The following is a 72089-nucleotide window of genomic DNA, read 5'->3' as shown; positions in this document are numbered from 1 at the left end:
TTACCAACCAACACTAAAATCTATTTCTTGGTTAATGGGCACTGCAATGGAGACACGTTAAAGCCAGTGGCTGGGATTTGAGATCTGGGAGGGGGCCATATACACCTGTCATGGTCCACACTTTCAGTGCTGCAGTACTGTATTCGAAGGGACCACAATTTCTGTGCATCGTTTAATTATTTTTATTTTTATTTTTATTTTGTGGTCAGGGTAGTTTGGAGATAAATTATAGTAGCTACGGACACCAAAAATCTAGTTAGAATGTTGGAACCATTCATCCAAAAACAAAAACAAAAACAACTTGGAAGAGAGGCAAGCAAGGATGTTTCCATTTCTTTGGTACTGTCATTTTCCTGCATAACTCGAACAAACCAAAACATTTTCACTTTTCAGGCCATGCTCGGAGAAAGTACACATATGTAGACTGTACTGTTTTGAGTTTTAATGAGTGTTTGAATTGATAAATAAGTTGAGATAGTTTATAAATATTAAAATAAAAATTAAATTATTTATTATATTTTATGTAAAAATTTAAGAAAATTATTTTGAGATTTAAAAAAATTAAATTTTTTATTAAATTTTGTGTAAAAATTTAAAAAAATTATAATAATGAGATGAAATAAACTGAGATGAGTAGAAGAAGATTTTAAATTCTAACAAAGCCTAACTCTCTTTAAATCTTATGTTAATTGAACGATTATTGTTAATTATGCAGAATTCTCAACATATATAATTGAGAAATGATATTTATAATCGTGAATGTGTAAGTGCCGTATAGTTATTTTAAAAAAAATGAATAAATATGAAACTCATGAAAAAATTTTAATTTTTTAATAGTAGATCTCACTTTTTTTTAAAGCGACTACACAACGCTTGCACACTTAACGACTACATGTAGCATTACTCTATCTAATTAAGTTCCATTTGATAGAGTGCTATTTCTATGAAAATATTTGAGTGGGAAAGTCTTGAACATAATTGTGAAATTTCAGGAAAAAAAAAAATGCATGTAATTGCACGATATCTACTAGACAAGCATGTAATTAAAACTCTATTAAAACCATTATAAAGAAGAAGAAGTTAAAACTTCTAATTTCCAAACAATCTAATATTCCATACACCAACTACCTTTGCCACTATGTTGTTGAATCAATGAGCTGCTGGCATTCATCGTGGGTCGCAAGCATTGGCCCCATAAACAGTGACTGACATCGCATCAATGAGTGTTGTACATCTCCCTTTCACCCGAATAAACCAGTACCGAATAAAATAAGCAAGGAATATCTATAAACATTCTCATTCCTAAACTATATTCAATCTACGGTCTTCCAAAAAGCTTATATGAATTAAGGTGTGTAAAATACAGATGTTATGGTTGTTACTTCAATTGTTTTTTATGAGAATAGACAAGCATTGAAATTCGGAGGATTTCTTCGACGAGTAGCTGGCTCAACCATGACAGTATGACATAATATGATATGAATAAACTTATACAACAGTCATGTGGAATAACATACGGGGGTCTAGACTCCACCAATGCCTGGTAAGCATAAGCGTTCTATTTATGAAACCTACCCTTACTTGGGAAGGTATAATTGCCTTTCTCAATCCAAAAGCCTAGCCTGACGATAGCTCTCTACACTATCAATAAGAGTGTCCTTCAATGAACTCATTCGTACTTCTTCCTGCACTTCAGTGAACCTGCCAATGTGACCAGAATGCAAAACCATGACCAAACATGTTATATACAGAACTAGGTTGACTGTTAACCAAATGGCTGAAAGAGAATCTTACTTCTTAGAATAGTTATAATCTCTTCAGCATGTCCATCAGACTCTGTCTTGATCATGTGCGCCGAGCAAATGTATCTTCCTTCAGCCTCGGGCTTCTCAAATGCCAGGATTAGTGCCTCAGCTACATCATGCACGTCTACAATACACCGAAGCTTGTTTTCCACCGATTCAACTCCTTCATGAAAACTGATAAAACACAGACACTATACTCATTCATTTCGACTTGATAAAAACAATGTTTAGGGGAAAACAACTAAAGTCTCCCATCCATTGATTATTAGTAATTGCAATCCATTAATATATATATATATATATATATATATAAACATTGTAGTGACAAGTTCTGATGACAAAACTTCGTCCTATTGAGCTCCAAATTTGATCAAGAATTGAAGTTAACTTTGATAGACTCTAGTAAGACACACAGTCGATCGAGGCTTTTACCAAAATCTGGCTAGACAACTCGTGAGATGTTTAGTCAAGTAAGGGAAACATCGCTAAACATGTATAGGATGCACATTCAAGCAAAGTTCCATTGGGTGGTTTCCTAGATGAGCAAGAGATGTCCAGGTTGAGCAATCAACCCGAGCTTCAATTTTAAAAGGTTTATAAGTCCCAATTTAACTCTGATTTAAGCCATATCAGTACAAGGACCCCATAAATGATTTTCTGCGACTTCAATTCTTGAATTTCTCACAGCCTGAAACTTTAACTTGAGATGTTAGTCCGCCTCATGGACACATGCACAGAAGCACATGAACTTTATACACAATTACAAAACGTTTATTAAAACCAAAAATACTCAATAACATCAATTAAAATAACAGATTCATACCTAAGAGCTATATATGTAACGTGTAAGTACAATTAAAAATAATCAATAACATGCATACGATTAAAAAAAGGGATTCATACCATAGAGGTATATATGTAACATGTAAGTACCTTTCAGAAGTCCAATGAGAAATAAACTAGTTGCGTTCACAGTAGACTGCAGAATTGGCCCGAAGACAACTGTAGGACATATGCTTACAAAATCAAGCCCACTTCCTTTCGCAAGTTCCAGCACCTCACTTTTTGCTTCTGTTTTAGAAAGACAGTACCAGTTCTGGTAGAAATACCATTCTAGAGAAAGATTTGAACACAATCTATAATTATGAATTGTTATGCAACTAATCTTTGATAACATACTGGTATCATACAATGCATAAAATAGAACTACAAGCTCAACAAAACATTATATTTTCTGATTACTTACCTTAGTGGTTCTACAGTATTCCTTATCAGACCAACAACTTTCATCCATAACTCGATCCTTGGGCCAACTTGGATTCATGAACACGGCAGCCCTGGAGGACACAAAAACAAATCGCTTAACTTTTGCTTCAAGACTTGCTTTGAGTACATTTTGTGTGCCCTTCACAGCAGGTTCAATGACTTCTACCTTTACAATGATATATTTATGTATTATGAAAAAAGATTAAATATTAAGAAGGTAATAAATAAAAAATATTATGTTTCACTCTACATTCGCTTGTAATAATTGTATTATTATGGTTTTCTCTTAATAGTTTTGCACTAACTAATGCAAAAACATTGATTAGAATGGGAAAAATCACAGTTACTCGCTTATCTTGCCTCGGGGTTTAGTACTGTGTCTGCGGATGAAGGAACTGGACTGGCAACATGGAATACTCCTACGCACCCTTCAACTGCTAAACGTATAGAGTCGTAATCCGGCGAGTCTGCCTCAAATAGTCTCAGGTTTTCAGAATTCAGATACCTTCTCAAATGCACTCAAATGAGCATACTTGGCATCTCCTGCACAGTATTTCCTAAGTGTTCATCTCATCAAAGAGCCCTCAAAAAACTAATTTTTAGATGCAAAATAAGTATAATTCATATAAACAGGAAAGTTTCACATTTTTGCTTGATATCTATTTCCAAAATTTGAATCAGTAAATGAGTCCATATAACTTTCATAGCGGTTGCCATAAATTATATAATTTTTTGTACAAAGAACAAAAGGTTGTAATCTATTCCGGTCAGGAATGATGCTAGGATTGAAATTTAGGTGGCCAAGTTAAATATTTTTGACGGGGAAATTTTTTATACAATATTAAAAAAATTCCATCAAAGTTTTTGTTACAAATTTTATTTAGAAAGGAAAAAAAAAAACTGAAATTCTTGGGGTTTCCTCTCTAATATTCGTCCCTGATTCCAACTCATGCAAATGATTATTGTGGACATGAGTCATGACATCTAGTCTGGTTGAAAGGACGTCACTTTTCACACTCGCACAAGACGGCATTAGACAAGGCAGGGTATATAATTAGTTCATTAAAATAAACAACAGTGGTCGAAAAAAGACGACACTCTCATCCTGAAACCAAAGAAAAAACAGAAATGCTGAATCCGGAAGATGTGTTCCGAAATGTTTATTTATTTAGTGGTTATAGAAGTATTTTTTAATGATATTATGATTTTTTATTTTTTTTATAAATATTTATAATGATAAAAAAATACATCAAATAAAAAAAATAAAAAATAAAAAAAAAATATTTTACCTGTTCGGTGAACTTTCCAGATACATCTCTCGGGAGATGTAACACTGTTTAAGAAAAAATCGATAACCAATGACCATACTCCACCGAGATTATTCATCGGAATTGAAAATTTAAAATTCACAGTATCGTAGCCTCGTAGGCAAAGAGGATCATTTCAGAGTAAGATTGATGGACGGAACAGATAGGATTCGTTTGGTTTCTAAACTCATTTTAATTTATTATTATAATTTTTTTAAATTTTAATATAAAATATAATAAATAATTTAATTTTTTAAAATTTTAAAATAATAATAATATTAAAAAATAATATTTTAATAATATTTTATCATCTTAACTCAATTCAATTCAATTCACTTCAACATCCAACCACTGTTATAATCTTATACACAGAGTGATGGAATAGAGATAACAGAGAAACAAACGGAGAGAAGGTAGCCAAATTACCGGGTCGCCTTACGGTTGCGTGGACGAAGTAGTTCTTAGAGAGGAGGAGCTTGATGAGCCACGAAGCAACGAAGCCTCCTCCCCCTGTTACGCATAAGCTTGCTTTCTCCGCTGCAATTTCCAAATGTCAACGCCTTTGCTTCTCTCACTGACAGCCCCTCCTCATCTGTTAAAACCCAATTTATAATTTTTTTTTTGAAGCAAGTTTACTTCATTAGACTATAAAGTTGACACACGAGGATGATACAAGGGTGAAGTTCCCAACAATCATCTCAAAAAATAATAAAAAACTGTATAATATAGTAAATGGATTTATTTGAAATCAATTTTTTAATCCCTACACATGTCCTACGATAGGACGTTGTTTTATAAAAAGATGAAAATAAAATATTCGCAAAAGAGTGAACAATGGAACTATTGCTAGTGACAGTGGAACCTCCATTGGAAGCGATGAAAGTGGCGGATGTATTGTCACATATTATATGAAGATGATTTTTGGAGAGATCCACGATCTCTTTTACAAGATCATTGGTTAGAGAAAATGGTAGCATAAGGTAACAATCAGAATCTAAGCTGAGTCAACGATGACGGGCCAACATAGGCAGTGGCGGTGCGTGCAAGACACGCACCACCTGAGGGGATGAACGGATGAGCAGATCTGAAGGACCTGAGGCCTCTAAAGCCAATGGGACCGTGCGTGGCCTCCAATGCCACTCTAGGACGCAACTGCGAGTAGAAAACCTGCACGGCAGGGGCCGCATGTGCATCGAACTAGTCGAGCAGAAACGCGTTTTTCTTTCGCAAACATGAAGATTAGCGACTAGAGAGGTTGAACTGGCGTCGCATGTTGGTCAGAAGTTACCAGAAAGCAGTAGATCTGCAAGTATTGACTCTACAGAAAGAAAACTAGAGAAAAAGCCTCTTGGCTGGCTAGGGGAGGAGGTGGTCGGGGCTTAAACTCTGAACCCCCTAGCCCAGTGAAAACGAGAGAAAATTAGGTCTGTGAATTTTAGAGAGAAAGAGAAAGAGCTTAAACGGGGCTCTCAATTTCCTTTTTAAACCAATTTATAATTGAAAGTGAGCAATAAATATTATAGAATTTTCTTTATCCATGCATTCCTTTGAAAAAAATACAAAAAATAAATTATATAAAAGATGAAACTTATTTTTGAATAATGGAAAATGATAAAGTTACTACTAAATAATAATTTATATACAACTATATAATAAAATAATATTAGTTTAAATTTAATTTTGATTTTGATTTGATGTTTTAAATATAATAAAAAATATTATTATATTTAAAATTATTTATAAATTGTGAATAGGTCGTTAAGCTATCACTTGTAGGAGAAGCAAGATGTTACTTTATTTGTGTACCAGGTGGCATTATCTTGGATGTCATTACTGCAGTAATGTCGACATCCAAGGAAACTTGTGTAATTAACTCTACAGCAAAGAGGACAATAGTAAGTGAAGTCTAACATTCCTAATTTAATCATTTTTCCATCCAATGTTAAGATATGCTTCTCTAGTGGTAAATGAGCCTCATGCCTTGGCAACATGATTTGGTTACTTTGGATAGATAATGTTCAATAATCAATATCATAAGACATGCATACCACTCTATATTGATCTATATTTTACATCTCACCTTGAGATTTTGAAAAATACTTTCAAGTGATTCAAATCCTTGATTTTTTTAGAAGGGGAAAAAAAAAAACACTCCATAAATAAGAAGAGTCCCTCTTCAAACCGAATGTGGTGATTATGTGAGTTTTACACCCTCTAATATGAGGATGACACGTAAGCCATTCATGATATTTAAGAATAGACCTCATGCAGTGAATAAAAGCCATTATCAGACTGCTTCGTTTTTCCTTTCTTTCTTTTCCGTTCCTTCACTTGACAACCAAATCAGATTTTCTCTGCCTTCCAACTCTATTCTCACTCCACCGCAACAACATTCGATCTTGGATTTCACGACCACCAAGTTCTACAACTGCCTTGTGAGGGTGTCCTTCGAGAATGAGTCGATGGACTCAGCAACTGCCTAAGATGGATCTAGGGGCTTGACGGGCTCCCTGACCACTTAAGCGCATGTTATTACCAACAAATACCAACAACAAAACGAGAACACCAAAAGCAACAAAAGCAAAAAGATCATAAAAATACACACAAAAAATTAATTATGCAAATGTGCACTTTTTGTCGACAATTAACAATCTCTCACAGCAAATATCTACACAAATAAACAAACTCAAAATCGAGCTTCACACTCACACCTAATGCGGTTGAGTACATCTCCCGCCAAAGTAGAGCTTCACGCTCACACCTAATGTGATTGGGTACACCTTTCGCCTATCTCTCTAAGCTGAGCTCCTCACCGCTTAGCACAAAATAAACAGAAAATCAGGGACCGAATAACAAACTAGGGACCAAACAGGAAACTAGTGACCAATTTTCTAAATTTATTCTGCAAATTATTGACTTGAAGATTCTCAATGCCTTCTTGTATAACAAATCATCCTTAAAAATCGCGGGTATCTGTAGGAGTCAAATTAGTAGCCTATAATTTAGCCTTGAGAAAGTGCCAAAAATCAAGCTAAGATCAGATAAAACTATGAAGGGATAGGTCAAGCTGACTCAGACTCCTAAGATGAAAGACACATAGACTCCTAAGAGGAAAGATATTTAGACACTTGAAAGGAAAGTGACTCAGACTTTTAAAAGGAAAAAACTTCACAAGGCAAGTTGGACCCAACTAAGGAAATATACATCTATATATACTAGGTGATCTCCCACAAATCAGAAGAACTCTCCATAGACTCTCCACAAGCTCCCTATGCCCAAGCTCCACCACACATAGCGACTCCAAAGAATATTTCCTAAATTCTTTTATTGTATTGTGAGATGTGTGAGACAATGAGAGATTGTAAAATAATTCATTATAGTGGATTTCACCTCCAAACAACTCATGGACATAGGCATCATGCCGAACTACGTAAATCCATGTATCTCTCTTTATTTACTTTTATTCGCTTATTTCTTATTTACTTTATGGATGAATGCGAAGAGTATCGTATCGAAATCCAATCATCTCGTCGAACGGAAATAATTATTTACTTCTTTCTAGTCTGTTGTACAAATTAAGGCATTAACAATATAAAACACATGCAATAATACTTTTCATTTTAAATGTTGTCGTTCTTGATCATTTTTTATTTAATGCGATACATAATTTAAATAATTTTATTTAGCAAATACTTAAAAAGGAAATTACTTAAAATGTGAAATATAATAAATATAATTAGAGATACGGATAGTTAAGATGGAAAATAGTGTTTCTCGAAAAAATATCAATTTTCATGAAATCATCTCGGTAGAGTAATATATATATACATTCATGATGTTTTCTTGAAAAAGAAGAAAGCAAAATCATTCGTGTGTGGCCACCTTTCAATAAGGAGAAATACTTTAATCATAAAGAGATTATATAAAAGTAAATTCACAAACCGATATGACTTAATGCAGCGCCTCAGATTGTAGAATTACTTTTAGTATAAAGTAGATCTAACGGATCACATGGAGTCATATTAGTTTGTGAGTTTACTTTTGTGTAATCTTTTTGTATCTGTAGCAGTTCTCTTCAACATGCATTCCATTATGCTTGCTTATTCTATTTGTGAATTTTATTCTCAAATTACTAATCTTTGGGATCAATTGAATATTGTTGAAGAATCACAATTCACATGTACCACTGATGTACATCTTTTTGCTCAATATCGTGATCGGCAACAATTCATGCGCGCACTTCCTAATGGTCATTCGTGATGATATTTTTTAATCTACTCGAGTACATTTTTTCGTTCCTACATAGTAATTGACATAATTCCTAAACTTTAATATTCAACCTACGATCGATCTTCCAATAAGCTAATGTGACTAAGATGTATAAAATACATATGTTATGGTCGTTACTTCAATTAATTATTTTTTAATGAGAGCAGACAAGCATTGAAATTGGGAGGGTTTCTTCGATGAGTAGCTGGCTCAACTAAGGATATACTATTACAGTTCGAAATCAAATTAAACAGTCCTCATGATCAGTCATCCATGACACATTTATCTCGCTATTTGCCAGTTTGAGTTCCGCATGGCATTGCCTACGGTAGGAATTAAAAGAGCAAAGCCAAACTTTAACCTCCTTTTCCAAGGATATCAAATGCCACACAGTCGAACATTTAGTACTACCACTTAAACAAAACCATGACAGTAAGACAAAATGTGATATGACACGACTTAGACAACAGTCATGTGAAATAACATAAAAGGGTCGAGAGTCGAGACTCCACCAATACTTGGTAAGCGTAAGTGTCCTCTTTATGAAACCTACCCTTACTCGGTAACGTGGAATTTCCCTTCTCAATCCAACAGCCCAGCCTGACGATAGCTCTAGATCTACACTAGCTATCAATCAGAGTGTCCTTCGATGGCCGGAAACTCCAACCTAACCTTTGCAATTTCTCTGAACTCATCCATAGTTCTTGCTGCGCTTCAATGAATAAGCTGCCGATGCGACCAGAATGCAAAACCATGACCAACTATATTATATACAGAGGTAGGTAGACTGTTAATTAAATAATTGAAAGAGAAGCTTACTTCTTAGGATAGTTATAATGGGGGCCGGTATTTACTGATCTTTAGCATATCCAGCATACTCTGTCTTGATCATACGTGCCATGCAAATGTATCTCTTCCTTCGGCCTCGGGCTTCTCAAAAAGCCAGGATTAGTGCCTCCGCAACATCACGCGGACGTCTACGATACACCGACGCCTGTTTTCCTCCGATTCAGGTCCCTCATAAAAACAAGGGTAGTGATAGGCTTACTATCCATCTACTACTAAAAGACATTTTAACTTTTTTTATTTTTTTATCATTTTATTTTAAGTATTTTTTTAACATCTTTAATCACTAAAAAAAAATTAAAAAATATATATATATTTACTAATACACACTTCCTTAATCATTAAGTAAAATATAAAAAATTAAAAAAAATTAAATATAAAAAGAATAGTAAATGGATAGTAGTAAGGTAGTAACCCTATCATTATTCTAAAAATAATGATAAAATACAGTCATTTTAGAAGTAAGTACAACATTGATTTTGACCTGATAAAAACAGGTGAAAACAACTAAAGCCTCTCATACACTGATTATTAGTAATTGCAATCAGTTAATATATACATATAAAACATTGTAGTGATATGTTCTAATAAGGGTGACAATATATGACGCTATATGTGAATCCAATATATATGAGCACAACGTGAAATAACTGGGTTTGAGTTTAATATTAATGACTTTGGGTCAAAACGGGACGTTAACCCAATAAGACAATTAATAAACGGGTCAATTGTGGTCAACATGCAATCAACTAATATAACACGAATAAATTCTATTTTTAAATTTTATTAATGTTTAGTCTTATATGTCTTTTTGTTGTTGGGAATATCATGTGATATTAATATTAGCATTTGACTACTTTACATCTCAAACTAAACGTCTTTTGTTAATATGAAAATTTATTTTATGAAAATATTAGTTTTGTACTAACTTGTAATAATTGTATTATTATGGTTATGTCTCTTAATGTTTTTTGTACTAACTTATAATGCAAAAACATTGATTTAGAAGGTGGAAGATCACAGTTACTCGGGGTTTAGTAGTACTAGTACTGTCTGCAGTTGAGGGAACTGGACTGGCAACATGGATTAATACTCCTACGCACCCTCCAACTGCTGAACGTATAGAGTGATCGTAATCCAGCAATTCTGCCTTAAATAGTCTCAAGTTTTCAGATGCCTTCTCAAATGAGCATACTTCGCATCTCCTGCACAGTATTTCCAAAGTGTTCATCTCATCGAAGAGTCCTCAAAAAATTGATTTTTAGATGCAAAATAAGTACAAATTCAAAAGTGATGGAATATATAGAGACAAGAAAGAAACGAACGTAGATAGGGTAGACAAATACCAGGTCGCTTTATATAAGTGACGTGGACGAAGTAGTTGTTAGAGAGGAGAAGCTTGATGAGCCACGAAGCAATGAACCCTCCTCCCCCCGCTAACAGCTGAACCCAATTTATTGGGTCACTCACGCTACATCCACAACCGAAAATATATCTCACCGATCAGTACTCATTTTTTATTTTTTTTTAACTTTTTTCAAACATTTTTTTTCAAATCCCTTATATTTTTTAAAAATAAAATAAAAATAAAAAATTTATTAAAATATACTTCCTTAGTTAAGTAAAAAATTAAAAATTAAAAATTAAAAAAAAATGAAATTCGGTATAAAACTTCGGTAAGCTTTCTTTGTGTAAGTGGTGTTTTCCTTTATTATAAGTTAATGCTTAAATGTCAGATTTATTTTATAATCTGAGAAATTTTACATTAATAAGATGTAGTACCACAAGTCACATCAATTTTTAAAAAAATTTCTTTTGTAAATAAAAGAAGAAAAATGATATTTACAATCATAGAATGTGCAAATATCGCGTATTTCTTTAAAAAAAAAATAAATATAAAATTCACATAAAAAATTATTTTTTAATAGTAGACCCTAAAGAGTGTTCAGCGCTTGTACTATCTATAACTGTATTTAGAATTATCCAGCCTCTAAAGTTCTTGTCTAAAATATTACAAATGGACTTATGAAGCGGTCCAAAAATATCGATAGTCTTGGGCTTCTCGAATAATTCAAAGCGTCGTATAATCGTTTTGAAAAAATATAAGGTTTATTATTAAAAAATTAATTATTTTCATATAACTCTTGTATTTATTTATTTATTTTTTTTTAAAAAATTAAACGATACTTACACACTCTACGATTAGAAGCACCTTAATCGATAAAATAAATTATAAAACAATTATACGGAATGTCGTCATTCATTAATCATTATTTTTTATCATTTATTTAAAAATATATTGCATTGCATGCAGTTATCTGTGATGGAAACTTTAATTGTTGGGGCCGGAATGTAGACGTGCAACACATTATGTAGGGGATTTTAGCAGGAGTCGTCTTCATCATCTTCGTCGTTGATCTGTGCGAGTGCTCCCGAAAGTAGACAAACTTTGGATTTATCTAAACTAAGAACAGCCTGTGTAGGGTTAAGGCCAGGAAGGCTTCTTTCTTTGTCAGTCACTTTCAACCCCTCGTTTTCATGCTCTGCTGTTGCTTGTCCTAACATATATATACAAGGATCAAAATGAATGCTTGCGCAGCTTTTTTCTGTCTATGGGTTCTCGAGGAATTGTTTGGATAATGAGAATCTAACTCATTTAATTATTATAAAATATAATTATAAATTCAGTTTTTTTTTAATTTTAAAATAAAAATTATATTAAAAATTTATATTTTAATAATATTTTATTCAATTTTCAATCTTTATCTACTCATCTTAACTCAACTCACTATTCATTAATCCTACCCTTACTTACTCTCGAGTTTTTTTAATTAGATCAAGTAAAATTGCATGAAACGACCAAAGCTAGGACCATAACCATGACCGTACGTGTAGGACGGACTTGAAAACGCATGTGGTTTATACTCGATAATAATTTTCATTTTAAATGTTTTTGTTCTTAATCATATTTTTTTAGTGTGATGCATGATTTTAAATAATTTTATTTATCAAGTACTTAAATGGCAATCACTTAAAATACGACATGTAATAAATATAATTAGAGATACTGAAATTGAAGATGAAAAATAGCATTTCTCGAAAAAAAATCAATTTTCATGAAATTAATCATCCCAATGGAGTAATATGTATCGATATATCTATACATTATTGGAGGAATAATCTATACGGGGATCATCAACTTGTCCATTTGTGGCCATCTGTCAACATGCATTCCATTATGCTTGCTTATTCCATTTCTGAATTTTATTCTCAAGTTACTAATCTTTAGGATCAATTAACCACTTCAGAACCACAATTTATATGTGCCGCTGATGTACAACTTTTTGCTCAATATCATGATCGCTAGCTGACAATTCATGCACTTCCTAGTTGCCTTTCATGATGATTTTGAATCTACTCAAACATCCCTCCTGCATCGCACTCCCTTACCATATATCTTTGGACACTGCTGTGGCTAAACTTGTCTCCAATGAGAATCGTCGTTCTACCATGAAATTGCAGTCTCCTGATATGGTGCTGGCTACTCCTTCACCTGGTTCCAGACACTCATCATCACAGTCATCCTCTTTTGCAAATATTTTTGGCGTTATGGCCATCAAGGCACTGATTGTTGCAAGTTACAAAATAAGAATAATTCTCGTGGTCCAGCCTACTAGATAGCTATTGTTGTTTCCTCTACATCCTCTGCTTCTAAGTCTTCTCTGGAGTACGTATGAGAGTACATCTCAGCCTGCTCATCTTACTGCAATTGATGTTGAGGCCTTAATACTGCAATTGAAGTTGAGGCCTTAATCCACCAGGTTCTATCTCACTCTTCTACTACCTTATCTATCACCTCATGTACATCTTCTTGGCTTCTAGATTTAGCATGTTGCAACCATATAACCTCTTATTCAAAATTGCTATCCAGTAAAAATGTGCTTACTTCAAACATGTCATATACGGTACTAAAAATTCTCACATGCCCTTCACTTATATTGGGTTCGTTTCATCTTCCACCCTGTCTATTGAAAGCACATACTTAGTACCCAAGTCTACTTTTAATCTTCTCTATATTGGTCAGCCGTCATGTGAACTAGGTCAAAGATTAAATTTACTAATCACTGCAAGATCCATGGACGAGTCAGCTTCTTGGGATTGGCCGTAAGACTGGAAGTTTGTTTGAGCTTTCTTACTTGCATCTTCCTCCCTCCATATCTATCTCGTACATTTCTCTAACCATTGCCTCAACCCGGTGGCATTCTCATCTTGGTCATACTTCTTTACCACGTCTCTGTTTGTTAGCTTCTAGTGGTCATTTGGGTTTAGTAGATTTCCATAAATTTGGTTGTATTATTTGTCAATCAGGAAAAAAAAATTCATTTACCATTTAATATAAGTGACTCTTTTTCTCTTGCACATTTTGACCTTGTTCATTCATATATATGGGGACCCTCCCCTATTCCCCCTGAGGGGATCTCATTATTTTATTGTTTTTATTGACGATTATTCTTGTTTACATGGATATATATTACGACATCGATATGAACTTTCGAAAGTTTATCAAAACTTTCACAACATGGTACAAACTCATTTTTTTCGTACCATCAAGATTTTTCGTTAAGACAATACCATGGAATATAACGAGAAATCTGTCATTATATTTTTACAATAGAATGGTACTGTTTTTTATCGATTGTGTCCTTACACTTATCGACAGATCGAGATTGGTTGTGCAGAACGTAAACGTTGTCATATTTTAGACACCGTTCACTTTCTTCTCATTTCTACCGCATTTTTGGGAACAAAACTCCGTATGAGCTCCTAATTTAGGGTATCATTCCCTATTATAGTTCTCTTCATGTCATTGGTTAAGCCTTTTTTGTTCTTCTTCCTACCCATGAACGAATCAAATTAGAGTTTCGTTGTCTGCTACATTGCTTTCTTGGTTATGGCATTGAACAAAAATGATACAAATATTATGATTTCACCACCAAAAGTCTTCGGCTCTCTCGTCGGGTGGTTTTTTGGGAGTACAAGTTTTTCACTAGTCTACCACCTTTTTGCTTTATCTCTCCTACCCATTTGTTTGTCTTCACTAAACATTCTATTGATTTGGATATGAGTGATCATTTGATACTGTTGCAGGTAATACAGGCTCTACAGACACTCCATGTCTAGCTACTTAAGATTGTTGATACGTTTCTTGGTCCTTCTGCGCCATCATTTTTTTTTTTCAAAAAAAAAAAACGAGGTCAGGCCTCTTTATTCATAAACGTCCTCAAAAAGGCTGAGGAGAAAACCGTGAGAAACCTATCAAACACAAAACAAAACGCCTAGAAGAACCTTTACAGAACCAACCCCTTACAAACGAATAGAAAAACAGCCCCCCTTATCCAAACGAAAAAGACCTCTAAGACTGCTAGGGAGCTCAGAGACATGCTTCCACACCTTACAAACCCCTGAACCACCCAGCCGAGCAAAACCATCTGCTAGAGAATTACACTCCCTGTAAATATGCCGATAGCGAAAGAAAAGTCCATCCAACAGATTAAGAAGTTCCTCCCAATAATCCTCCAAGTACCATAATAGCAGTAACAAACCAGTCAGCTCCAGCTCAGCTCCACCATGTCATGCAACTCAGCAACAACTCGAGATCACCTCCAGCTCAGCTCATATTGCTGAAAATGATTCTGAGTACAAATCTGTAAATAAACCTTTGTGATTTTGTCTGTATTGTATAAAGGAATCTTCTGTAACCGCTTCTCTGGTGTAGGTAGCTGTAGTGCGCTGATGCACGATAGGTGTTTGTTATATTACCTGAATGTTCTAGGTCCTTCTCTTCAGTCTATATATAGGACACTGTATTGAACAACAATAATAAGAAAGTCTGAAAATTCAAAAGAGAAAGTTCTCTGTTATTCTATTTTTATTTCAGCATGGTATCAAGAGCCTCTCTAAAGACTAACGTCTAACCTCATGACTGAAGAAATGCCTAAGCAAAAATCGCCTTCCTCTTCCCCTCCTCTTCCCAATCTTTCCCATCTAATCACAGTTAAACTTACCCATGAAAACTTTCTTCTCTGGCGTACTCAGATGATACCTTATCTTCGGGGTCAGTGTCTTTTCCACTTCGTCGATGGTTCAACCTCCCCTCCTCCTCGTTTTCTTTCAGATCAAACCACCATCAACCCAGATTTCAAGACCTGGACTCAGACTGATCAAATGATCCTCAGTGCCCTCATCTCTTCACTCTCAGAAAATCTTATAGCTCAAGTTGTTGGTTATTCCACCTCCCAGGAGGTTTGGTCTGCTAACAAATTATTCACATCTCAATCTCATTCTCGAGTAATTCAACTTCGATATCAGCTAGCTACCATCTCAAAAGGTGCTAGCTCTATCTCTGAGTATTTCCGAAAACTCAAACACTTATCTGATACCATGGGTGCTGCTGGCACACCATTATCTTTCGAAGAATTCCTCTCTTACTTGCTTGCTGGTCTTAGCAGTGACTATGACCCTCTGGTTGCTTCTGTGACAGCTAGAGCCGAGCCCATGGCTCCTGAAGAATTATATAGCTTGCTTCTTACTCATGAAAGCCGTTTGGCCCATACCAATCATCTTCCTGCAACTACCCATCTCTCAGCCAACATCAGCACTTCTACTCCCTTTCATGGCCGTGGTTCCTATCGAGGAAATTACCGTGGTAATCATTGTGGTCGTGGCCGAGGTCGTACCTTTCCACCTTCTCCAACTTTTCATCCCAATCAGTCTTCTTCCTCTCAGCCTCCCTCTCTCTCTCACTCAAAACCCACTTGTCAAGTCTGTGGCAAGGTAGGACATAGTGCTATAAAGTGTTACTACCGTTTCGACCATGCATACCAGAATGACCCTCCTCATTCCATCACTGCCAACTACAGCAGCTCTTTACCATCTCCTGATCAGTCTTGGTATCCTGACACTGCAGCAACAAACCACATTACCTCAGATCTGGGTAACCTCAACATCACTTCAGGACCATATGGTGGTAGTGAACAAATACGAATTGGTGATGGCAGTGAGCTACCGATTGCCAATATTGGTGACTCCATGTTTTCCACTTCTTCACACTCCTTCCTTCTTAAAAATCTTTTACATGTTCCTTCCATAACCAAAAATTTAATTTCTGTTCAGAAATTTTGTCTTGATAATTCTGTTGTTTTTGAATTTCACAGTACTCATTTTCTTGTGAAGGATGCAACAACAGGAACCCCACTTCATCATGGTCTCATGCATAATGGGCTCTACTCCTTCTCCAAGCTTTCAACTCCTCCAGCTCAGGCCTTTGTTGGTGAACGTACAACTCCTTCCCAGTGGCACTCGCGTCTTGGTCATCCGTCTCTTCAGCTTGTGTCTCGGATAATCTCGGCTCATCATCTTCCAGTTTTTACTCAATCCCCATCTTCAATTTGTTCAGCATGTCGTGCAGCAAAAAGCACTCAATTACCTTTTAATTTCTCTCATCGTCATTCTACTAAACCCTTGCACTTAGTTTACTCAGATGTATGGGGTCCTGCCCCTGTTCTTTCACGAGAAGGTTTCAAATATCATGTATCTTTTTTGGATGATTTCACTCGGTACACTTGGTGGTACCCATTAGTGCAAAAATCAGATGTTATGTCCACTTTTATTAAATTTCAAACACATGTTGAACGTCTTTTTAATTCCAAAATTATCTCTCTTCAAAGTGATTGGGGTGGTGAATATCGTCCCCTGCACAATCTACTTGAATCACAAGGAATTTTACATCGAATATCTTGTCCACACACGCATCAACAAAATGGGGCAGTGGAAAGGAAACATCGACACATTGTCGAAACAGGTCTTGCCCTCCTTGCCCATGCCTCCTTACCACAACTCTATTGGGCTGATGCTTTTCACACAGCTGTTTTTCTCATAAATCGACTTCCTTCTTCAGTTCTACACAACATTTCTCCTTATGAAAAATTATTTCACAAGCCACCAGATTACACTTCTCTCAAAGTCTTTGGCACTACTTGTTGGCCTCATCTCCGTGCGTACAATCGTCACAAACTTGATCTCAGATCTACTAAGTGTATTTTTATTGGGTACAGTGAATCCCATAAAGGATATTGTTGTCTTCATCTTCCTACTCAACGTCTCTACATCTCGCGTGATGTAGTATTTGATGAAAACAACTTTCCCTTTGCAAAATCTCAGTCCACGTCCGCATCCCCAGTTTCAACTCTTCCTTCCATCTTGGGCCCACCACCTCACTCCAGCTCACAAAATAATGGTCCTTCTCGGCCCACTAGTCCCCTACCATCTTCTGAGTCATTACATCTCCCCTTACCTGACCCAAGTCCAGTATTGCCTACCTTATCTTCTTCCGCCGAACCTTCTTCCTCAATCCGACAGATATCCTCATCCTCTGAGCCTTTCATTGTTACTCGTTCTAAAACAAACTCTCTCAAATCTCGTCAATATAATGATGGCACGGTACTCTGGCCACCACCTCGAAGTTATTTGACCACTATATCCATTATTCCTGAAGAACCCACTTGCTACACTGAAGCTGTCAAGTTCCAGGACTGGCGTACAGCCATGTCAAATGAATTCCAAGCTCTTCTTCAAACCAATACCTGGACACTTGTTCCAGCTCCTGATAATACTAATCTTGTTGGTTGTAAATGGGTTTTCAGGACTAAGCGTCTCTCGGATGGAACTGTCGAACGCCACAAAGCACGCTTGGTGGCAAAAGGTTACCACCAACAAGCTGGAGTGGACTATTTTGAGACTTTCAGTCCAGTTGTAAAACCCACAACAATTCGGACTATCCTCTCCATTGCAGTTACTGAACATTGGTCCCTCAGACAGCTCGATATCAGCAATGCTTTCTTGCATGGGGATCTCCATGAACAGGTTTATATGGCTCAACCCCCTGGTTTCATAAATCCAAACTTTCCTCATCATGTGTGCAAATTGAACAAAGCTATCTACGGATTAAAACAAGCCCCACGGGCTTGGTTTTCCAAGTTGAGCAATCGGCTAATGGAGCTTGGTTTCACCCCCTCAGTGTCTGACTCTTCTCTTTTTATATATCATCATGCCTCAATCACATTATTTTTTCTAGTATATGTAGATGATATAATCCTCACTGGTTCCGACACTAATGCCATCACATATATTCTGCAAGCTCTCAACCATACCTTCCCTGTCAAAGATCTCGGCCCACTTAATTTTTTCTTGGTCTTGAAATTCAACCACTTGCCTCTAGACTTCATCTTTCCCAGAACAAATACATCTGTGATCTTCTGAAGAAAACAAACATGGATCTTGCCAAACCTGTGACTTCGCCTATGTCTGCCTCAGTTAAATTAACACTTGCAGATGGTCCTGATTTTGAGGACCCAACCCTTTATCGCAGCACGGTGGGAAGCCTTCAATACTTATCACTCACACGTCCGGATGTTGCCTATGCAGTCAACAAAGTGTGCCAGTTTATGCACACTCCTAAAACTCCTCATTGGCAAGCTGTAAAGAGGATCCTTCGATATCTTAAGCACACAGCACATCTGGGCCTTCACATTAAACCATCCTCAGATTACTCGTTGCATGCCTTCACTGATGCCGACTGGGCAGGCTGCCCAGATGATCGGCGCTCAACGGGTGGCTTCTGTATTTTTCTAGGTCCCAACCTGGTTTCATGGGGATCCAAGAAGCAGAGTACTATTGCATGTTCAACTACAGAAGCCGAATACAAGGCGTTGGCTAACACGACAGCAGAACTTCTCTAGTTCCAATCTCTTCTCAAGGAACTTGGTGTTTTTCTTATAAAACCTCCAACCTTATGGTGTGATAACCTGGGGGCAACCTACCTCTCGGTCCATCTTGTCATGCATTCCCGCACAAAGCACATCGAAATTGACTTTCATTTTGTGCGCTCTCTGGTTTCCTCAAAATCGCTGCATGTTGCGTTCATCTCCTCCAAGGATCAAGTTGCAGATGTCTTCACAAAGCCCTTAGTATCTACTCGGTTCCTTCTTCTACGATCGAGTCTCACCCTGATTCCCACGTTGGACTCGCGGGAGGCTAATAGCAGTAACAAACCAGTCAGCTCCAGCTCAGCTCCACCATGTCATGCAACTCAGCAACAACTCGAGATCACCTCCAGCTCAGCTCATATTGCTGAAAATGATTCTGAGTACAAATCTGTAAATAAACCTTTGTGATTTTGTTTGTATTGTATAAAGGAATCTTCTGTAACCGCTTCTCTGGTGTAGGTAGCTGTAGTGCGCTGATGCACGATAGGTGTTTGTTATATTACCTGAATGTTCTAGGTCGTTCTCTTCAGTCTATATATAGGACACTGTATTGAACAACAATAATAAGAAAGTCTGAAAATTCAAAAGAGAAAGTTCTCTGTTATTCTATTTTTATTTCAGCATACCAGAGGCCACATCTCTTCTTTCTTAACCACTCTATCACCAACATCGAATCCATCTCAATCTCTACATTTTGGAGCCTCTATAAACGCACTATTCGCAGGCCTTGAAGCAAACCCATAAACTCTGCAGCATTATTAGACTGAGTACCAGTAAATATTGAAAACCCAAGAAGCAATTCTCCTTTATGGTCGCAAATTACTCCCCCCGCACCTGAAGGCCCAAGAATCCATCACTTGTCCCTTAGTCCCTTCCAGTTTTTTATCTTTATGGTTCCAGTCAGATAAGATCCCCTCTCACTCATCTCCAAGATTACTATTGTTTTTTTTGTTTTTTGCTCTTACAAATCTTCATGAACCTGACACTTATCGCAAGTGTCAAATTGATCATCATTGGCAAAAGGCCACGTCTGAAGAATTAGATGTCCTTACAAAAACTTATATATACTTGTGATCTGGTGGATTTGCCCCTTCATAAGTTTGTCGTTGGATGCAAGTGGGTATACAAAATCAAGACTTGGGCAGATGGATAAATGGAATGATATAAAAGTCATCTAGTTGCAAAAGGCCTCACCCAAGAGTATGGTACTAATTACGAAGAGACCATTGTTCCCGTTGCTAGACTTAACTCAGTTCGATCTTTGCTTGTAGTTGCTGCAGTTTGTCAATGGACCTTGTTCCATATGGTTGTAAAAAATACATTTTTTAATGGTGATCTTGAAGAAGAAGTGTATATGAAACCTCCTCCAGGTTATGAGCTCCCTCTACATAAAGTCTGTTGGCTTTGTCGTGCCTTATATGGTCTCATACAAGCTCCTAGAGCTTGGTTAGCCAAATTCAGCTATGTGATCTCCCAATAAGGTTTTATATCTAGTGCACATGATTCTACGTAGTTTGTCTGCACAATTTCTATCAATACTATTCTTGTTTCGATATACGTGGACGACATGATTATCACTGGTGATGATATTGCAGGCATGCACACTCTTCAACATTTTCTTAGCCAAAACTTTGAGATAAAGAACTTGGGCCAACTGGAGTATTTTGTTGGCCTTGAAGTTACCTCTAGTTCATAAGGTTATTATCTTTCTCATGTAAATATGCTTCTGATATTCTTTCTAAGGTTGGTCTGACCGATAGTAAGATCAGTACTATTGCTACTCTTGAGACAAATGTCAAGCTCCTTGTTACTAATGGTGGGCCTTTATTTGATCCCACTCTCTACAGAGCGTTGGTTGGCAATCTTATATATTTTGTTGTATCACGATCGGATATCTACCATGATGTTCACTTGGTTAGCTAGTTCATAAGCGCCCCTCGCTCTACTCATTATATTGTTGTTCTTCGTATATTGCGCTATGTCAACGGAACATTGTTTCATAATCTTCACTCCTCCCTGCCATCCCTTGAATTGCGTGCCTACACTGATGCAGATGAGGTTGGGAATCCCACTGATCAGTACTCCACCACTAACTACTATTTTTTACTTGGGACTTCCTTGGTTTCATGTTGTAATAAGAAACAATCTGTTATCGCCCTTTCTAGCACCGAAGTAAAATACCGTGCACTTGCTGACACGATTTATGTATTTTTGTGGTTATGTTGACTTTTGAAAGACACAGGTGCTCCTCAGCCTTCATGTACCCTCTCTTTTGTGACAATCGCAATGCTATTCATGATTGATTGCCACTTCATCTAACATAATTTTCAGCAAGGCAACTATCTTTACGTTCCATAATTTTATTTCCAAACTCAAGATGGCGTCTTCATCATCATCATGAGTTTGAAGGAGATGTTAGAATATTACCATACTTATGATAAAATATATTCATAATATTATAGCATATGTACGGTAATATGACTTATTTTCTATCATATTTAGTTTATGGTGTAAATCAATTAGTATCGTTGATTTAATGTATTTTCATTGTCTCTTTGGTCTCTTTGTCTCCTACAAATAGAGCCTTTTATTGTATAGTTTGACACACATAAATATAAGTTGTTCTCTCTCAATTTCATTTCAACTTGTTATTTATCACAAATGTTATTGTCGTTACTTCAATTGATTTTTAATGAGAATAGACAAGCATTGAATTTGGGAGGATTTCTTCAAAGAGCAGCCGGTTCAACCAAGGATATTCATATACTACGACAGTTCGAAATCAAATTAAATAGTCCTTATCCATGACACATTTCTTTGGCTATTTGCCAATTTGAGTTCTGCAAGGCATTGCCTGCAACAGAAACTAAAAGAGCAAAGCCAAACTTTCACTTTCTTTTCCAAGGACATCAAATGCGCCACAATCGAACATTTACTACTTACATATAATCATGACAGTGAGACAAAATGTGATCTAATAGAACTTTTACAACAACAGTCATGTGCAATAACAAAAGGGGGCTAGACCATAGTTTTGAATTCAGGTTTTGTTCTGTTCCGACTGGAATATATATACTTTGTTTTGGCCATTCTTCGTTCTGGTGTAGTACCCGGTACACTATACATTCTCATTCCAATTCATTCTAAATTTTGGCCTGTTGCAGCCTCTTCCAGCCAATTTCGGACTACATTCTGTTCCAAATTGTTTTAATGACAATTTTATAATTTTCTTGTATTTAGACGACATTTTTGTAAATTTCAAATCTAGATAACATTCATGTAATTTTAAAATCTAAAAAAGATTTATATCATTTAATATTTTTGTAACTTTAAATATGGCTTCTCATTCTCTATCTTTGTTTTAGTATTTTCAACTTACATTCATCTTATAAATATTCAATTATTCCACACACACACACGATATACACTTACATGTACATGTAATTCTTTTATTAATTATCATTTTACACACACACAAATACATACATGATACACATTTATATATAAATGCATTTATTTTATTCATTATCAGTTTATATATATATATATATATATATTATATAGCTAATCCCAAAATAGTACATTGAAACGCGCTGATAGTGAAATATTCTATTCCAATACTTAAACCCGAATAATCACTGAAGCATAATTTAAAACATTGATCCAGAATCCAACAATGCCTAGTAAGCATAAGTGTCCTCTTTATGAAACCTACCCCTACATGGTAAGGTATGATTGCCCTTCTCAATCCAAAAGCCCAGCTTGACGATAGCTCTCTACACCATCAATGAGAGTGTCCTTCGATGGCCTGTAACTCCAACCTAACCTTTGCAATTTATCTGAACTCAGCCTTAGTTCTTCCTGCACTTCAGTGAAGCTGCCAATGCGACCACAATGCAAAACCATGAACAAATATGTCATATATAGAGAACTTGGTTGACTGTTAACTAAATAGCTGAAAGAGAAGCTTACTTCTTAGGATAGTTATAATGGGGGTATTTACTCTTCAGCATGTCCACTAGACTCTCTGTCTTGATCATGTGTGACATGCAGATGTATCTTCCTTCAGCCTTAGGCTTCTCAAAAGCTAGGATTAGTGCTTCAGCTAAATCACGCACGTCTACAATCCATAGAAGCCTGTTTTCCACCGATTCAAGTCCTTCTTCATGAAAAATTGACAAAATACAAATAGTACTTCAGAAATAAGTACAACATTCATTTCGACTTGATGAAAACAATGTTTAGGGGAAAACAACTAAAGTTACTCATCCATTGATTATTAGCATGAATTGCAATCGATCTGTTAATATATAAAAAGAAAAAAATAAATTGTTGTGACATGTTCTAATCACAAGACAGCTTTATCCAATTGAGCTCCAAATTTGATTACGAATTGAAGTTAACTTTGATAGAGTACTCTAATGAGACACACGGTCAAATAATCAAATAACATGCATACGATTAAGAAAATGGATTCATACCATAGAGGTATATATATATGTGTAAGATGTAAGTACCTTTCAGAAGTCTCATGAAATATGAACTACTTGTGTTCACTGTAGACTGCAAAATTGGCCCCAAGACAAGTGTAGGGCATATGCTTACAACATGAATCTCACTTCCTTTCGCAAGCTCCAGCGCCATACTTTCTGCTTCTGTTTTAGAGAGACAGTACCAGTTCTGGTAGGAATACATAATTAAAGCATTCTAGAGAAAGATTTTTGAACACAATCTATATATAATGAATAAAATAGAACTCCAAGCTCAACAAATTAAACTTTGCACTTTCAGATTACTTACCTTAGCGGTTCTACAGTATTCCGTATCAGACCAAGAAGTTTCGTCCATAACTTGATCCTTGGGCCAACTTGGATTCATGAACACAGCAGCAATGGAGGAGACAAAAACAAATCGCTTAACTTTTGCTTCAACACTTGCTTTGAGTACATTTTGTGTGCCCTTCACAGCAGGTTCAATCACTTCTACCTTTACATTAATATATATTTATAATATAATTGTATTATTATTATTATAGTTGTAATTTCTTAATAGTTTTGTACTAACTAATACAAAAACATTGATATTTTAGAAGGGGAAGAATCACAGTTATAACTCGGTTTAATATTCTCACTCTGGGGTTTAGTATTGTCTCCGCGGGTGAAGGAACTGGACAGGCAACATGGAATACTCCTACGCACCCTTCAACTGCTGAACGTATAGAGTCGTAATCCAGCAAGTCTGCCTTAAATAGTCTCAGGTTTTCAGATGCCTTCTCAAATGCACTCAAATGAGCATACTTCGCATCTCCTGCATTCACAGTATTTCCAAAGAGTTCATCTCATCAAAGAGCCCTCAAAAAACTGATTTTTAGATGCAAAATAAGTATAATTCATATATATAGGAAACTTCTAAATTTTCGCTTGATATATATTTCCAAAAAATAAATTAGTAATTGAAAATTATGGTATAAAAGGTCATATATCCATGGAAGATCGATCCTTACTTGATTTTAATTTCTACAGCTTTGATGGTCCTTAAAAATGAGTCCATATGACTTTCATATTGTTTACCATAAATTATATAATTTTTTGTTCAAAGAACAAAAGGTTGTAATCTATTCCGATCAGGAATGATGCTAGGATTAAATTTAGGTGGCCAAGTTAAATATTTTTTACGGGGAGATTTTTTATACAATAATAAAAAAAGGCCTTGAAATTTTTGTTACAAATTTATTTAAAAGAAAAAACTCAAATTTTTGGGGTTGCCCCTTATCTAAAATTGGTCCCTGATTCCAACTGCAAATGATTATAGTGGACATGAGTCAAAGACATGATCTCGTTTATTTTTGTAGAAAAGATGAGATGAAACGAGATAAGTTAAGATAAAAATTAAAAATTAAATAAAATATAGTTAGAATATATTTTTTTAATATTATTTTTTTTTTTTAAATTTGAAAAAATTAAATTTTTTATTTTATTTTGTGGAAAAATTTTTAAAAATTATAATTATAATTTATTATTTATTTCTATACATAATACATAATTGTTTTTATACTATTAAACATTTAAAAAAAATTTCACAACATCGTTAAAAAATATTTTTTTAATTATTAAATAAAAAAAAAAAAATTGGATGACCATCCTTAAAAGATTATGGTAGGCAAAGAAGGGCGATTTCAGAGTAAGATTGATGGACGGAACAGATAATGTACACAAAGAGTGATGGAATAGAGAAAAGAGAGAAACAAAGGGAGAGAAGGTAGCCAAATTACCGGGTCGCCTTACGGTTGCGTGGACGAAGTAGTTCTTAGAGAGGAGAAAGTTGATGAGCCACGAAGCAACGAAGCCTCCTCCCCCTGTTACGCATACGCTTGCTTTCTCCGCTGCCATTTTCAAATGTCAACGCCTCTGTTTCTCTCACTGACATCCCCCTCAACTGTTAAAGCCCGATTTATAATTTGAGAAATGATTGGCAATACATAATTATTTTGAAAAAAAAATAAATATAAAATTTAAATAAAAAAATTAATTTTTTAATGAAAAATTATATTAAAATGACTATATAACGTATGCACATTATTATCTTATAATTTTTTATAATACCTTCAATGATGGTGACCACTTAACAGATTTACCAGTTCTTATAAATTATTTTTTAAAATCTATTAGAAAGTGAGCAATACCTTTTTTTAGGGAAAACATAGTTGTCAAATGATAAATAGTTCATATTTTGTGTTGGGTAATATTATTAGAGTATTTCCCTCCGGTCTTTTTCAAAATTTTCTATAAGAGCATTCATAAATCATTTATCTTATCGTTTAAATATATTATTAATTTTTTTATTTTATTTTTTATATTGATTTTTATAATATATTATACATTAGTTTATCTATTTTTTCTTTATATCATTTAAATAATATTTTTTTATTTTTTTAAACATTTCCTTTCTACCAATAAATTTATAATATCCATATATTTTTTTAAATTTGTAATATATTATTATATAAAATCAAATCAAAATATGAAAAAATTGGATAAATAATATTTCCAAAATATTTGTTAGAAAAAAATAAAATAGAGGTGTTTTAAATGATGAAGGATAAAAATAATTTGTATTAAAATGTAAAAGTAATAGTAAATGAAGGAGTAAATGAAGTATAAATAATAAAAAAATTATTTGAAGGATGAACAGTACTCACTACAATGTAGTGAGTTATTGTGGCAATTTGTATTTTACATGTTCTTTTACATAATTGGATGAAACTCATTTTATGAACAATTCTTTAAATAATTTACATTTTTTGTATTATACATAAGCCATTGAGAATGTTCTAATTTAGCTCAAAATCACATTTTCTAAAAGTTTTTCTTAAATTTTACTCATCTTTCAAAAACCCCTACATCTCATTCCCTATTATTTTTTTCTATTCTATTAAAATAATATTTCTCTATTATTTCTTTATTACTTTTTTCTCTCACTTTTATTTATAAACTTAACTACTCAATATTTTTTCTTATGTTTTGAACTATTACTCTAGTGAATATTTTAAATAAAAAATTAAATTATTTTTTTGCGGGTATGATAATATTTTTAAAAGTAATTTTTTTTATATTTTGGTAATTATTTAAATTATTTTTAAAATTATTATTTAAATCTATAATAAATATGATCGAAAGAAAATATAGATGATTAGAAGAATAATTTATTTTATTTACTAGAATAAAATATTGATAAAAAATATTTAGGAAATGAATAGTAATTTTTATATTTAGAGAATTACTGTTCACCCCTAAACCTTTTATCTAAAATAAAGATTTGGATGTGGAAAAATTTTAACCAAATTCCTAAAATTTTTCTAAAATTATAAAGAAAATGTGCCTTTGCGGTATTGGCTAGGAATGCTTTTTAAATATAAATTGTACTTTTTAATCATTTTTGAAAAATTAAAAAATTTATCAATATATGAATAATCACTCTTTAATTATTAAATAAATAAAATAAAATAAAATACATTCAAATTGAGATGACAAATTGAAGCGACGTAATATCATTTTCTTTTAGATAATTATAGGAGAAGCAAGATCTGACTTTATTTGTGTACGAGGTGACATTATCTTGTCCGATGCCATTACAGCATAGATATGTGTCCATGTCGAGCATTCCTGCTGATCTGGAACCCTCCGAAGGAAACTCGCGTAACTTGACTCTTTGCGTAAATAAAATTTGAGAAATACTAGGAAATAGATTATATAAATTTATTTTTTATATAAAATAGATCTAATGAATCACATAAAATCACATTAATTTATAAAATTATTTTTATATAATTTTTTTGTGATTGTAACATTTCTTGCATAAAATCCCTCATACTAAATATTACAGCAAATGAAAAAGAATTTTAAAATATAGTAAATGAAGTCTCTTGGTTCTGATTTCAGGATTTTTCCATCCAAATTTGTTAAAAATGATTGTCTTGAAATTAAGGGAGGATTCAATAATATATGAACCCAGTGCTTACACAAAAAAAAAAAAAAGATATGCACTCAGTTCTTTATTTATTTTGAGACAGTTAATGAGAAGAAAAGATACACATGATTCAACTATCTTGACAATCCTATAAATTTTCCAGTTTGAGTTCTGTAGGGCGTTGCCTACAACAGGAACTTAAAGAGCAAAGCCAAGCTTTAACATCCTTTTCCAAGGATATCAATAATCAAACGCCACACAGTCGAACATTTATTACTTGAACAGAACCATGACAGTAAGACAAAATTTGATATATATGACAGATCAATTTAAACAGTCATGTGAAATAACATAAGGGGGTCCAGACTCCACCAATGCCGTAAGCATAACTGTCCTGATCTTTATGAAACTTACCCTTACTTGGTAAGGTAGAATTGCCCTTCTCAATCCAAAAGCCCAGCCTGACGATAGCTCTCTACACCATCAATGAGAGTGTCCATCAATGGCCGGTAACTCCAACCTAACCTTTGCATTTTTTCTGAAATCAGCCTTAGTTCTTCCTGCACTTCATTGAGGCTGCCAATGCGACCACAATGCAAAACCATGATCAAATATGTTATATGCAGAACAACTAGGTTGACTGTTAACTAAGTAGTTGAAAGAGAAGCTTACTTTTTAGGATAGTTATAACGAGGATATTTATTCTTCAGCATGTCCACCAGACTCTTTGTCTCGATCATGTTTGCCGAGCAAGTGTATCTTCCTTCAGCCTCGGGCTTCTCAAAAGCCAGGATTAGTGCCTCAGCTACATCACGCACGTCTACTATCCCTAGAAGCCTGTTTTCCACCGATTCAAGTCCTTCGTGGAAACATTGATAAAATACAAACACTTTAGAAATAAGTACAACATTCATTTCGACTTGTTAGAAAAAATGTTTAGGGGAAAACAACTAAAATCTCCGATCCATTTATCATTAGTAATTGCAATCTGTTAAAATATAGACAAATGATAATTGAAATCGTGAGTGTATAAGTATCGTACAATCACTTTAAAAAAAAAAATAAAAGCAAAATTGGTATGAAAAAAAATAATTTTTTAATAATAGACTCCACTTTTTTTTAAAGCGACTGTATGACACTTGTACACTCTACAACTATACTTAGCATTACTCTAAAATATAAAAATAGAAAAACATTATTGTGACATGTTCTAATGATAAAACTTCGTCTAATGGAGTTACTCCAAATTTGCTCAAGAATTGAAGTTAAACTTCGAATATTGACTCTAGCGAGACACACCGTCGATCAAGACTTGCACAAAAATCTAGCTAGACAACGTGTGAGATGTTTAGTCAAGTAAGGGCAACATCACCAAACATGCATGCGCATAGGATGCACGATTGAACAAATTAAGCTCCATCGGATAGTTTGCTAGACGTGCATGAGACGTCTTGGTCGAGCAAATCGACCCATGCAAGTTTCAATTTTAAAAGGTTTGTAAGTCCCAGTTTAACTCTGATTTAAGCCATATCAACATAATATACGATTTTCTGCAACTTCAATCTTTGATCCTTAATTTACAGAAGATTTCTCACGGTATGAAACTTTAGCTTGAGATGTTAATAATCAGCCTCATTAGCGCATGATCAAAAGTGAGAAGCACATGATCAACTTTATACACGATTACATAAAGTACTTTACTGCAACCAAAAATTCTCATGAATAACATGCATACGATCTATTAAAAGAACGGATTCATTCCATAGAGGTATTAATTATGTAACATGTAAGTGTACCTTTCAGAAAGTCCAATGAGAAATCAATTACTTCCGTTCACTGTAGACTGCAGAAATGGCCCCAAGACAAGTGAAGGGCATATGCTTACAACATCAAGCCCACTTCCTTTCGCAAATACTCCAGCGTCTCAATTTCTGCTTCTGTTTTAGAGAGACAGTACTAGTACCAATTCTGGTAGAAATAATACTTCATTAAGCATTAATGTAGAGAAAGATTTGTAACACAATCTATACTTCTGAATTGTTATGCAACTATACTAATCTCTAGCTCTGATGACGAACTGGTATCATACAATATAATGCATACAATAGAACTACAAGCTCAGCAGAAATTTTCATTTTCTGATTACTTGCCTTAGTGGTTCTACAGTATTCCTTATCATACAGTATATGATTTTCATAGCGTTTGCCATAAATATATATCATTTTGTTCCGTTTTCCTTGGACTAAATTCCTGGCCTCCAAATCTTAATATGCATTAGGCTTCGTAACAATCTATTCCCAACATATAACAATATCGGTTCTCATTAATATCTTTTACGGTGTATACAAAAGAAGATTCTTGAACCCAATATAAAATAAGCAAAATTCAAAGAAAGAAGGACACAAAATGAGAACGAAGTGTTTCTCTAATTTTCTAGAGAATTTGGAGCGGCCCTGTTTGGATTCAGATATGAGTTGGGATGATTTGTAAATAATATAATAAAATATTGTGTGAAAATTTAAAAAAATTGTAATGATGAGATGAGATGAGTTGAGGTGAGTTTTCAATCCAAATCAAAAAATTCGCAAATGAGATTCCCTATTTAAAAAAAAAAAAGGATAATTATGAAAGTCACAACTAAAATAAAATAAAACTTGTGAAAAGTCACAGTTTTTCAATCCGTAGATATAATACATTGAAAATTTTTATAATTCATCAAATGGCACTACTTTTGTTTTGGCGGCCAAGCGATTATGATTCTTATCCACAATAAGCATGCATTGCTTCAAAACACTACATCACATGTTCATTTAAAACTTTGATTGTAAAACCAACACATTGAATATGACAATGATTTACATTATTTTTTACTTGATAAAAAAATATTTTAATCATTCTAGATCTAAAACCAACAGATTTTTAATACAATGATAAAAAAAGGCCCTTAAAATTTTTGTTACAAATTTTAGTTTTTAATCATTCTAAATCTAAACCCAACATATTTTTAATGCAATGATTAAAAAAAAAAAAAGCCCTTAAAATTTTTGTTACAAATTTTATTTAGAAAAAAAAAAAAAACACAAACTCTTGGGATTCCCCCTCTAAAATTCATCCGTATTCCAATGAGCATGGTGACAAGTGTCATGACACAGTCTGGTTGAAAGGAAATAAAGCATTAGACAAGGGGATATGGTCAAAGACCCCATTAATAGTTTATTGAAATAAACAACAGTGGTCGAAAAAAGACACATTCTCGAATCTCAACCCTGGAAACCCAAAGAAAAAATCGATAACCGACGACCATTCTCCACCGAGATTATTTATCAGGAATTGAAAATTTAACGTGCGTTTGTTAATACAACTATTTTCAAATTTTTTCTTTTTAAATATTACTTAAATATAGAATATTATTATTAATTATAAATTTTTATTTTTTTCATTTTATCATTATAATTTTTCTAAACTTATAAATAAAAAATACAACTTTTCAAAATTTAAAAGAAATATAATATTAAAAAATTATATTAAAAAACTTTTAAGTTTATAATATTTAGTAGATTTCAGGGTAAGAATCTTGATGGATGGAACAGATAATCTTGTAGAGAGACTACCAAAAAAAGGAAAAGATAATCTTATAGAGAAAGTGATGGAAGAGAGACAAGAAAGAAACCAAAAGAGAGTTAGGTAGATAAGAGAAATGATATTTATAGTTATGAGTATGTAAGTATTGTGTAATTATTTTAAAAAATAAATAAATATAAGATTTATATGAAAAAATAATTAATTTTTTAATAATAGATCACACTCTTTTTTAAAATGACTGCACGATATTTATGCATTCCACGACTGTATATAATATTACTCGTAAACAAATATCGAGTCGCCTTATGGTAAAGTGGACGAAGTAGTTCCTAGGAGTTTTGTTATATATAAACAAGTTTACATATCAATCTGTATATTAATATTGTTATCTATATATTTTAAATTTAAATTAATATTATTTTTAATAAAATTTATTTTTTAATTAATTATATTAAATAAGTAAACATATTAATGAGTATAATCATTTACGATTAGATTTTTTCGGTTCCTTAGAGAGAGGAGAGAAGCTTGATGAGCCACGAAGCAATGAACCCTCCTCCCCCTGTTACGCATACGCTTGCTTTCACATCTGCCATTTCCAAGTTGTCCACGCCTCTCTCTCTCTCTCACCGACACCGTCAAATCCGAAATGATATTTATAATTATAAGAGAAATGAAAAATATCAACCTACATTCTCAGTTGAAGAAAAAAAAATAAAATTTCTGAAGAGTGTTCTGCGGCTTCCGGTTGATGTCCAGTATTATCCTAATTATAAATGATATACGTATAATCATTTTAAAAAAATAAATAAATATAAAATTTATATAAAATAAATTAATTTTTTAATAATAAATTTCATTCTTTTTTAAAATAATTACATTATATTTACTCACTCTATAATTATATCTATTATTATTTATAATATAATGTTACTCATTATTTATTTATTTTTATTATCTTTTCATTATTTTATGACGTATTATTAAATGATTAAAAATTATTTATTATATTTTATTTATAAATTTATTATTTAATATTACATTATGAGATAATGAGATGATAATAAAAAAAATGATGAATAAATCCAACGAAGTGACCACACAGATTTGTCAAATTTTATAAATTGCTTTTAAAATCTATTTGAAAGTGAGTAAATATATATATATATATATATCTTTTTTTAGGGAAAACATATTTTTCAAACGATAAATAGTTAATATTTTGTGTTTGTGAAAAAATGCGGATTTTAAAATAAGAATTATTTCAGATTTTATGGGTGCATAGAGACAGCACCTTATATTTGTGCAGATTTAAATTTTTTTTAAGAAAAATTGGCATGCTGCACTATTAATGCTGTAAACATTCACATGGCAACTTACCTCATTTTCCTAATGTTGTCCTCATTTGGATACACCTACCTCGTTTTCCTAATGTTCATAATTTATGACGTTTTTTGCTGTTATAAATCTTGAGTATGATTAATATGCATATACAGCTCGTAACTAATTAAATGTCCACCTGGTTTTTTTTAGCAATATTTATAATTATTTTGCTATAAATTCTTAGGTGCGCAAATTTATTTTTTTTGCCACCCTATAGAACACGCCTGACATATATGAATAGGGTGGCTCTATCATCGTTGAGAGATCTTGCTAATGTATTTTATGTATTTTTTTTTATATATATATTTTTAATAATTTTAAATATTTTAAAAAATCACAATAACATTAAAAAATAATTACTTAATCACGAAATAAAGAAAATTCAAAAGAGGATAAATATATAACTATTTTTATAATTTATTTTACATCTCTATCGTAATTAATTGGGAGTACCTTAAATGATAAAATAAATTATAAAACAATTATACGAAATGTCATTCATTAATAATTATTTTTTTATCATTTATTTAAAAATATATTGCATACGGTTATCTGTGATTAAAACTTTTATTGTTGGGGCCGGAATGTAAACGTGCAACACATTATGTTGCCGGCGTGGAGCTTACGGCAGCTTGTCATGTACGTTGGAGGTTAGAGACCGTATGCGTGGTCGATATGTACTGCTAGGTGGTTGGGATGGTGGAATATGAGCCGATGGTTGATCCTTTAACCATCTATGGTGGTCGAGAATCACTCCGAGAGGAATGGTAATGTCGGAAGAGAGAGAGAGGGGAGAGAGAAAAATGTGTCACATCAATACGTAAAATTTGTTTATAGAATTTTGTTGCGGCTCTAACCGCCCTCATGTTTTAATTAGCTGCAGGGGAAGAAATAATCTAATTTTATAGCTTAAGCCTTGTCATAATACAAAAATCAAAATTTAATGATTATCAAGAGACAATCACGCCGTTTGTTGTTTTGTGATTCTCCTTGTAATTATTATTCGCTAGCTCCTGCTAGAATAAGAAAAAGTTGATAGGTGCGAATGCTTCTTGACTTTTGGCCTCCAAATTTTCTTTAAAATGTTATAATGAGCGATGGTTGGTTAGATCACGCGACGAATTAAACGTAATCATAATAACATTTTATAGTACCTATGTTGCATGCTCTCGCAAGGGGTTCGAAGTCCCGTCTCTAAGTTGAGTGAATGCAATGAATTAAGAATAATTCTACATATAATCGTGAAGTGCATAAATGAATCGTAATTGTTTTAAAAAAGACTAAGGATTATTATTAAAAAATTAAATTTTTTTTTTTATGTAGATTTCATATTTTATTCACTTTTTTCAAAACAATTATACGGTGATTGCACAATTCACGTTTGTAAATATCTAGAAACCGCGAATTTCTTTAATAAAGTGTAACATTAACCCATTGATACAAAAAAAATAAAATAAAATAGTTTTGACACATTTAAATTCAATAATTCAAGTGATTCGAATCCTTACAATTTTTTTTCATAATGAAAAAGAACACCCCATGATAAATAAGAATTACGCTACCTATTAATAAGTTTTATGACTTTCCAGCACTGCAAAATTGCAAATCACGTAAGAGTATGTTCGATCTGGCAAAATAAAAAAGGATTAAAAGAAGTAGCTATCCATTATATTTTCTTCTAAAGAAAAAAATAAGATAGAGTTCTATATACACTCATTTTGTAAAGAAAAATACTACATCTATAAAAGAATTTTATAAAAACAAATTTATAAGTTGATGCTTAAATGTCATATTTATTTTATAATAAGAGAAATTTAACATTAATAAGATGGTATCACAAGTCACATCAATTTTTAAGTTTAATTTTTAAAAATTATTCTTTTGTAAATAAAAGAAATACCCTACAATTAATCACTACCGTTAAATAGTTGCATATAATTGCTTAATTAGTTAAGCACGATGCGGTGGATCAGACTATTTTATAAAACCTTGATTTAAAGATAAATTGGAAATTACTATTGTACGGATTAAAATCTGGATAGACGGTGGATGAACTTAATCATCAAAAGTTTCTAAACCATTACAAATGGACTTCTAAGAGCATTCACATTTGGTGTCCTAAACGTCATTTTCCTTATAATTTAGGAGAGAATTTAGGATTCTCACCCTAGAATCTCCTCCAGCTTAATCCCTAATAGGATCCACTGTACATTTCCAAATGTTCTTTTTGTTGCAGCTACTCGTTGGTCTCGCATCTCCCTCATTTCGACTGTTGGGTACATTCGTCGTTTTTTACCCTCTCTCACATCGCAACCACCATCGACGGCGGCCTCTCCATCCGTTCGTTACTATAAGTATTCCTATCCCCTATTGGTTTCCTCCATTGCTAGGTTCCCTCAGTCTCATTCGCACACACTGATGATTCAGCTTCCTCCATGGTTTTTTACATCAAGTTTCTCTATCCCATTTCACTGAGAATAAGGTTCCTCCATGGTTGGATTTTCAAATCTAACGTTTTGACAAAAAACCCTAGATTTCCTTCGAGTTTTCAGATCTCCTTCGAATAAATGTTTTTTTCGAATTTTTGTTGCAATGTATTTCCTTCATTGCTGTGATAATCATTTTCTATGCTTAGAATTGGGGCTATTTCTATTGATTTACATATTTCAAATTATGAAAAAAAAATCCTAAATTTTTTCATCTGTTGTTTCATTGCTCTGTGCTATGAATTGCATTGTGATGTTGAATTGCAATTATTTCTGGATAAACACACTCCAACGCATTTTTTTTTTTGTACGTAAGCATAATATGAGCAAGATACACATTACAATCATATTAGTACTTCTATGTACATTAATGTCTTGGCTTCTATCTCCATTCCCTTTAACTTTGTACATGAATATTGATTTTTTTTTAATTATGCCTTACTTAGTCGTACTCTTCTATTTGTGTTCCTCAATTTTTTTCCCATCCATTGTTGTTCATATTATGTTATGCTGCTTGAGTTGTTAATGTTCTGTTATGTTATTGTCAAAATTGTTTTTGCATGTGCAGTGCTATTGCCAAAACTGTTTTGCTACTACATTTGCATGCTTTTTGTTGATTTCCATATCTTTGATCACTTTTATCTTTTCATTCTGAATTGGTCTGTGTTGTTGGATCATTTGTAGTGTTTGGTATTGGTGAATAATTATTTCTCGGGGGGGGGGGGTGGATGTCTACTGTTAGGCTGTGATGATGGTATTAGTGGGGGTTAATTCACAAGTGTTAGTGGGGCCTCATCGATGTGGCGGGATAATACTCACCCGGATGACTATATTGCAGTTTGTGATAGTTTTCACAAAAGGCAAATGGGGTTTAGATAAGATTTTACAGCCATTCGATGTTGGGCTTCAAGCTTATGCATGCTATAAATAGACAAACCATTCTAAGCCCCATTTAGTTATACATTTGATATGCGGCAATGGATGCAAATGTTTTTGTTTAGCATGATTGTTTTTGTGATTTTGCATGCTGTTTGAATTTTCTTTGAAATTTTGTTGGATTTTGTAAATTAAATTTATTTGTGTTATGTTGTGATAGAGAAGTAATGTGGCTTAGAAAAAGTTTTCTTTGTTGGATTAAATCCCCTTGGTTGTGATAATGACAAAGCCTTGTGGGAACACACAATGGTGGAACCAGAAATTTGTTTTCAAGTAAAGCTAAAACTATAATAAAATATTTTTTGTTCTATTTCTATACAATTTTTTTGCGGTATAAAAAATCTGATAGTAAGATCTAAAATAAAAATAAAATATGTTTAATATAACTTATGTATTAAAAAATTATATGTCAAGAACAATATATCATTGAAATAATATAAAAACACTCATACAAATATATCAAACAAAAGAAGTACAAAATGTCTAAAATTGTAACTTGCGTTCTTTTAAAGAAACAAAATCATTAAGTATTGAATCTAAAATTAGACTTATAAATAATTAATTGATAAAATTAAAATAATTTTGTAGAGGGGGCCAACACAAAATAAGATTATTATAATCCACTATATATTTTTTTTCAAACTTTTGGGGGGCTGTGGCCCCCCTTGCCCCTTCATAGGTCCGCCGATGGGAACACAGGAAATTTAGTACATACATTAATGGCTAGGTAACCCGAACGACCAATAAGTAGTGGCAACCGATTGTTGCAGCCATTCGAGGGTGCCAAATATCCTAGATGTTATCATTTGGTTTATGAGTCGGCTAGCAAAATCACGTTCTCCATTTGTTTTGTTTAGTATGATATTGGTTGTGTATCTCTTGGTTGTGATGATCACACAATTGAGCTAATGGCTTGGATATGTTTGGGGGCCTCAAAAGAGAAAGCTGAATGTCGAGAATAGAAATGCTCATTGTTTGTCTACAAACTTGTAGCAAAACATCTCGACGAATTGCTCATACTAAGGATAATGGAGGCCGCTGATTTTTTCGTTGCGTAAACTATGAGGTAATTTTGTAAATTATTGATGGTATTTGTTTTATACCATTATTGTCGTACCTAAGTCATTTACAGATTTCAATACTTGTCAACTATGCAGGCAAAGCAGCCTAGCAGGTTTTTCTGTTGGTATGATCCTGAAATACCAGCATATGACCAAATAACAATTCATCAATTAAAAACCGACCTTCATAAGATACAAGACTCAATGGACATCCAAAGTGTTAGATGTCGAGTAGAAATTGATTTAGAGAGGCGTAAGAGAAAATGATTTTGATTATTGCGATTTCGATGTCGTGGTTATTTGTTTTAGCAATTTATTTTAGAAAATTCTGAGTAATCTTATGTTGACATGTAATAAACTTTTGGGTTTGGTGTATGGCCATTTTCAGTGTATGTAATTATAATATTATTTCATTCATGACACATGCAATTTGTGTGTTTTGGGACTAGTGTGAATGGGCAATAGTAGTACATTGTATGGCAATAAAAATTTTTGTTTCAAATACAATACCATTATTATTTCTACCATTGCAACTCTTATCATTTAATTATTGGTTATAAATAAAATATTATTTGAAACGGCGAATATTAATTATTATTAAAATCGTAATAATTTTGTCAACATTCTCGTATCGGGATAAAAAATAAGTTTTGTGTTTAATAATTAAATTTATGTAGAAACTGATACTGCTTAATTTAAAAAAGAAAAACAAAAAAGATAGTAATTAAGATTGTAAATAGAAGTAAGAGCAAAAAATAATAAAGAAATAATAGATAAATAATATTTTAAAGAATGGAGAATTTATAGTAAATGTGATATAAGAGGTTTTTGAAATATTAGTAAAATTTAGGATGAAATTTATGGAATGGTATATAATTTGAAGCGGTCCAAAAACATCGATAGCCTCGGGCATCTCCTCTCTCTCTCTCTTTTTTAATATTAATGCCAGCTCTACAGTAGTTTAGTGGTATTTTCATCCGATCGAAAGGGCATAAATATACAACTATTTTAATAATTTATTTTACATCTCTATCGTAATTAATTGGGAGTACCTTAAACGATAAAATAAATTATAAAACAATTATACGAAATGTCATTCATTAATAATTATTTTTTATCATTTATTTAAAAATATATTGCATTAATGCATGCGTGCAATTATCAGCTGTGATGGAAATTAATTGTTGGGGCCGGGATGTAAACGTGCAACACATTATGTAAAGATTTTAGTAGGAGTCGTACTCTTCATCATGATCTTCGTGATCATGGCTCCGGATGCATGCACAAAAATAAGAACATGAACCAGTGTAGGGTTAAGGGATCGAAGACTTCTAATTTGTAATTTCTCAGTCACTTTCATCCCCTCGTTTTTCTTGCTTTGCTAGCTATTGCTTGTCCAAACATATAATTCAAGGATAAAAATGAATGCATGTGCAGCTTTTTTGTCTATGGATTCCCATTTACTGACTCTCAAATCTTTTTTAATTAAGTCAAGTAAAGTTGCATGCAGAAAACTCATGTGGTCGGGTATGAACAAATTAACCTAACTAGCTGAAACTACTTTAATTAATTTTGAATAAATGATGATTATTCTTAATCATATTTTGTAATGTGATACATAGTTTTGAATAATTTTATTTGTCAAATACTTAAATGTCAACTACTTAAAATATATATGACATGTTATTAATATATATAATTAGGGATACCAAAATTTAAGATGGAAATAATATTTCTAAAAAAAATGAGTTTTGTTTCATATAAATCACCTTTGCATACTCTTTACGCATTTTATAGAAGTGATTGGTCAAAACAGTTATTTTATATTAAAAAAGTGACGCAGTCAATCACATTATTGAAGTGTACAATGAGTACATAAAAGTGACTATATATATAATTTTTAAAAAAATATCAATTTTGATAAAATCATCCCGATAGAGTAATATTGTGTATATACATTCCATATATTTTCTTGAAAAAGAAGAAAATAGAATGATTATTGGAGGAATAATCTATATGGCCGGGATCAACTTGTGTCCCAATGTGTGTGGCCACTCACATTATTGAAGTGTACAATGAGTACATAAAAGTGACTATATATATAATTTTTAAAAAAATATCAATTTTGATAAAATCATCCCGATAGAGTAATATTGTGTATATACATTCCATATATTTTCTTGAAAAAGAAGAAAATAGAATGATTATTGGAGGAATAATCTATATGGCCGGGATCAACTTGTGTCCCAATGTGTGTGGCCACTTTGATATTGTATATACATTCCATTATGCTTGAAGTCGTTTTCAGAGATTAGGTGGTTTAGGTTGCGTTTGGATAGGGAGAGAATTAATTGTGAACTTAATAAAGTTTTGTCAAAATTTAGCTAGATAATTCATTTTTATAAATTTAGCTAGTCACTTTTCAACAATCAAATATTAGACTTTCCAAATTCATTATTATATTAAAATATTGATTTTGACATTTTTATTTATTTTTATTTTAATTATAATTTGAATATTTAATCGTTATTAAAAAAATATATATTAATTTTCTAACGTTGATATTAGATTTTATGATAGGCTTACTACTTCCTACTACCAATTTACTACTACTTTTATTTTTTTTTTATTTTTTATTTTACTTAATGGTTAAGAAAATGACTATTAGTGAAGTTGTATATTTTTTAAATTTTTTCTTAATGATTAAGGATGTTAAGAAAATACTTAAAATAAAAAAATAAAAATTTCAAATACACTATAGAGTAGTAAAATGATGATAAGAGGGTAGTAAATCTATCATCATCCTAGATTTAAAAAAAAAAAAATTGACATCAACTAATCATAATATTGCAGAACTAGAAATTGAAGCACTTCACAGCAAGATGATGCCATGCTATTGAAATTGTGACTGATGGAGATTCGCTGCTTTCTATGGTTGAGTTTGAGATTTGGACGCTTCGTGCTTTTGAGATGAAGAGGAATTTTCTAAAGTTGTAAGCTCGCGCGAAACGAATAGTACACAGGATAGGAAATTTTTTATGCTAGAATAATATTTTGCCACCAACTTGGACTCGACAAATTTAGCCTGTGAAAATGATCAAAGTTAAAAATATTGTAGCTTTGTTGAGTCTACTACAATGAGTTTTTATACAATCTAGTTAAACTTTAGCTAAAATATAATTTTGTTGAATCCACTACTAGTGTTTTAAGATATTTTTAAATATTTTGTAAATAGTAGTGAAAAAGTAATGATAAAATATTGAATACTAATAAATAGTAGTGAAAAGTAAGTAAAAAATAATAATAAAATAATTAATAATAATAAGATATTTGAGAATATTTGAGATATTCTCCGTAATCAACTTAGGCCTTAATTAGCTGCAGGGGAAGAAATAATCTAATTGTATAGCTTAAGCCTTTTCATAATACAAAAATCAAACTTTAATCATCAAGCACGCCGTTTGTTGTTTTGTCATTTGTGATTCTCCTAATTATTATTCACTAGCTCCAGCTAGAATAAGAAAAAGTTGGTAGGTGCGAATCCTTTGACTTTTAGGTTGCGTTTGGATGTTGAAGTAAGTTGAGTTGAGTTGAGTTGAGATAATAAAATATTATTAAAATATTATTTATTATTATTATTATTATTTTAAGATTTGAAAAAGTTGAATTGTTTATTATATTTTGTATTGAAATTTGAAAAAATTATAATGATGAGTTGAGATGAGTTGAGAGGAGTTTTATTTCCAAACGTACCCTAGCCTACAAAATTTCTTTAAAATGTTACAACTTTTATTTAATTTTTTAATTTTATTCATTTATTTTTAGATAAGATATTTTTGATACAGCTTATTTGGAAAGTAAGATAATATAAAAATTTTATGAATAATAGTAAAATAGTTTGTAAATAGTAATGAAATAGTTTAAGTTGAGTATTTTTTAAATCTTGAAAAAGAATAGATAAAAATTTAAATAAAAAATATTATAAAGTTAAAATATTATAATAATTTAGTTTTATAATAATATTTTTATTTGAGGATTTAAAAAAGTTGAAATTGTTTTTTATTTTTATTTAGAAGTTTGAAAAAATTTTAATGATTAGTTTGAAAAAATTGTAATGATTGGTTTGAAAATTTTATATTTGAATTATATTTGAGAATAAGATATGATAAAATGAAATGAGATCATATAATAATTTTATGTCTCATCTAAGATCTCAATATTGATGAGTAAAGTAAAATTGGACTTTTGGATACTAATTTCTCTATTGTCATGGTTGAGAGTAGGAATTCTTTTTCTTGAGATGAAAATCGTTTTGATGCTTAAAGGTATTTGGGTAGAGAAAATAAAGTCTAAAAAGTTTGATTTTTATTTAAGAGTAATGTTACATACAGTCGTGATGCGCAAGTACCATACAATCGTTTTAAAAAGGAGTGGGGTGTACTATTAAATAATAATTATTTTTTTTTATGTAAATCCTATATTTATTTATTTTTTTTAAAGTGATTGTATGATACTTGTGCACTCACAATTGTAACTATAATTTTTTTTTTAAACCAAGCATATCTGCAAATGGATTGTTTTCAGGTGCTAATGGAAAGGCTTATTGATATGCAAACAAATAAATAAAGTTAGGCAACATTATTAAAAGCTACCTAGCGGTCTTGTTTATTTTCATAATTATTCTCATATAATATAATTATTATAATACTTTCAAATTTTGACATAAAATGAAATAAATAAGTCAATTTTTTTAAATCTTAAAATAAAAATAATATTATAAAATATATATTATAATAATATTTTATTCAACTTTTAACTTTTATCTCAACTCATTTGTAAAAACAAACAAGGTTATTCCTTTAGTTGAAAGAATATGAATGTTCTTATTGAGCATATCGATTAACTTCCTTAAATAATAATATCATGTTGATTACACGTACAATCAAAACGTGTTTTAAGAATTGAGTAATGCTAGATATAAGTTTCAAATAAACAAATCCTATACAAGTCATTTATAAAAAAACGAGTCCACTAATAAAGAATAGTTTTTTTTTTAGGTAGAGTCCACCTTTCTATAAGAGCTAATATGAAGTTTGTCTATTTAAGACTTGTACAAATAATTTCTCTAAATAATTTCTTATAGATTTAAGGTAAAAAGAAAATTGTGGTTATAAGAATGATGTTTTTGTTTTTTGTTTTTTTTTATTGAAACAAATTTCATATCATTTAATGAACCGAAGTTACAATTGTGACTTATCAATACAGAAAAAATTCAGACTATAAACCAAACTATGTATCTGCTCTGGAGCATCTCCGCACATATTGTGACGGATATTATTTTAACTTCTCAATAATTTTTTCTTAATAGAGAAAGTACTCTGTAAAAATAAAACTGAAGAGCCCCTCCGTCCTCCCAAGGAGGAGGAATACGAAATACTGCTACTACGAACACCAAATTTAATAGTCTATTCCTTCTTTATTAATAACTAAATAACAAAAGACTATAATATAAAACACAACAAATATAACAGAACCATAAGCACCGGCAAGAACTCAAACAGCACGTCTACTGCAAGCATCGACAAAAGCACCGGAATGATGTTTTTGTTTGTCCATAGATTAATCGTCATCAATTACTTATAAAAAGAATAAAATAGCCATACGAGTCATTAAAACCATGAGATTCTGGATATTTAAATACGATAGTAACGTATTCACGTTTTACGTACAAATTTCGCGTTGGGATATGCCGGATAAAATCTTTAAACAAATAACGTACGTGAGGCCAGCGACTCGTAGAAATTGGCACCAGCGAACATTGGAACTTTCATTATAATGTTGTGTTGTCTCTTGTCGTGTTGTGTATGTCTCATGTGACTATGGGACACGCGCACAGTGTCACCGACGTTCTCCACCACAGACCAAGCTGCACTGCCCACATTGCTTCTGTTTTTGCGGGGTCCGACCTGACCAACTTCATCTCATACGCCATAAAAATCAAATGAAACAGTACTCGCGAATGACTATATCTATTTGCATTTGTTGTTTTAAAATATTATTAGTTATAATATTAAAATTTCATGTACATATAATTTGTGGTGGCCTCGTTCTTTTTTGTAAAAAATCTTAAAAGTGCCATTATTTATTTAAATAATGATTTATAAGAATCTTAAGTATATAAATTTTGAGAAGATTTTTGTAAAATGTGGGTCTCATCTTGAAATTATTATTTTTAATGAGATTCATTTTTTTACATGTTAAGTTTTATAAATGATTATAAACATATGAGAAAAATACAATCTTAACATTTAAATTTTTAAATCTTTTTAGAAAATTTTAAATTATGTTATATTTCCGAACTATGTTGCATGCTTGTAAATATTACTTTTCAAAAATCTTACTTTTTTAGTTAAAAAAAATTATATAAAAAAAAATTCATAAATTAATATAATTTGATGTAATATATTAAATTATAAAATTATTTTTATTATAGAATAAATCTAATAAATTTTATAAAATTATATCAGTTTATCAATTTAATTTATATAATTATTCAATGTCGGTAGCCGATCTCATTAACAAAAAAGAAGAAGACGAAGGTCGTGCGAGATATTGGGGGAATGAGTTGTCAGGATCTACGTCTGCCCCCCAACGCACATGTATACACGGTCCACCCAGCTCACCTATAAAAAACCCAACGAAACCGACCCTGCTGTTCCTAAACTTGTGCTCTGTCACACTTCCACTCTTTCATATTTCGTATACCGCCAATCCAGCCCCCCCCAAAAAAGGATCCCAATGGACATTTGCCGACGGCCACCAAGGCCGCCTCCACGGGGAACCACCGATCACGATAGGTCATCTTCTTCCGTTGATCATCGATCTCCCTCCCCGACACTTAGAGCATCGGACGCGCTCCCGCTGCCACTTTACCTGACCAACGCGGTATTCTTCACGCTGTTCTTCTCGGTGGCGTACTACCTTCTCCACCGGTGGCGAGACAAGATCCGTAACTCGACGCCCCTCCACGTGGTCACGCTCTCCGAGATCGCCGCCATTGTATCTCTCATTGCCTCATTCATCTACCTCCTCGGCTTCTTCGGCATTGACTTCGTACAGTCCTTCATCTCACGCGCCTCCCACGACGCGTGGGACCTGGACGACCCCCAACACCATCGGAACTTCCTCATCGACGATGATCCCCGCCGTAGACCTCGCATTGCTGTCCCTCCAACGCCACCTACACCACCCAAATTGGCCAATCCCGAGCCGATAATTTCGACTCTGTCCTCCGAAGAGGACGAGGAGATTGTAAAATTGGTTGTGGACGGTACGATCCCGTCGTACTCACTGGAATCGAAACTCGGGGACTGTAAGAGAGCGGCTTCAATCCGGCGCGAGGCGCTGCAGAGAATGACTGGAAGGTCGCTGCAGGGTTTGCCTTTGGAAGGCTTGGACTACGAGTCGATTCTGGGGCAATGCTGCGAAATGCCAGTGGGATACGTGCAGATTCCGGTGGGTATAGCAGGCCCGCTGCTTCTCGACGGGTTCGAGCACTCGGTTCCCATGGCCACCACCGAGGGGTGCCTTGTGGCGAGCACCAACCGAGGGTGTAAGGCCATTTACGCCTCTGGTGGAGCAACTAGCATCCTGCTGAGGGACGCAATGACTAGAGCCCCTGTGGTGAGGTTTGCCTCGGCCAAAAGGGCTTCGGAATTGAAGTTCTTCTTGGAGGATCCCAACAATTTCGAGACACTAGGCGTTGTTTTCAACAGGTTCAGCTTTATTACGTTGATTTCATTTTCTCCAGAATTGACGGGCTTTTCTTCCCTAATTCATGTGTTGTCTATTAATCTCCTGGTTGATGCCTATGATTTGTCTATATATTTTCTGATAAGTATTACGATTCTCTGTAGCGTTTAACTTTGATTTTGATTTGTCTGTCTCTTAATTGAAACCTGTTGACGTTGATAGGTTTTTAAGAACAAAAATGGAAGGAAAGAAGTAAAGTTAAATAACCGGAGGCTAGAACCCGAATTTTAAATTTTGTTTCCAAAGTGACAGTGAAAAAGAAAATCAGTGCTTTTAATTCCGTTTTCAAGAGAGGAAAATAAAAATAAAAATAGGATCTTTACCCAGAGAAAGAGGACAAATGAAAAGAAATGAAAACTCTCTATTGAAATGAAACTTCACCTTAGCGAAGTTATATAGTTGTACCAAACTATCAGACTTTTAGTGAGTATTCTTTTTTCCCATCGATCACAAAATTTTAATATTATTAAAAGGGAGTATTAGTTCTTAAGCTTTTTCACTCATAGTCGTGTTCTTTTCCTGATTGCAGATCTAGTAGATTCGCAAGGCTCCAAGGTATTCACTGCTCCATGGCTGGAAAGAATCTCTATATGAGATTCAGCTGCAGCACAGGCGATGCAATGGGCATGAACATGGTGTCTAAAGGGGTTCAGAACGTCCTCGATTTCCTTCAAGATGATTTCCCTGACATGGATGTTATTGGCATCTCGGGTAAGGTCCTTGCTTTTGCTACCATAGTTAACTGAGACTTTTCAGTGAAGCGGGTAGTGAAATTAATTTGAGCCCACAGTTTTCTTTTTTTGTACAGATTTTGATAAAAATTTCATCTTATTCAATCTGTATATCTTTTACTGACAAATAGAAGCATGTTATGTTCCTTTCCGTCAAGAATTCGATATCATTACCTCCGACATCTGTCAAAATATTTTAGTTATTTTGGTGGTAATGTCAGTTGATTAGTGTTCATTATCTTCATTCATAGCATTGTTTTCATTCTAAATATTGATACTTCAACACTGGCACATGAGCTGTATCCTTTGTCTACATACTTTTGAATTCCCAAGTCATTTTATATGAGGAAAAGGGTGAGGCGTCCCTTAGTTTCCTTCAAGTATTTTACTGTTTCAGACGTCAATGGGTACAATATTCACAGATTTTCTCGCATGACAGTGATAGTTTTATTTGTGTATTTATATTTTTTTATTTTTTCTACTTATTTAAAAAAAAAAAAAAAACGTGCCTTTTATGCATCGCCAGGCATGCACATTGGCTGTGCCTATTGTAAACATAAATAAAACTTACAATTACTCATAAACAAAAGTATGCATACTTGTGGAGAAATAATTATCAGCGCCAACTCTCTCCCCTCAACTGTGAACAAATTTTCTGAGATTTCCTAATTTGATATCTTAGTACTATCAATTTTTAGGATTTTATGTCGTTTGGACTCCTTTTTTATAACCAGTTAACTTAACAAGTAAAAAGCTTGAATTCATTGCAATTGCTCAGTCTTTAGATATCTCTCTTCATTTCGATGTATGCGAGCTCATACCCTTTGGTTGGGTCAATCGCCTATACTTCTGAAGAGACAATGCAATAAATTTCTTAGGTTGGGTCAATTCAGCTATATTTCTAGAGAAACAATACATACTGCAATATCCGTTCAATTTTCTGGTATTTACAATTCCTTAATTGACCAGGAAATTTTTGTTCGGACAAGAAACCCGCCGCTGTAAATTGGATTGAAGGTCGTGGAAAATCTGTTGTTTGTGAGGCAATAATCAAGGAGGAGGTGGTGAAGAAGGTGTTGAAGACCAATGTAGCTGCCCTTGTAGAGCTTAACATGCTCAAAAACCTCGCTGGTTCTGCAGTTGCTGGTGCACTTGGTGGATATAATGCCCATGCCAGCAACATCGTTTCTGCAATCTTTATTGCCACAGGCCAAGATCCAGCACAAAATGTTGAGAGTTCTAACTGCATCACCATGTTGGAACCTGTCAATGACGGGAAGGATCTTCACATCTCTGTGTCTATGCCTTCTATTGAGGTACTTGATAATTTCATATGGGCATGATTATAGTTAGTTTGATCCGTAACTTAATGGCTTCGTTTGACATATTTTTCTGTCAGGTTGGTACTATTGGAGGTGGAACTCAGCTTGCATCTCAGTCTGCTTGCTTGAATTTGATCGGTGTGAAGGGTGCAAACAAAGAGTCACCAGGATCAAACTCTAGGCTTCTGGCCACCATTGTAGCTGGTGCAGTTTTGGCTGGGGAGCTCTCTCTGCTGTCTGCCATTGCATCTGGGCAGCTTGTCAAGAGTCACATGAAATACAACAGATCCAGCAAAGATGTGACCAAAGTTGCATCTTGAAGAAAAAAATTGGCCCCAGAAATCAAATGAATCAGAAATAAAAGGCAAAAGTGGCCGAGAAAGAGGGGAGAGAGAGAGAGAGAGTGGGGGAGAGGAAAGCAAATTAAGGTAGTCGGTGCTCATGTGAGATTGCTTTGCTTTCATAGCTGTAAAGTTTACTATTATTGTAGAAAGTGGAGGGGAGAGAACGAAACATGGGTAGTTTTTGCGCTCTCTCTCTCTCTCTCTGCGAGTATGATTGCATCCCATGGCGACCCGTGAGCTTAAGCGCCCCCACCAAAATATTTAGCCTGTTTGATGTCTTGATTGTTGTTTTAATCTGTGTCCCGTCTTTTTTGTTGTAATTTGCTATTATAAGTTAGTACTTGGGGTCCAGAATCCAAGGGGCATGTTTTTCCTTTTGTCCCATTGTCACTTGGGACACAAGAATGACACCTGCCATATATTGATTTGTTTGAACTTTGAATAGAGTATGAGTATCTACTTTGGTTGCTGCATTAACGCGTTTTAGTTGCTGTGCAAATTGATTTAAAATGTTAGAATTCCGCTTTGTCTTCTATTTTCTGTTCATATATTTATTTTTTATTTTATTTTATTTAATGATTAAAAAATTAACTTTTAATGTATTGGTGTATTTTTTATTTTTTAAAAATATTTAATTATGTTAAAAAAAATATGAAAATAAAAAAATAAAAAATAAAAAGATATATTTGTGCTAGGCGGCACGTCCAGCGGTCATTGTTGGGCGGCAACCTAACACTACTCATTGATTTATTGTAAGTTATTGTACCAAAGGACAAGATCTCTCTTGATTGGCTGAGATTGTACAAAATGTTGAAACACACCTAAGATAATGTTACATGAATAATTCTACTTATCATCTTCATATATTATATTTATTTTAATTTATTTTTCATTTTTTCTATAACAAATATGTGGTGTATGGATGATAAGTAGAACAACTCAATTAGTTTAATATGAATAAAATAAAATAAAATAATTTTAAAATATGTAGAGTGGTGTGAAATGATGAGTAACATCACTCATGTTACATATCAAAACCAAGATTTTACAGACTGGAAACCTGAAAAGAAGAAAGGTGCTGAAAAAAAATCATCAAAGACCAATAATAAATTGACTCTTCAAAAAACTCATATCATTTACAGCATAAACATGGAAGACCTATTCTATTCCCTATTTGGATGGCTTTTATCTCAATTTAGGACATCATGCTTCCCATATATTTCATGCTACTATATACCTAAGACACCTTCACTGAGACAAGAGAGAACCTTAGGGACACCTTCAACATAGCATTAGCCAACAAGTGTTTGGCTACAAGTGTTTGTAGCATACTATTAAGATTGTTCATCTGGGTCGGATTTTTTTCCCGACCCAGTCTAGAACCCGGATACCCGGGTTTTGGTTCCGGTTTTCGATTCGGATCTTATCTGGGCTGGAACCCGCATTACAAAACCTAGACCTATACGGTCCGGTCTGGGTATGAAATCGGGTAAATCCTGATTGAAAATTCGGTACTCAGATTTATGTATATTTAAAAAAAAAAATCTTTATTCCCCACTCGATACTCTTCTATCTCTTTATGAAGGCTAGGGTTTTCGCCCCCCCTTCTATTTCATTCCATGGTTCCCGTCAAATCCCAAAACCACAACTTCATATCTCTGATGCGCTCTCTCTCTCTCTCATCTTCGAGTTTCCGAGGTTGCTGTTCTACATTATCGAGATCCATAGAGGTTCTAAATGTGTTAGGAACCAGCTCCATTGTCTTAGATATAAAGCATGAAATATTAGCATTTTTACCATTGACGTCTTCCACTTCCATTATTAATGCTTCACCCATTTCAGATTTTAGTGGGCAGATTCAGGTCAAGTGGTAGCTGAGCTTGATCTCTCTCTCGTTGACGTGTCTGTCTTGCCAGCGACCTTTCGGTAACTCTCTCTCACGATCTGTGAACAATGAATGTAAATATGGATAGATCTGGTGATTCGGTGAACTGGGTCTCTTCTTTGTGGTTGGAACTTGTCGAATGAGATTTTTGCTCTATTTTTCCGTTCCCTTTTTTCTTCCATAAAAAAATAAATGTAAATATGGGTAAATCTGGTGATTCGGTGAACAACGAATGTAAATATGGTTAAATCTTTGGATTTTCTCAAATGTTTTTTTCTTTTCTCTTCCTCCTCGTTGATGGGTATTTTTCAAGCTTCGAGTAAATAAAATGGGTACCAAATTTTTTCCTTTGAGTCTGGGTTTATTAAGTTAGAAAGTTATGAACTTTAGACTCTTTTTTTGGATATCTTGTCTCAGTTGTTATAGGAGTTATTTATTTTAAGTTGCCATGTGCTACTGTCAAAGAAAATAGAAGAAAAGAAAGAGAAAGAAAGGGCTTCTTGATATGTGATGTGTTTAAACGATCAATCTTCTTTTGGAAAAAATAAAGGGCAAAAGTATTATACTTTGTGGCTTATGCATCGAAGAATGAACATTTATTCTGCGCATGAGAGTTTCAGCAATCAACATTAATGCCTTATGTGCTCACAGCTACTGAAAACCAAATTCAGATGTCACGCTAAATACATCTTAACATGTGTAGGAATAAATTGGGTAACAATGACAATCATCTCTTGCGTGGACTGTAATCGTGATGATCGAAATTTAGCCAAACTCAAATCATTGCAATTTCCATTTCTTAATTGGGTAACATGTGTACGAATACATTGTTGCTTCTTTTTTTAAAAAGTGAGTTCACGATTTTTTAGACTTCGGAGTTTTTTTTAAACCTTTGGTTATAACTTTTTAAACCTTTAAATCTTTATGCTAATCATCTAAAAGTTTTGATTTGTTTATGTTTCTCTTTTGATGAACTGCAGGTGGATTTGTGAGTGAAATGCTTGCTAGTGGACCTGAAGGACCCATACCATCATCTATTTATGTTTTGAAAAAGTTAAAAGATTTGTGAGTGAAGATATTCTCGATCACTCTGTTAGATGATACATGTATTCATATTTCTTTGTTAGTTATACTGATTGTGATTCTATTTGTGCATTCCACCCTGTTTGTGTATCTCAATTTACATTTATTTTTATAAAAAAAATATTTTACCTCTGAGATTTCTTCATTTGATAACGATTATAAATCTTGATATTAAATTATTGGTAATTGCATGGAAAATTCAGTGCTATATAGATTTCCAATTTACATGACTTTATTTCTTAAACTTCAATAATTTTTAGTTTTACAATATACTGCTTATGAATACTAGTATCATTTATTAGTTTGACAATAATCTAATAATACTTCCATGTGATGGTTTCTTTCAGGAAGTCTAGTAGCATCAATGATAAGACAATAAATTCATGCTGTACAGAGATAAAAACTAATGAGGATAAAAAAACCTTTCAGGGAATAATAGAATAAGGAGCAAGAAAAAATAGAAGACCAAGCTTTTTAGTTTATTGTTGTGTATTGGAGTATGATTAAAGTAATGTATGTGTTTTGTAATATGTCCCATGCATTTTGATTTGATTTGATTTTATAAAATCATTCAAATTCTACATCAATATACAATATAAGCTTTTGTGTATTAAAAAAAAAAACCCAACCCGGGTTGAACCCGGAATTCAAGTTTTAAAAAACCTAGATTCATCTGGGTTTCAGCCTGGATTTGAAATCCAAGTTCTGGTCTGGACATACTCGGATTCCTGGGTCGGAACCTGGATGAACAGTCCTACATACCACTTCCTTCCTTTCTTTTTTATTTTCTTTGCAACCTCTAAGCATATGTCCCTCCTTATAAATGAATGCAATAAGCCAAGCACTATGCCTAGTTAATCCAAGCTCGGCAAGGAGATCATCATCAAAACGGGTATAAAAAACTTGAATAAACTCTTGGGTGTAAATAAGGATGATCATATTCTACGCCCAAAAACTTAGACGCAAACTTTGGATAGTGAAATGAGATGAGATGAGATGATTTTAGATGAGTTGAATAAAATATTATTAGAATATTATTTTTTAATATTATTATTATTTTGAGATTTGAAAAAGTTGAATTGTTTATTATATTTTGTATAGAAATTTAGAAAAATTGTAATAATGAAATGAGATGAGATAGATTGAGAATGTTTCTGTATCCAAACGGACATCGGGTTTGTTGCAGAATTTCTTTTTTAAAGATGAATTTTTAAATTTAAAAACTTAATTATTTTATGAACAGATAAAAATAAGTTATAAAATAATTAAATGAATATAATTACAAAAATTTAAATTTTCAACAGGTATTATGAGAAAATATGACAAATACTCTCTTGAAAACATTATTTCAAATGGTCAATTTTATAGAGAGGAGTGATACAAGTTCGAGAAAAGCATTATTATTAGTATTATTTTATTGAGTCAATTTTTTAAAGGACTTGCCTAAATTTATAGGCTTGAAAATTGCATAAATAATTTCTTTATATAGTAAAATGTTAAAAAATATAATTATTTTTATAAAAATATAAGTCCACGAATCCGTAAAAGTCGAGGGTTTATTAAGGAGTCGAGGGTTTATCATCAGCGAGGTCCAAAGGGAAGAATAAAAGAATTAGCGAGGACAGGCTCTGAATTTCGGTTCGATGAGGAGTAGTTGGGGAAGAGCTTTGGGAAATGTGAGGTCCTTTCTAGGCAATTCTATGGGAGGTCTTAGAGGAGGAACCAACCTCGCTTCGTGGGCCGTGGCTGGAACCCTAGCTTACTACCTTTGGGTCAAGCCAGCCCGAGACCTCCAGCGTGAACAAGAGGTGGGTTTGTCCATTCTCGATCTCTATCTCCATTCATACACAGCAATTCCAATTTGTTTTGAACTCAGATGAGGATTAGAGTACTCTTTTGTTACAGGAAAAGGCAGCGCTTGCTGCTTTGGATGATCCTTATCGCTATGTTGAGAAACGAAAACCAATTCCCGACCCACAGGTAAAATATAACGCGAATTGTGGCTTATTTTTTACTGAGCTGTTCGTTTTCTGTGTGGTTTTCTCTAATTTGGTTCGATTTGGAAATTGTTTTCCAGGAAACTGGTTTGATATACGGTAACAAGAATAAAGGAACTCGTAAACAGGAGGAATAAAGTGCTGGACATCGCATACTTGGTACTTGTAAGTTAAGGTGGTCGTTAATTTGGCCCTAAGTTGAAGGTTCATAAGTCGATATCACTTTGTATGGATAGCGGATTATTTTTATAAGTTGCAATAAGATATGGAATGCCCCTTTTTCGTTGCCCCTTATGACTTATTAATGCTTTCATAGATCTTTGATGCTACTATAAGGTTGGATGAGGTAATCACCCATAAGAGCACACTTATGTGACCATGATGAATTTATTTGCTATGCTTGTAAAAAATAAAAATAAAAATTTATGATGATTTTCTTGATTTGCTTTAGTCTTTTTCAGTTTTTTGAGTGTATGTAGGTATCTCCTTTTGTATACTTCCTATGTACTTAGGCTATGTTTATTCTTGGTAATAAAATCTCTTATTCATTATAAAAAAAAATAAAAATTTATATGCATTTGCTCTCTGCTTGCATATTATGTGCTCACTGTGAAATACTTTAGTCACAAAGGAATTTCACAAAATAAATCCAAAGACTGACGTGGCTTGATGTGGTACGTTAAATTGTAAAGTTATTTTTATTATAAAGTAGATCTAATGGATCACATAAAGTAACTCCAATTTGCGAGTTTACTTGTGCGAAATCCTTTTGTGACTGTAGCACTTCTCATCTTGTATATTGTCACTTAAAGCATATATACATGGGCCTAACGAAAGCACGTGTTATCTTCTGGTGTTGTTTTGAACAATGTAAAGTATCTGATTGCATGGCGTCTCTCTGTGAGTAGTAGTTTGGGGGGCTACTATCGTCAGTCCATTGGCTCTCATCATTCAATTTGCCATACTATGTGAAATAGGAGGTTTGTGGTGACTTGATGCGGTACATGGCATCATGGAGACCACCTGAATGGTGGCTCGTCTGGGCAAGAAGTGTGGATCTGAGTCTCACTAAGAAAAAGAACAAATAGTGATTACAACCATTGTTGAAGAAGCTATCTCATTTAAATTTGGATTTGGGTCTGAGTCTAATGTAGCATGTGGAACAGGATCCGACGCTGCAGTTAGAGCGGAATGTCATAGAAATGAGATTGGTCTCACGTATATCACACAACTCTTATGAAACCTTAAAGAATCTACTTTAAGATAACAAGGGATGGGAAAAAACTCTCTCACAGAATATTTTCAATATAAAATTTAGATAATAATAATCAACGCCCTTAAAATATGACTGGACTGCATTTTTATAGGCTTGCAACTTCAAGATTTTAAAATAAAATAAAATTCTATAACAAAGTTCTAATAAAATTCGAGGCTATTGTCTTTCAAGATTGCCCAACATTGATAGTAAAAAAAATACTCAAACTAGTAAAATATCTTAAATAAGACAACAGGTTTATTTTTTTGGATTGGTCCAATAAGACAAACTCATATACATGAACTTGTTGGTACTAAGTATAGTTAGGTTGCTGTAACAATGGCTGAATTTGGGTGTAATTATCCTTAAGCACTTATGGCATTTTTTTAATCTTTAATTTTGTGGAGAGATGAGAAGTTTACCTATAATTGCCAGAGCTAACAACTGGCTCATTGCCACACATCTGAAGCTGAGCTTGCTGATTTAGATCCCTTCTCCTCCCCCATTTTCTTTAGGGCCTCTCACTTATCCAAACAAACAATGAAAAGATAGTTTAATATGAAATGAAAAGGAATTAAGGCAGTAGACATGCATGATCATTACCGTATGGTGCTTGCAAAATCTCTTTGGTTTTAATTTATTTATAGATGAAGGAACCTTAGGAGAAAAAAGATGTTCTTAGTTTGCCTTTAAAAAGCATATTGAATTATACTTTTTTTGTTTGGGGGGAGGAGGGGATGATGGAACAGTGCCTGTCAAGGCCAGCAATAGACCCTATAGGTCTTCAGTATATGATCAACACCAGTTTAATGTTGTCTTAATGAAAGCTGCTATCTTCTTTTAGCTTTGGCTCAAATGGCACTTTCTCCCTCAGATAAGAATGGGCTGAAGAGTGAGATCCTAGATTCAAGGTCCATTGTCTACCAGTGTAAGTTACAGAAAAAAATGGCAGTGCGTGTGGGGAAAGCTTCCTGCTTCTCCTAATTGGCTGAAAGTTCTAAATTGAGGGCTTTCTGTAACCGTCCCAACACAACCACAGATAGGTTGAAAGACGCGGCCATAGCACTTGGTTTCTCTTTGGAAACCACCAAACTTCGCTCAAGAAGTATGATGTTTCATCCAATGTGCCATCAATGTTCTTGATGAGGTTCCCATGAGCCATGGAGTCCCTAATTGCTGCAAATATTTCATTGTTGAAATTCTATTTCTAGATCTGTTCTCAAAAGGTTGTAATACTATGTATTTTTTATATCTTAAATGACCATTTATATCAGTTTACTGAGTAATGGCTAGAATTGTGCTAGTGATCAAATTATTTGAATCTCTCCATCTGGTAACCTCTGAACCCAGCCTGTGTGGTAGGCAGTAGTAAGAGAAACATTTGTTAAGCAACATTCAAGTTGCTGGATGAAATATACGACTGTTCTCAATGCATAGGAGGAAAACTTGTAATAATTTTAGTACCAGCAGCAGTTAGTTTTAACAAGGCATGAATTCGTAGATGGCCTTTCCCTAATTAGATTTGTACTTGATATTATGAGGAGTTATCCTGGATTAATCTTTTGGAATTTTTAGACTAATCTTGAGTTTTCTTATAGTTGTACATTCAACCTCTGCTGAAATATTGTAGTCTTCATGGATCTTCTCGTTAACTTTACACACAAACAGCGATGACCATTTTGTTGCCTACCCTATCACACAATTGATGTTTCAAGACTTTTATTTATGAGAAAAGATATTTGCAACCATGAATTATGCAACCGTCCCGTAATCGATTTGAAAAAAGTGAATAAAACATGAGATTTACATAAAAAAAATTAATTTTTTAATAGTAGATTTCACTATTTTTCAAAGTGATTACGCGGCATTTACGTACTTCACGGTTGTATGTAGAATTACTCTATTCTATCTTCTTTTCTCTTGGAAAATTTACATTTGATGCAGCCGGAATGTGTTTAAATTCTCCCTTCCTTATTATTATGGAGGTTGGATGCATAAATCAAAGTTAATGTTGGGTTGAATTGGTTGGTTCGGGGGCAACAAGACGAGACATAAATATGCTGTAAACCAGGCACTAGCTAGCAGACATTTTTGAGTGTGCTCCTCAAGATGTAAGCCATTTAAGAAACAAACCTCCGGAGGAAGGTACTGGATGAAATTAACATGGGCTGGAATGAAAGAACGACTGCTGCGGTCGCCTTTTCTAAGCCCAACAGTATTAGTAAAAGGTGCAACCTACGTTACTTTGCATGCTCGTGGCCACGGTCGCACATATGTATGACAGGACACGTGAACCCTGTCCCACTACAACATGGGCCTCAATCCACCATATACACCCCTCTCTCTCTCTCTCTCTCTCTCTCTCATTATTTGATTTGACTATGATGTCTTTGACACTTGCTTGTCCATCTGGAGATCGTTACCGTGAACTTGCCTTGTCCGACTGTCCACATGTACGTTCGGATCCACTTTCGCTTTGTCTTTCAAGTCCGTGGGGGCCGCTTCAACCCCTGAAATTCAAACCAAAGTTTCTTTGAATTTTTATTTGTGTCCGAGGGAGGCAACAGCGAAGGTAGGACTGTTGATTCATTTTCGGATCAATGTCATATACAAAGCAATCTTAATTCGACCCATTTCATTAGAGCTATCACGGTCTTTCAATCTCAATTAGGGGATTTGTTTCTGGTTCGCAGGTTGTGAATGCCATGTGTTGGGTTCATTTCATATCATATTAAGGCATAGTTTAGGTATTTCAAAATACGTCACTATTATTTATTATTATTCAATATTTTATCATTATTTTTTTATTACTATTTATAAAATATCTGAAAATATCTCACTATCTAAACGTAACCAAATCAAGTTCGGGTGAGTCGATTTCAACCAACTCATTTTAGATTAAAAATTTCAATCTGAATCCATTGATTTTGTTTCAAATTCACTGTTGAATCGTATTAGTAATTGTCATATATCGGGCAAGCAGTACCTGGAGTTGAAGTCCCCCCCTTTCCGGGTATGACTGCTTTCTATTTTGTCACCTTCTTGTTTGGCCCAACAAATGCCACTCTCTGGGTTGCACATAACTATCCACAGAATCCAACCATTGATTTTTTTCTCTAGAATATATATATTAAGCTAGCGAGTTCTGCTATATACAATAATTTTTATATATTTTTACGTACTCTATTAATATGATTGATCAAAATAATTATTTTATATTAAAAAAATAATACAGTTAATCACATTAATAAAATATATAAAAGAGTACGTAAAAGTGACTGCAGATAGAATTTATAAAAGCTAAAATAACATTGGTGAACAAATAAACTAAGCCAATGTAGTGTTAGGATTAGATTAATTAGGGTTAAGAGAAGCAATAAAAAAAGGAAAAAGGAGCCATGCAGCCATGGTAGAGAAGGAGACAAAATGGGGTTTGGTGTGGACTACCACATGCCCAATTGGCGCTGACAAGGCAGGCAGTGCGTCTAGCTCCACTAGTCTTATATTATTAAAGCAAGTAACCAACTTGCTTAATGCTTATTCCTTTCTAATTTATAATTAAAACTTAAAGACATGATCAATTAGTGGGTGCTTAGGGGTCCGGGCATGACATGCATTTGTCATGTTTAATGTGCACCTTTTATTATAATATTACTCTCTCTCTCTCTCTCTCTCTCTCTCTCTCTCTTCCCAACTATACTTTCAAACTTTGACTCTCTCTTAATCAAATGTGGACAGAAATTTCTAGCCGAGTAAATATTTTATTACCCTTTATTAGTGATCGAAAACATTTATTTGCAAATTTGTTTTTTACACTCCCAACACATTAAACATATTATATATTGATCATGTTTTAAAATGTGTCACATATTATATATATTGATCATGTTTTAAAATGTGTCACATATTATATATATTGATAATGTTTTAAAATTCTTTATAACTATAATTATGGCTGAGTAGTGTTGAAACTTGACACACCTTAATTTGTAAATATAGTAGAACTCTTTAATTTGAAATTCCATATATAAAAACATTGCAACTCAAGAACTTATTCGATCATCCCTCAATTTAGTTATATATATCCATCCATCCCTGATTCCTTGCCAAGTGAACATGAGCATCCTGTAGCAACGATACATTATTGTATATGGAAATAATTATAATTAATTGGTCTTATTATTCCATTAGTACTGCCTTGTTCCTCCTTTTATTATTGTTTCATTATCATATTATTCAACTTTAGAGAATCAATATCGTAGCCCTAATCTCATTTTGTTATGCTCCATTAATATTTAAAGACAGAGAAATAATATTAACAGTTGTAGAGTGCACAAACATCACGCAATCTCTTTGAAAAAAATAATTTGTCAAGAAATAAAAACAAATTAACATAACTTTTCAGATCCTAGAAGACAGAAGTGATGATATATAATGGTTGCCCTCAAATTAAGTATCTCTGCCTATACTTAAAAGCCGCTATACATGTACTGTTCATTACTGTTGATGTTACTGTTCATTAACAATAATGAACAGTGTAGAGGTTTTTTTTTTTTTTTTTCGCAAGTGTTTATATTACCTCTTTCTCTTTAAATAGATTTTCTTTTTGTATTCATCTAAAGAGTAAAATAAATTATTACTTCTGTCAAATGCTTGCTTTATAGTCAGATTGTTATGTAATTCTTATTTATAATTCTTGAATTTTTAGTTATTGTATTAGAATTTGTAAAGCAAGTATATATAATTGAATTGATTGGATCAAATTTGTGTGATAAGTATTTTTTAGATTTTTATTTAAGTTATTTAGACTTTTATAGAGTAATACTAAAAGTGATATATCATCTTTAGTCTTCAGATTGAATCTAACGGTAGAAGTTTAAATATTGATTTAAACTAACATAAATTATATAATTAAAATATAAATATTCTATCATACACTTAAAATTAACTTCAATTTATATATATATATCTGCCTATATCTTAAAAGAGACTATCCTATTATTGTTCATCAACAGTAATGAACAGTAAAGAGGTTTGTTTTTTTTTTTCACGTTTGTTTTGCTTTTCTGTTTCTTTTTGGGTTTGTCTATGTGAATGTCAATATGCGACGTAATACCATAATCGTGCGTGGGGAATGAGAGAGAGGGAGAAATGAAAGGTGGGGAAAAATATTAGTTTATAGGTTTTAAATTGCAACTCTTTATCTTTAATTTTCAGATTTAATCTAACGATAGAAGTTTAAATATTGATTTAAACTAACATAAAATAGATAATTAAAATACTAATTTTTTATCATTAAATAAATAATAAAATTTTACTGTACATTTTTAAGAAAAAAAAATTATATAATTAATTTGAATTTTTAATATAATTTAAATTTCATAATAAATGATGAACATAAATAAATAATAATTTTATTTTTATACATTAGATTATTTTAATATTCAAAGTAACATTTTTTTTTTTTTTTCAATTTGACAGATGTGGCAAACGTATATATATATATATATGTGTGTGTTTATATATATATATATATATAAATATATATAATATTATAGCCTCCACTTTACAAACCAAACTCGAATTATCAATAATGTACGTAACGTATAAAAAGATGCAAAACCTAGAAGAAGAAGCTGGTTAGCTTTTTTGCTAGTGGCTCATCAAAAGTTAGGCATGAGAAGTAATTATCTTAATTTCAAACGGAGAGGCCGCTTACATCAATTCCCATGTGATTCCCATCAATATTCTATCTTCTTATAATTATTTAAATAAACAAAATATTCCACATGATGCATGCAGTAGTCAGGTGCTGAGTTCTGCAGGTTAATAATATTTTTAATCGCAGACAATTTTGAAAACCAGTGTTGTTGATAAATTAATTAATTAATTATTATAATTAGACGAATGACCAATTAGAATATATAAAGAATACATCTCGTTAAACGTTATCGATTATGATTGGCTACAAACTAAAATGCGAACATCAGTTCTCTAATTACTACCATTGATTAACTCTGCATGCAGGATTAATAAATTTAGATGTATATAATATATATTATATAGGGATAAACTATATATATATATATATATATGCTTGTCAACCTCATCACCTGAAGTAATCATTGAAAGCAATGTAATCATTTTTATTCTTAAGGCCTATAATTTATTTTATAGATAGATATAAACATATATATATATATATATATAAAGAAAAATAATCCCTGGCGTCAATTAACAATGATAAACTATGTATAATTTGTATTCCTCTGAGCGAGCAATATCTATCAGATCAGTGGGTGGCCGTTCATTTGCCTCCTGAAATTATATATGCTCTTTTTTAATTAGTTGTTAACTCCCTCTGTACATGACAATATCATGTATATCATCGTGGACACATTCATTTTTCATTTGCAAATAGGAAGCTTTAAATTTGCATAAGGGTTTTTTTTTTTCGGCCTTTTTGGCTTAATTAATTAATTAATTCGTATTTCGTTGCATAATTTCCTAGTTGTCCTCAGCTTACTATGTACCTGCATTGAAATATGCATAGGGAACATGTACATGTATATCCTCATGATCATGCATGTATAGCGTATATAAGAAACGTGAGAAGGTAGCTAGGGCATTCATGCAGCATATAGAAATTATAAACTTTTTTTAATATTGTAATTTATTAGAAAAGATCATACATGGCTTGAAGATGATGGCATGGAAACTTTGGAATGAGTCCGATTTCTGGATGATTGACTTATTAATACCAATTACGAGGTCGTGTTGGCCATAAAATTGGCATTTTATAGACTTCAAAGTGGAAAACTAAACTTGGTCTGCCGATAAACCAAAAGTAAACAAAAAACAGATTTGAAAACTTTAGTGGCTGCAGTACTAATTGGCTAGCTAGCCATCTATGTACGTTACCGACAATTAATTATAAAGATGAAACGAAACGAAACTCAAATATAATTTCTATTTTTCGTTCCTACGCGCGTACGTACGGCAAGTTGATGTGACATTCTTATATATATATATATTAATTATTACTTAATTCTATTAAAAACCACTAAGAATACCACGCACCCACTGGTGTAATTAGATCTATCCACAACAGCGATTTGGCGTGCTATATATATATATATATATATATATATATATATATAGCTAGCAAGTGAGATATATTAATGTTTGTCAATCACGATTGTATAAAACTAGTCCAATTTCATCATAAAAAAAACAAAACAATAACTCACGTACGTATATTATATAGAGTAGATAAATTATAAATTAAGGTACGTAATCATGGATATTAAATCTCACATGATTGACCATTTAGTAAGGATATTGTACTATATACATATATATATATATAGATATATTTCATATTCTTTTTTTTTTTTTTTGGTCTAACATATATCTACTCGATAAATTGGACTTCTTGATTATTTTAAGAAAAGGTTCTTCAAAATTAATGACTAATCTTTTTTAGATTATAATATAAATATGAATACCACTATACTTTTCTTATATTCGCACATAGATAGGAGTCATAGGACTCATGCATGCATGTTTAATTTCTTGTTTTGAAATTAAGGTTTAATTTCTTACCGATCATCGAGGGTATATGCATGCATGTATGTTATCATGGTGCCAATAATACAACTCATGCCATGCGATCAAGCAATGAGGAATAATGAGGTGAAACGAAATAGGTGTTCATGTAAGGCGGCGCGTCTACATACATACATACATATATGAATAGGGAGAGAGAAGACATATAACACAAGTGGGGATGACTAAAATGGCCGATCTTGATGGACTACTTTTGCATAACATGAATTACACAACCTCGCTCTACTCTCTAGACCTAAACATGCCCGACCAACTCCCCAACTTGTGTGGTGGGTGGGCCCCTCATTCCCCAAAGACAATGAATTTGATGCAGAGTGACTTATTGTCCAAACTTTTCAACTCATACTTCATCTCTCTCTTTTTCCATCTGTGATCAATGTCCTCGATCTGTTCTCAAGTGAATGCTGTTCACTCTCCCTATAAATGATAGAAATATTAGGCAATGATATTGTTACCAATATGATTGTTTTGTTATGTATATGAAAGACATGACGATGGAGGGTTAATTATTAAAGATAAAATAACAGTGGTTACCCACATATAGTACGTAGGATTCTCAATCAACTAGGGGATCCTATGTTTTGAATATGTTGTGTTATGTTAGGACAATATATTATATAGTCATATTTTTCTGCAGGCTCTGTATTACGTTAAGATTATGTTTGAATGTTGAGTTATGATAAAATATTATTATTTTAAAATTTAAAAAAATTAAATTATTTATTATATTTTATATTAAAATTTAAAAAAATTATAATGACAAATTGAAATAAATTTATGGATCAAATGAAGCCAAGTGTCCATATTGAAACGGTTATGATCTGCAGAAAAAAGATGATGAGTTTTGAGTTCAAATCTTAATAATGCCCAGAATGCGGCCTCTTTTGGGGGGTTGATTTTGCACATAATCACGTGTGTTAGGTAGGGCTAAGCGAAGGTAGCTGATGGTTTGTCAACATTATAGAGAGAAGTAGTTGTGAAGAAAGAAACGTACCCCAATCATTCAGCCAGTTGTGAACCACAGAATTAGTAAACCCATGCTGACATGTCATCATTTATCTGAGATTTGGGGTCCATGTATATATGTCATGCCAAGTCATAAGGGTCGTGGAGCTTTAGCACTCTCATGTGTCCGTGTGTGTACATGTCACATGTGGTTGGGAGAGAGCGTGTACGTGTGGTTGGGGAGTAGCTGGGGACATGACCATCAAGGATGTATGCCTTTTCTTTCTTTTGTGCTTAGAGAGAGAGCGAGAGAGACGTATGGCCGCCAATCTGGCGGATTATTAGCCATCTCCTGATCTCGACTTTGACAAGGATGGATAGATGGATGGATGGATGGATGGATAGTTACAGATATAGATGCATAAATGATCATAGAGATAAGGTTGTTGACCCAATTTCGATGAACCGACATCTTCCACGTGGTCCACTCTGACCACCTCGCTGCCCCCTCCTGATCCTTTAGACCGCACGTGACTTCTGCTTCTCTGCTCGTGTCAGTGGAGTACCACTGCGTTTGTTTGTTTCGTACGTGCGCCATCTCCATGCATGCACGTTCCCGAAATTTCTAGTGTTTCCATTTGGATAAATTCTGAAATTATATAAAAGGGTAACGTTAGAGAATAGTCGTAAATATATATATATATATAAGGTTTTTTTTTTTTTTTAAAGAGTAATCTATCATGAAAGATAAGAAAAAGTAAGTTTTTTACATTTATTTTATAATAAAATCCACTTTTTTTTTTTAAAAAAAAATTACATAAGATTTATTCATTTGGCATTTATATTATATATATACATATTAATTGTAGGGCGATAATCTATCCTACTATGTACATTAATCCGCCGGCCTATACATTTACATACAGTACCACAAATTCAATATAAGTCTGCCAATGAAATTCAATTGTGGGAGTTGCCAATAAATCACAAGCACAATAAATATTGCAATAGTTATTAATGTTAGTTCTCAATCAGCTAAGATTTTTCATGGAATAATGTTACTCATCATCTCAACTTTTATCATTCTATGATGCGGCAATAAATGATTAGAAATTATTTATTATATTTTTCTTATAAATCTATCATTTAATACCACATCATAGAATGATGGGAGGATAATGAAAGTTGAGATGATGAATATATTTTTTCTTTTTCATGTTAAAATATTTATTATTAGTTACATATAATCTCTTCCTTTAACTATAAAAAAAAAATCTCTTCCTTTCATGAATAATGGTATGATATGAAATGTGTGTGTGTGTGACCTTTAAAATTATAAAGAAAATACTAACTATTAATTATAAAGAATTAATGGGATAGCAATAGGAAGTACATATATAGAATACTAATTCTTGTTTAGAGTAATAAGTAATTTTATTTAAACGCGTTTATACCACACAGATTTTGCGCATGCAAATGATAATAATCCACGATTTTGTTAATTAATTAGGTTAAGTACTTTTTCAGATAAAGATCATGATATCTTTATTTTGGTGTTCTTTTTTTGTTAATTCATTCAAAATTATCGTGAAAGAAATATACAAAAATGTATATTTGACGTCACAACATATGTTCAAATGCTAAAAAGCAAAGCATATTTGAGAATATTAATTGAGACTAATAATATTCACAAGAGATAAAAAAAAACACCATAATTAGCATATTAATTTTGGTCATGTATTGCATATATCACTTCGTTTTTGGCAGAACAAAAAGAAAAATTCTTCTCATAAATTATTATTCACTATCCCACACCCCACACCTTATAAAAAATACTCTCATACCTTATAAAAAACACTATATATCTTATAAAATAACTATAAATGTGAATATTATGAGAGTGGATAGTATTTGATACATAATAAATCTCTATTAAAAATTCATGAAAAGAATCAAACAAATTATCACATCGATGATCTGTTTGATCTCTATCGAAAAGTCTAAATTTTAGAGGGAAATGGCATGGAACCTTCTCTTTTTAACTCAAAGGGAAGGTGAGTTATTAACCATGGTTAAAGGGTACATATGCCTTTCTCTAATAGGTTATTATATTGCATCTTATGCATTTCCTTAATTATATATAAAAATTCTCATTAACCTAATTAAAGCCTAATTAGTTTATTTTCCCAGACGGTCCACTTTAATCTAATTCGATAATAGGTTATATTAATATCACGCGGGGCTCTAATACGCGTGGACACAAACTTGTGAAATAGGGAACGAACAAAGGGGCGTTTTTCTTTATTAATTTAAGCTAGCTAATTGGTAGCTCTAATAATTTTTTTAGCATTTTTTTTCTCCACTGCTAGATCTCGAAAGGATGTTGTTACTGTTACTGTTACTAGCTTTAAAGAAGATGCTTTTATTTTCATGTCTTTACGTTACGATAAAATTACTTATGTTTGTTTCTTCTGTGACGAGGAATAAAGTTAAAAAAGAAAGTGACTGAGTGGAAAAGTCATATCTTATATATTGAATATCATCGTTTAATTTTCACGAAACATGTTATATCATGATCTATATATTCTCATTTGATCATTTGTTGGTTGTTATGTGTCGATGTGTCGATCTCTCATAGAACATATATATTGCATCAAGTCTTTTCGGATTTTTCAAAAGTGATTATCAATTTGGTTGCTTGAGATACAATTTTTAGGCCATTTGATGAATTAGGGGCTTTAGGGTTGCATAGTTTACCTAGTGTTTTCAAAGCTTTACAATCTAAAGCAGGCAGCTAATTGGAGAATATTGCTGCTTGTCCCTTAATTTGTGCAGATTTTATATATGCTCCAAAAATACTTGACTAATTTGACTCATGATTTTCATGTAGATCATAAGTTACTAAAGTTTCTCGTGACTGCTTTATGGTTCCTCCATTTGCTCATTTTTCATATATCTGCATGCACTCAGCTAGCTAGCTATCTGCTTAATTGTAAGGGGATCATGTACGTACACTAATATTTTCACAGCCTCGCGACACGTCAATGATCCAAATGATCAATGTTTAGATTTCCATATATAATTTAATTAAACATATATGCAGCCAGCTAGCTCTTTTGATCGATTCGATAATAAATCATGTATGAATGATTTAATTCAATTTTTGTGAATAGACAATTAATAGGTCATGATCATCATCTTAACTAATAATATTAATATTAGTTTCTGGTTAATTTGAGGATTAATACTCCGATAAATTAGTTGATCTTTTTCTTAATGCTTAGTGTCTGATCTTGTCCTGACTTGCTCCTCATGGATGTTACGTCACTGGTATTTGGCGCCAGTTTTTATTGATTCAATAGGGAGATCAGTACTGCTTCGTTGCAGCAGGTTTTGGCTAATATTTAATTTGTAAATACTTTTAACATTTATTTGAGTCTATAACCCGCGCAATGTGCGGATTGTTAATGTGTATGTTTTATATATAGTAATATATAGATTTGTTTGATCTAGACGTACGTACGTTCCAATTCACTCCTTATATATGCTTGGGATTTTTTAATGTTTCCATCAGCTTGTAATTGGTTTCCTGATCTAATTCATTTCGTTTTATGGCCTATGATCTGTTTGGCTGTTCAAAGTCATGTTCTTACAAGGAATTAAAGTCATTGTGAAGCAGCAGCGCGCTGGATATATATATATATATATATATATATATATATATATCTCACCACCTTTTAATTAATTTGTCAATTAAGTTTGTATTAGCCATATTATATATATAATTAAAATTAATTAATTATACTACAATAAAAATAGACTTTTGTGATCAATTTATTATAATTAAAAGATTATTCACAACTAATTTTAGTAGTAAATAATTATTTTGTTCAAATTAACTGATCGCAAATAAGTAATTTTCTTCGAATTTCAATTGCAACTCATGAATATCATTGATGTACGTACTGAGGTTATGAAAGCTTGTTGTGGTGAATTAGGCTTGGTTTGAATTTAAAAAGCACTCCAACTTGTGATCTCATCTCATTATTATAATTTTTTTAAATTTTTATATAAAATATAATAAATAATTTAATTTTTTTAAATCTAAAAATAATAACAATAATAATATTAAAAAATAATATTTTAACAATATTTTATTCAACTTTTAATTTTTATTTAAAATTATCTCATCTCATCTCATTATCCAAACCTCACCTAAATGGATCATCATCTAGATCTTCCCCCAGTTGGTAAAATTAAGGTACATGCATGTATACTGCTTCTATGGTAAATTTGGATATATATAGATAAGAGTAGTGCTAGGTTGCCCTGGGCGTGTCATCTAGCACAAATTTATCTTTTTAATTTTTTATCTTTTTATATTTTTTAACATATTTAATTTTTTTTTAAAAACTATATCAATATATTAAAAATTACTTTTTTAATTATTAAGTAAAAAAAATTATATATATGAGCAGTAAAGTGAAGGGATAAACTAATACGACATACTAACATTCATATAGATAATAATATATGTACTTACAGGTTGTAGAGTCCTCGTGATGTATGCAAGCTTCTTTACAACTTTCTATATATAGCAATAATATTACACAAGCATTTATGCTGAATTTACTTCTCTAAATTTTTATTGACACTGCCGTCCTCTTTTTTTTTTTTTTTTTTTAAAAAAGCTAGATTAATAGTATCAGTATTTAATATAAAATATAGAAATTTTTTAAATTTTTAGATTAAATTGAAAAGTAAATCATGTTAAGAAAAATAAATCTATAATATCTGGCACTCTTATCAATATAATTATCTCAACATATATATATATATAACCTAATGATTATAAATACATGTATAATATTTATTAAAATATTAAGAATTTTATATATAGATATATATAAAATAAACGTACAGCTAGAGGGAGATGACGATCGATTAGGAGATGTTTGGATTCGAAGATGATTTGAGATGAGTTGAGATGAGTTGAGATGGATTGTGAATAGTAATAAGATGAGTTGTAAATAGTAGTGAGATTTATGAGTTAAAGTTACTGAATAGTAATAAATAGTAATGAGATGAGTTGAGATGAGCTGAGATGACTTGTGAATCCAACCAACCCAGAGGAGTGGCTTTCACAAATCTTCTCACGTGACAGAGTCTTTTTTTCTGCCTTGGTAATTGCTTGGTTTCTGCTTTTATGGCACGCTTTTCCACCATTAATTTTCCCCTCAAAATTCTCACAAACTAATTTATTTTCCTTCTTCACATTCATATATAACTCCCTTCACCCTCGCTAGAGCGCGTGGATTTCTTACAAGAATTTCATTTTGCTGCTCCATTTTCTTTTCTGTTCTTTTTCCCATTAATTCTCTCTTCGCTGCTCGTTCGACAGTGGAAACTTCTCTGAGAATTTTCATTGACGAGTGCTCCTTTCTGCTTTCTACTACAGATGCTTCGCTGGGAATTAGTTTGTTTATAACCTATTAATCACTACCCATTTCTTTCTTTATTTCTCCGTACGATCTGATTCCGGATAGGGCAACATCTATGGTAGAAACAGCTGCACAGGAATCGTCGTGGGCTACCTCCGGGATGGTTTTGTTCTGATGATTACTACTCAACGAAAAGGAGAGAAAAGTTCAGGGTTTGATTGGCGGTAGCAAGTATATACAGAAACTCCGAACGAAGCAGTACTTGAATTACAGCCTTTTGTTGGGGGGAGCTTGATGTAACTGCAAGTTTCAGTTTCTTATGCATAGTACGGAAGACTGTGCACTAAGATCCTTCAAGTAAAGTTGTTTCAGAATTTTGTAACGGATTGCTCCCATATTAGCCCCTTCGAAGACTCAATATACTGACCTAGGATCCAAATTTCTGGAAAGGAAACTCTTTCGGTTCTCAGTATGTGAGTTCAAGAATTTGCTCCTTTTTTTCCTTTTTTTTTTTTTTTTTTTGCATAAATTTTTAAAATTTTATAGTCTTGCGTAAGAAAACAATAACTTCTTTTCTTATATACGTTCTTGATCGAGCCGGTTGTTTTGCTTCTTTTTTTTTTTTTTCTTTGAGTATAAGATCAGAGAGAGATCGGTACAGAGAAAAGGAAACTGGCAAATAATAAGTGGTGGCAGAGAGTAGATGTGGCGATGGCGGGGTACAATGAAGCAAACCAAGCAGGTTCTCGGTACTTTCACCACCTCCTCAGGCCCGAACTGCACCTCCAGTCACCTCCTACTTCTACCATTAATCTACAGCACCATCACTCCCAACAAAACTCCGATTCCAATGACTCGTCCGACCGAGACAACAAGCCCGACACCGATGCCCAAGCCACTAGTAGCTCCGGTGCAGCCACCACCTCCAGCCGCCGCCCCCGTGGCCGTCCTCCCGGATCGAAGAACAAACCGAAGCCACCGATTATCGTGACACGGGACAGCCCCAACGCCCTTCGATCCCATGTGCTCGAGGTAGCCAACGCCGCCGACATCGTGGACAGCGTGACCAATTATGCGAGGAGGAGAGGGAGAGGGGTTTGTGTGCTGAGCGGAAGCGGGACAGTAATGAATGTTACGCTGCGGCAACCTGGGGTTCCGGCGGGGAGTGTGGTAACGCTGCACGGGAGGTTCGAGATTCTGTCTCTCTCTGGAACGGTGCTCCCACCTCCGGCTCCGCCTGGAGCGGGGGGGTTGTCAATATTTTTGTCTGGTGGACAGGGACAGGTTGTTGGGGGAAGTGTGGTGGGACCGTTGGTGGCATCTGGTCCGGTGGTTTTGATGGCTGCTTCGTTTGCGAATGCTGTGTTTGAACGTTTACCGTTGGATGATCAGGAGGAAGCTGGTGCCGTTCAAGTCCAACCCACAGCATCACAGACTTCAGGTGTGACTGGCGGAGGAGGTGGCGGAGTCGGCGGAGGACACCTTGGGGAGGGCAGTGGTACTGGAAGTGGAAGTGGTGCTGGTGGTGTTTCTCTTTTTAGTATGGGAGCTGGGAATATGGGGAATTTTCCATTTTCGGGTGATCTGTTTGGATGGGGTGGGAATGCTCCAAGGCCTCCATTTTAATTAGTGGAGATTTCAATATTTTAGATGGAAATTTATGTTAGACTTCGAGTGATACTAGATCGATGTTGATTCTGCGCCTGGCTCATGAATGAGCTCAATTTTTCTCAGCTTTAAATAACTGGTGGAGATGGAGGAGGAGGTGAGGAGAGGAGAACGTACATGTAAAGCTATCCTCTTTTACGGTTTTTTTGATCAAAATGTTCCTGATATATTCAGCAAATTGGTCCTCTCATCATCTTTGCACTGAGAAGATCAAAAGAAGAAATTATGAAGGCTTGATATCTTCACATGATAGCTAGAAACCCATCATGAATGAGTTTGGAGCAAATATTCAAGGAATCTGCAGACTTTCGGAGGTCAGTGATCGATAAACCATTTTGGTTCTTTCCTAGATCTTGATCTTTTGTTTTTTTAACCTTTTCCTCTCTTAATTTCTTCACTTATTTCAGTTAGCTTTATACACAAGGGGTGGAGACTTGTATTGCGGAAAAAAACTGCTATATATAGACATATCTGGGGCTTTATTTTTGTGTTTAATTCCATCTCTTGTGCAGCTTATATGCCGTATTTTTTTCTGTGTTGATGCTTGAATATAAGAATCTGATCAAAACGAGTTTCAGTTTGTGAATTTCTGACATGAAATTTACACAAATCATGGGAAGCTATATATAATATTATATATATATATATATGGGTCCTCTTAAATTATCTGTGTATATATGTAGATATATACATACATGGTAGATATATCATGTACATGAACCTAGTACTTCATATAATTTTAGATACATATCCATATTTATTTAGCTGAATAGTATAATATTATATATATATATATATATAAATATATATATACTTTGCTTTTGTCTTGCCAAAACTCCCTGTGCCCCATGCTGCAAAAAGTCTTTGCTTGTGTCACATGAATGAACCCATGCTGTTTTATCCATCTTTTTTGTGCCACTGTCTTCAGTCCATTTTCTGCTTACCCAACATAGGAAAAGCACCCTGAAGAACCCCAAAAGCTTGTTTCCCTAACAACGTAAAACCCTAGCTAGCCAGTTCTGAACTTCTAGGAACAAAGAAAGACCAAGCATCTCTCTCTCCTGCCAACTTGCAGTTGGCTGACCAAACGTTACAGCAGTAGAAACTAGACAAGGAACGTTCTTTTTGTCAGTAGTAAAACATACGTTTACTGGTGGGAGAGATTGTGAATTATTAAGTATAATTAAAACCTGCTTGCCTAGTACGACACTTGAACAGTACTTGTCTCGCACTTTTGGATTTTGAAAAAGAATGGAAGCAGCTTCTTCTCCCAAGACCCAGCTAGAAAAGAAAAGAAAAACAAGAATCAAGCTCCAGACAACTTTTGCCCAAATGACAATTCCCGAGAAAAGAGGTGAAAAACTGAGGAAATATTTATTCATGTAATATATAATTAACTTAGTGACTTTGAAACTTTGACAAAGGGGAAATAATGTTCTTGAAACTTTGGATTTGATCTTTCTGCTCTTTTTGTTTGGACCTTGAAAGGCTAGATTTTATGTCCTAAACTTCTCAAGTTAATTTTTAAACACTTTGGTATATCATGCAATGCCAAAACCTAAGAGGTCCTGTCTAGCTTTTCCTTCTTCCATAGTTAATCATCATGATATAGATTATGTTGCAGTACTAGTGTTATTAGTTTTAGTGGGCAATGTTCCAATTATCTGCTATAGTAGCTACACATGCACGCGAAGGGAGGAAATGATACGTGATCTATAGAAGACCAGTATTAGTACTAATTCGCTTTATCACTTAAGGGAGAGAAGCTTTCTTTTTCTTAAATCTTGTAGATTGAGGGATCAGAGATGGATCTTCAAGGGATAACTGATCATTTTCCCGTGCTTCATGAGTTAATGTTAGTAGAGCATGCATATACAAACATTTGTTTTTTAAATGATCGATGATGGTTTTTATTTATATCGCAATTGGCCTGATATTGCATGCCTGAAACTTGTTTCTTTCATGTTGCATGCCAATGAAGCATTCTCCTCCTCCTCTTGCTGCTGCTTCTTCTGCTTCTCCTTCTTCTGTTCCTTCTCCTTCTCCTTCTCCAGCTAGCTTCTCCTTTTCAATAAAGGGAATACTTGTGTGATCTGTTGCTTGCATCTTAATTATTAAAACTTTTGGTGTTTGTTGAGATATTGTAGAAGCTTTCTAGGACTGATCATTCTTTTCTGGGAAATCATGTTCTTAACTTTCTATCTCAGAAAGCTCAATTAGATAGAAGGAAAAGGTAGAGTATGTATAGTATATATGGTCCTTAAATTAGCTCGATGTAAGATTAGATAGAAGGAAATCATGTTCTTTCCAAACGATGCAACTAGATATATGGGTCATATTATCAATAGCAGCCAAACAAATCCTTGGAAACTTAGCTTGATTTATATCTATATATATACAGGCTTGTAATAATTTTCCTAGCGATCTGGTTGGACCTTTCCCAAATTAATGTTGCAACGAGTCAGGTAATATTATCAATAGCATGAGCATTACAACTGATCTTCCATATATAAATTTATCTATCGAGCCGTTATATGTATGGATTCGATTAGATCATGAGATGGAGAAAGGAAAGGGCCGGGGAAGACATGAAAACCCTTCAAGCTAGTTTAATATTAGGGAAATGCTAAAGTCTAAACTAATATATAGTTTCCTCTCTTCTTCGATCGGTTTTCTACATTTATAAATATATATATATATATATATATATATATTAATTTAGACCCAAAAAATGCATGCATACTCT

General features: G+C 33.2%; 5 protein-coding genes and 2 pseudogenes across 11 annotated transcripts; 4 read left to right on the top strand and 3 right to left on the bottom strand.

Moving 5' to 3' along the window:
• Positions 1 to 1637: 1637 nt before the first annotated feature.
• LOC109021091 lies at positions 1638 to 13110 on the bottom strand (annotated as a pseudogene).
• A 5712-nt stretch (positions 13111 to 18822) lies between these two features.
• LOC109021092 (uncharacterized mitochondrial protein AtMg00810-like) lies at positions 18823 to 19290 on the top strand. The gene has a single exon (XM_019003640.2). The coding sequence runs from the start codon at positions 18823 to 18825 to the stop codon at positions 19288 to 19290; it is 468 nt and encodes a 155-aa protein (XP_018859185.2).
• A 3606-nt stretch (positions 19291 to 22896) lies between these two features.
• On the bottom strand, positions 22897 to 25733 carry LOC109021090 (cinnamoyl-CoA reductase 2-like). Of its 2 annotated transcripts, none has more exons than XM_019003637.2 (6): positions 25589 to 25733; positions 24449 to 24624; positions 24118 to 24303; positions 23835 to 23997; positions 23290 to 23479; positions 22897 to 23194 (listed from the first exon to the last, which is right to left on the bottom strand). In XM_019003637.2, the coding sequence occupies exons 1-6, from the start codon at positions 25704 to 25706 to the stop codon at positions 23062 to 23064; spliced, it is 966 nt and encodes a 321-aa protein (XP_018859182.1). In that variant the 5' UTR covers positions 25707 to 25733; the 3' UTR covers positions 22897 to 23061. The 2 variants fall into 2 exon arrangements, with proteins under 2 accessions (XP_018859182.1, XP_018859183.1); XM_019003638.2 differs by having other exon boundaries at positions 23290 to 23476.
• Positions 25734 to 28226: 2493 nt separating this feature from the next.
• On the bottom strand, positions 28227 to 30005 carry LOC109021093 (annotated as a pseudogene).
• Positions 30006 to 43923: 13918 nt separating this feature from the next.
• Positions 43924 to 47926, top strand: LOC109007712 (3-hydroxy-3-methylglutaryl-coenzyme A reductase 1). Its single transcript, XM_018987497.2, has 4 exons — positions 43924 to 45006; positions 45573 to 45754; positions 46744 to 47090; positions 47174 to 47926. Exons 1-4 carry the CDS (start codon positions 44030 to 44032, stop codon positions 47414 to 47416), a joined length of 1749 nt encoding a protein of 582 aa, XP_018843042.2. The 5' UTR covers positions 43924 to 44029; the 3' UTR covers positions 47417 to 47926.
• A 4036-nt stretch (positions 47927 to 51962) lies between these two features.
• Positions 51963 to 52695, top strand: LOC109007713. The gene is made up of 3 exons (XM_018987498.2): positions 51963 to 52216; positions 52314 to 52388; positions 52486 to 52695. The coding sequence occupies exons 1-3, from the start codon at positions 52052 to 52054 to the stop codon at positions 52540 to 52542; spliced, it is 297 nt and encodes a 98-aa protein (XP_018843043.1). The 5' UTR covers positions 51963 to 52051; the 3' UTR covers positions 52543 to 52695.
• Positions 52696 to 67469: 14774 nt separating this feature from the next.
• Positions 67470 to 69842, top strand: LOC109007714 (AT-hook motif nuclear-localized protein 27-like). 6 transcript variants are annotated; one of them, XR_004802755.1, is made up of 3 exons: positions 67547 to 68144; positions 68316 to 69657; positions 69751 to 69842. XR_004802755.1 is itself a non-coding variant. In XM_035695440.1 (2 exons), exon 2 carries the CDS (start codon positions 68387 to 68389, stop codon positions 69299 to 69301), a length of 915 nt encoding a protein of 304 aa, XP_035551333.1. In that variant the 5' UTR covers positions 67470 to 68144; positions 68316 to 68386; the 3' UTR covers positions 69302 to 69842. The 6 variants fall into 6 exon arrangements, 4 of the variants coding, with proteins under 4 accessions (XP_035551333.1, XP_035551334.1, XP_035551332.1 ...); XR_004802754.1 differs by having other exon boundaries at positions 67547 to 68148; XM_035695440.1 differs by having other exon boundaries at positions 67470 to 68144; positions 68316 to 69842.
• The last annotated feature ends 2247 nt before the right edge of the window (positions 69843 to 72089 follow it).

Source organism: Juglans regia, chromosome 11 (assembly GCF_001411555.2).
Source record: "Juglans regia cultivar Chandler chromosome 11, Walnut 2.0, whole genome shotgun sequence".
Classification (NCBI taxonomy): Eukaryota; Viridiplantae; Streptophyta; class Magnoliopsida; order Fagales; family Juglandaceae; genus Juglans; species Juglans regia.
Note: the sequence above shows the minus strand (reverse complement) of the source record. Positions and strands in the feature narration are given on the sequence as shown.

Bases quoted from the DNA above. Each gene is read 5' to 3' on its own strand.
- LOC109021092 (XM_019003640.2), top strand. From the start codon at position 18,823: ATGGATCTTGCCAAACCTGTGACTTCGCCTATGTCTGCCTCAGTTAAA.
- LOC109021090 (XM_019003637.2), bottom strand. From the start codon at position 25,706: ATGGCAGCGGAGAAAGCAAGCGTATGCGTAACAGGGGGAGGAGGCTTC. The intron at 24,304-24,448 runs GTGAGAATATTA...ATTAATGTAAAG, and splicing joins AGACAATACTAAACCCCAGA to GTAGAAGTGATTGAACCTGC. The intron at 23,480-23,834 runs GTACTTACATCT...TTTTTCATGAAG, and splicing joins TTTCATGAGACTTCTGAAAG to AAGGACTTGAATCGGTGGAA.
- LOC109007712 (XM_018987497.2), top strand. From the start codon at position 44,030: ATGGACATTTGCCGACGGCCACCAAGGCCGCCTCCACGGGGAACCACC. The intron at 45,007-45,572 runs GTTCAGCTTTAT...TCCTGATTGCAG, and splicing joins CTAGGCGTTGTTTTCAACAG to ATCTAGTAGATTCGCAAGGC. The intron at 45,755-46,743 runs GTAAGGTCCTTG...TTAATTGACCAG, and splicing joins GGATGTTATTGGCATCTCGG to GAAATTTTTGTTCGGACAAG.
- LOC109007713 (XM_018987498.2), top strand. From the start codon at position 52,052: ATGAGGAGTAGTTGGGGAAGAGCTTTGGGAAATGTGAGGTCCTTTCTA. The intron at 52,217-52,313 runs GTGGGTTTGTCC...CTTTTGTTACAG, and splicing joins ACCTCCAGCGTGAACAAGAG to GAAAAGGCAGCGCTTGCTGC. The intron at 52,389-52,485 runs GTAAAATATAAC...ATTGTTTTCCAG, and splicing joins AACCAATTCCCGACCCACAG to GAAACTGGTTTGATATACGG.
- LOC109007714 (XM_035695440.1), top strand. From the start codon at position 68,387: ATGGCGGGGTACAATGAAGCAAACCAAGCAGGTTCTCGGTACTTTCAC.